Consider the following 72,089-nt stretch of genomic DNA (forward strand, 5'->3'; position numbering starts at 1 on the left):
TTTATCCATTCAGGCTATAAATGGTGTTATTGTTGAAAAGAAGTTAAGAAATTTTCTTTGGAGAGAAAAACTTTTTTTGTAAAGAAAAATGGCATATGTTGCACAGTAAAAACAAATGTGGAAAATTACTTTTACTCCTTTCTACTGGTCACTAGTAAAATAATTAAAGTCAATTATCATTCATTGACTTTGCAAATACAAGTTCCATCATGAAGAAGACTCAGGGTACATCACTGACAGAAACAAATTGCAGAAAGAATAAAAAGTATTCCTGCCCTCAAAGAACATTATAATCTTCATAAATTAAAATAATGATGAACACACTTAGGTAATTCACACAAAAAGAAAAACTGTCTATAAATATTCATCATCACTAATAATCAATAAACGCAACTTTACAACTGCAATAAGACACTATTTTTATCAGCCAACTCAATAGTAGAAGAGACTTTCTCATAAGAATATACAGAATGACACATAAAATTAGGCCCCATTATTATTTATGGCAGGAGACTAATTTAGATAAATCTTTCTAGAATATAATCTGGAAATATGTATTAAAAGAATTTAAAATATTCATATTCTTTGGCACAAATCCACCTCCGGGAGCTTCAACTGAGAAAAAAGATGATTGGAGTCCTCATAAAATGAACAATGAGAATGTTCACTATTTACATCAAGAATGCTATAATACAATTAGTAAAAACACCCCACAGAAATTGGTTACAGCACAATACCATTGTGTATAATGCATGTATATACATTGTAAAAATATATACATATATATACATATACACATATATGCAATAGAACGGACATTCTACCTTCAAGCTACATACCCAGTCCTTTTTTATTTTTTATTTTGAAACAGGGTCTCACTAAGTTGCTGTGGGTCTTGCTAAAATACTAGGGCTGGCCTCAAACCTGTGATCCTACTGTCTCAGCCTCCAAAGTACTGGGGTTACAGGCATGTACCACCATCTCTGGCAAATATAAACTTTCAAATGAGCAACTGTCCACAGGTAGAACGCAAACCTTGTGTGCTCTCTCAGAGCCCACTGACTGCCTCCTTTTTATCTCTTGGGTGACTATTTACCTTCATTGAATTGCTCTTCACTCTTATACTTGGGTCTAATATCATGCAGGGGAGTGCAGACTGGGCTTCCTGAGAAGCTACTGAAGGGCCAAGGTGAAGGACTATTAATGGTATATGCCACCACATAAACAAACCTTGAAAACAGTGTGCTAAGTGTAAGAATCCAGTCAGGAAGGGCATGTATATATATATATATATATATATATATATATATATATATATATATATATTCATATGGATAAATCTATATGAGCAGAAATATTGGTGGTTGTAAGGATCTGGGAAAAGGGAAGTTTAGAGAGAGGGAGCTAATGAATGTAGAATTTCTTTATAAGGGGATGAAAATGTCCTGAAGTTATATGGTGATGATGATTGCACAACTCTATAAATAAAATAAATAAAAGCCACTGAATTATGCACTTTAAAAGGATGAATTTGTGTGGGATAGGGTATTGGGTATTGGGTGCAGAGGCATTCTGCCTCTGAGATACACCTGCAGCCCCATTTCACTTTTTTATTTCAAAACAGAGTCTCTCTAAGTTGCTTTAGGCCAACTTGCTAAGTCGGTGAATCTGGCCTCAAACTTGTGATCCTCCTGTCCCAGACTCCCAAGTACTGGGTGAATTTGTAATGTGTATGTATCTGTTTGATTATTTCAACAAAGCTCTTATTTTTTCAAAAAACATTATTGTAAACATCAAAAGTGATAATCTATGTAAAATGCTCTACTTGGTGCCTGATACATAGTCTATAATGAATATTAGCTTTTACTATTTTAAATTAATTAAATTTTTGAGGTTCTACATCTACATGACTATAAAATCACTAGAAAAAAAATGAAATTACCTTGATTTTGTAGAAGAGAAAGTTATTACAAATCATGATGTGGATCTTATGTTCCACTGTGGCCAGGCATCTGTGAAACCTTGTCCCCCTGAGGGCTACTGAGGGGTGGCAGGTGACCAAAGGTCATTGTGCAGACCTGGAATATTCTAGCCTGTATTGGTTAGATATGGAAAAGGATTTTCCAATATCCTTAGGCTGGAACAGAGAAGTTCAGGACTCACCAGAGTAAATTTTTATAAGAAACCACAAATTAGGGTGAAATTTCTCACAGATCAGATGTTTTGATTAGTGTCATGAACACAATTTCTTCTACCAAAAAGAAAGGTGGGATTTAAGAAGACAGCTACTTGATACATTCTACATCTATGTAATACAATAAAAGAGCTTAATGTTTTTGCAGTATGCTTTGAAAGAGCCACTTTACTATACAAGATGATATATTACTTGTATAAGGCTCTAAAGGTGCATACAAGTGTGAATTATTTAGCTATTTGATGTGTGTGTGTGTGTGTGTGTGTGTGTGTGTAAAGGCATTCTACCTGTAAGCTATCTACTTGCAGCCCCTTTTTTATTTTTAAATAGGGTCTAGTTAGATTGCTGAGTCTTAATAAGTTGCTGATGCTAATCTTGAGCCTGAAATCCTCCTCTCTCCGCATCCTAAACACTGAAACTCCAGGCATGTGCCACCCCCTACCCTGCTTTGAATTTCCTCTCTTAAAAGAAGAGACTGCACGAAGATGAAGCTGTAAATGACTGATATGATAATATAAAATATGGTTTTATTAAAGCTTGAGCTGTATATATGGTTTAAAGTGCAGACCAATGGACCTTTTTCTCTAGAATCTGTCCTAGTGCAGAACTACTGGAGAGAGAGAGAATATATATGGTCAGAAATCATGCACAGTTAGATCTGGAAGCTATTTTCATCTATGAGCACACTGAGAAGCAGAGATCATCTGTTTATTGAAAATAAGCCTAGAAACCACTAACTTGGTAAAAGAAGTAGTGACAAAGGTCCATGGAGACTGAGAAAGAGAGGTTGTTTCTGATTTTCTAGTTCCTAGCCTAGGCTTAGCTCTATCCCGACTGAGTTCTTTGAATTTGGGTTTATCATTATTTGATGTAGTATGAATTAATGTGTGTTTCTTGAAAGCAAACCATCACTGAAATCTAGCACAGCCTGAGAGATTGCAAAGCAGATGGTCCCTTCTAAGAAAAATTTGAAGCTTGGTATAGCTACAACTTCACCAGGAAGCACTCACCACGTTCCCCTGAGAAACTGCATTCCAACCGCTTCATAAACATTCAGTATCTTAGTGCCTAATAGGTGTTGAAAGAGAGGTGGGCAAGGCTGTCCCGGGTTGGGAGCGGTTCTGCTGATCTTTCTGAGTCTGGCTAGTATACTGACCAACAATGTGGGCCCTAAGTTTGCATTCCTTCTTCTTCTTACTGGTTATATGATTAGGTAAAGTGATATAACCTGTCTCTACCTAAGATTATTCAACTGAAAATTAGTGGTATTATCTACTTTATAGATGGAGTATTAAATGTGATCAAGATACGTTAGTCATTATAATTTTTTGTTTACTTTGACCTCTCCTTTTCTTGTCAACCGCCAGGTGCTTTGAAGTCCATTTGCTAAATATCTGTCATCTTTAAGCGATTCTTTCCACAGGATTTTTTAAACATGGGGTACAGCTAGCATTCTTCACAGTGGTTACACTCCTCTGTCTTCCCTGCTTCTATTCTTACCTGATCCAGCTAAATTTATAGAAAATACATTAGGCCTCCTGTAATTAAAACCACTTAATGTTGCTACTGTATAAAGTTCTCAGTGACTCTTCTGTGGCCTCAGAATGCAGTCCTCTCCCACTGTGGTAGGTAGAGCTTTGCTGGCTGTGATCATTGTGCAGCTGGGATACACTTCTCCTTTTCTTCTCTTGCCTGCCTTCTGCTTATCCTTCCATTGTCACCTTATACATCATTTTCTCTGGGAATATTCTATAATGTCACAATATTTGTCTTTTCTACTATAGTATAAGCAACTCAAGTCTGAGCAAAGTATATCATTCACTGCTCCATTTTCAATGCTTCTATAGTGTTTGACCCTATTTCACTCTATTTTTGTGTGTGTGTGTGGTAGTACTGGGGTTCCTGGAAGCCCTTCTACCTCCAGGATACACTCCCATGGGCTACACTCCCAAACCTATTTTTAACTTTTTTTTATGTGGAAACAGGGTCTCTTAAGCCAGTGAGGCTGGCTCCGAACCAGCGCAATCCTCCTGTCTCTGCCTCCCAAGCGTGGTGATTACAAGCGTTGCGCCACCACGCCCGGCTTGACTCTATTTTTAAAGTGAATGGATGGAAAACAAATGGATGCATGCATGCATGTAATTTTATGGCACATGAAACTAGTTGTAATACAGATAATTAGGTCCATGTTAAGACCATCAATGAATCCACATTAATATATGTAAAACTGAGTTATCAATTTAGGTGAAGAGAGGGAAGATCAAGCAGGAAACCAAAGTAGAGACCACTTATTTCAGAAAAGACACTAAGGAAGGATACACAGAGTGTCATAGAGCATCACGTGGTGACTTTCCATGGGATCCCTGGGCTGGCTCACTCTGGCATGTGAAACCTGATTACAGGGCACTAGAAGGGTGAGCCTGAGCAATGGGATGTAGTGAGGACCTTAAATAATAAAAAAAAAAAACCTTCAACTTTGTTTTGGAAAAAATGGAATTCTGGGCAGTATCAAAGGTAGTTTGGAGCAGAAAGGGCATTGGTAAAGGCAACAATTATGAGACAACATAAAAATTTAAGCAAGATAATAGTCTAAACAAAGAGAGGATGGGGAAAAAAGGAGCAGATTAAGGCAACTATGAACAAACACACACCTGATCATATTTAAAATGTCATTGAGGCTTAGGTTATAGAGGGAATTGTGAAAACATTGCAAAAATAAGAAAGCATAATTTGTTAAAAAATTACTCTACAAATATTATTTAGATTTAGAGATAAGAGAAACTAACCATCATCTCTTTAACCTCATGATTGCCATGCATGTTGCCAGGCATGGTGGTATACACCTATAATCCCAGCTACTTGGGAGGCTAATGAAGGAGGTCCCAAGTTCCAGGCCAGCCTGGGCAGTTTGAAAGACCCTGACTCAAAACGAAATACAAAGAGAGGGGACTCAGGATATAGCTTAGTGGTAGAGCATCCCTGGGTTCAATCCCTAGGACCACAAAATAAAAGAAAGGAAGAAAAGAAATTACAATGTCATTATGTAAGAGAAAAAATTTTAATATAGTAGATGAATTCACAAACAGGGTTTGCTGGGACCCAAACCAGAAGTAGCACATGATGGGATCTAGACATCTAGTTTGAGACTGTCTGCCCTCAACCTTTTCAACAACCCCTCCTGACTCTCAGCCCCTGATGGCCTGCTCCTGTGTGAAGCACACAGCTTTGATACCTCCTGAGGTGTGCTGCAGGACAGAGAGAGCACTGGAGCTGCCAACTTCCCGTTTCACTGTCTGCATGCTTTTCATGCTTTCTGACAACAGTGCCCTGGGTGAGGAGACACCTTCCCCCGGAAAGTGATCCATACCAGAAAAATGTTTTTCTGTTGTCTCCAAAAATCAGGGCGTGAATTCTGCTTCCCCTCATTCAACATTGCTTTTACAAATTTTAAACAAATGATTCTTGACAGAAACACTTACTGAGGTTTCAGTTAAAAAATTTCCCCTGATGATCTAACACCTATTTGGAAAAATTATGATGGAAATGTACATACATAGTGAGGCTAAGACATAAAATGTCAAGATACCGCTCACCTTCCCTGCTCCTGATCCCATTCCTTGTCCTATAAACCCCTACATTAAAAAAAAAAAAGGAAAAGTCTTGAGTCTAGAAGAGAGGGCAATCACAGTTTGTGCACCACGGAGAGAGGGTGCTGAGGAAGGGGACATGCTCAGTTGCTGGATCCCTTTGCAATGCACAGACCTCTGTGAGTTAGAAGTTTGTACTAACCTGCCTGACAGCCAAGGTCTTGTTCCTTTCGGTGTAATCTCCCCTGAGCACTCCAAGACAGACCGACTTAGGCGGGCTCAATCCAATTTAATGGATGGCTTGACAATGGAAAATTGAAGGAAGAAGAAAATGATACACGCCAGGTATCAGCCCAGGTGAAGCTGAAAGGGTATGATACCTGCCATTCATTCCCCAAGTAGAAAATGTCTGAATGAATGAGTCTTGGTTGTGGGGCAGATTCAAGCAGTCTCTGGGGGAAGGGATGTCCATTTATTCTCTGACCCTCTTGCACAATACCCAGATTTAGAGAGGGATTACTTGGTGATCTCTGACAGTTATCTCTGTCCAATTTGCCACACTTCTTTTGGCATTGCCTTTGCCCAGGCAAGTGTGGAATACCAGTATTGTGGCCCCTGTTTTTATCCATCCTCGTTGCCAGATGGCTCTGTCGCTAACCTCCTTCTTTCTACATTTATACTTTTGCTTATCACCATCCAGTTCTAATTCCCCACTGATAATTTCCAAGTTTCGCTCATAAGGAATGACCCCCTAATTTGGGAGCCGTGCCACTTCTGTTCTCATGAAGTATTCTTCTAGGCTTTCCAGCCCAGAGGACTCCAGCCAATCCTGACCTTAAAGCAGGTTCCTTCCTGTGCACACAGTGACTGCATTATAGCCTGCAGAAGTGTGTCAGCACGAGTGGAGAAGGGAATGAATTAACTAGCTGTAGCTTAACTGTGCTCTCTATCACTTTTACATTATTGCTTACTGCCATTCTACAAGGATAAAGCAGATGTTAGTGCTTGATTTTAAGAACTAGGTCTCCCAGAGAAGGTCAGCATGCTGCCCTGGGAAGCTGAGAATTTGTTTCAAAGGTCCTAATGGCTCTTTCTCATGATGCTCTAAAGTTACTCATCTTGAACCTGTAATTATACACCTCGTGCTGCATGGGAGGTGCTCTCGGCATTATTTATTGTGCTTCAGCAGCATCAACAGGAGCGGGATCCAGTTTCCCTTAGAAAAGGCCACCACTCACCTGTCTCTGCCTCTGTGTTTGGACAGCTGCCCACCCCATCTCCAGCTGGAATGTTGGTAAAAAAAAGTCTATTCTACTGTCTGGTTAAGCATATATATTAAAAAATCCTCCACTTCCATTCATAAAATAGATACTAACAGTATCTAACATTAATGAGGATTTACTATGTGCTAGATCTAGATGGTTTACGTAGTTTATCTCACTTAATCCTCACAATTAAAAAAAATTGATATTAGCCAGGCGTGGTGGCACATGCTTATAATCCCCACACTTGGGAGGCAGAGACCTGAGGATTGCGCTGGTTCGAAGCCAGCCCCGCTGGCTTAAGAGACCCTGTTTCCAAAAATAAAAAAGTATAAAATAGGTCTGGGAGTGTAGCCCAGAGGTAGAAGGGCTTCCAGGAACCCCCGTACCACCAAAAAAATATCGATATTATAATTATCTCCCAAATTATACATAAAGAAAGTGACCAGCTGCATAGTTCTCCCAAAATAAAGACAATTAAGTCAGGGAATCAGGACTCAAAATAAGATGTGACTGTTTCCATAACCTATTATATTTTCCCCAATATATCTTTTCTGTTACCAAAGGCAAGGAGAGTTTTTCACATGGGTCTTCACTTGGTCCCAATCACTACCTTTACTGGTGTGTGTGTGTTTGTTTTTGCAGTGCTGGGGATTAAATCAAGGGCCTCACACATGCTAGGCAGGCAGGTTACCACTGAACTACGTCCCCAGACTTAACCAGTCTCCATCCTTCACTTTAAATTCTTGGTTCTCCACGTCACTAAATCTTCCTATATTCTCCTAGTGCCTAAACTAGAAGTTTTAGTTGTCTATTTCCCCAAAAAACTTTCAGTAATGCTGAAAAGATTAGACTTTTCAATAAGTTTGCCAAAAGCATGAGTCAGACCCAGAGATAGTGTAAAAACAGTGTAAAACATCATAAAACATCAGGTGTTTCTTCTTCTTGGTGATCACTATTAATTTTCTGTCTTTGTACCATATCTCACCCAGATCCCGTCATTTGAAACTCTCTAAGCAAGAAACTTCTTTGAATGTTTCTTTTCTTGTTGGTGTTGCCTAGAAGATAGGAGTAGAAAATGAATTGTGTTTAATGTAATATTCAGCAGGGATAAGTTTAGCTCCTATTTTTTCTCAGTGTCTGTGATAAGCAAAGCACAATGCTTGAGGTTGGGCCAGATCCATAGAGGAACACGCAGCAGCGCAGCAGCCAATCATCTATTGGGAAGTAGATATCCATTGCTTGTGTCAATAGAAATCACCTTTTGTAGGTTGCTCCACAATATCAATTTACCTAGAAAACAGTATGATAAAATGTGCATGGTATACACTCCCTAGAACTTAGATTAATTCATATGCTACAACAGAAGATATGTTATTAATAAAAGAGGAATCTGAGAGAGAAAGGTAACCAACATTATAGTTCACATGTGCCTTCTCAAATAAGTGATATCAAATATCTAGTGTAGACTCTTTAGTCACGCAAAACAAACACAAGTTTATTAATGAATTATACAGAATTCTATTTAATCATATTATCTTCCTTTAGCTATTTGTTATTTCTTACTAATGACCAATTCTAAATGCCTTTTTAAACATTTAAATGGTTGTGGTTATTTGAGTTCTAAAAACCTGTTTTATAAGACAACTATATTTCAGCAGTCTTGACATTAAAATTTTACCATTAAATCTCTTACATTTAAATGAGTTTTGGGCTGCTTTAAAAAACATGTGTACTTGAAAGTTATTAAATTGGCTTAAAATTGCATTATGATTAACTGCAGAAATGATTGTATTGCAGACCTCAATCTAGTTCATGACATAATCTTTTATGTAACTATATATCTAAATTCATTATATAAAAAAGGACTTTTTCATATGAAAAGTTATGAAATAATCCCCCAGATTTAGCATTAAGTGGCTAAACATTATATATAAATCTATATAATTCACTGTAATTTTAAATAGAATATAGTTATATATGATCTGAGATACATTTTTGTAAGTATATAATGTAACATGATACGCATAGGTATTATTTTTCTCATGAAACCTAGTAAGATTTATTTAATCACATTCTCAGTTTTGTTTTTCTAGGACCTCCACTGGAATCCCAGGCTTTCCTGCTTCAATTAGCACCTGTCCTTTGTTTCCATAGCTTTAGGTGAATTTCCAGGCCTTTGCTTAGTGGCTTTCATCAGGAAACATCTGCTAAGCCTTAGCTAAAGGGAATGAAATACATTGCCAACTGAGAAGTGTCCCCTCCAACAACTCTGAGGCCAGAGGAAAGCTCTTTCACATCACTCTTCAAAACCTGAAGAAATACTTCAGGGCAATAGCACAGGTGTTAGCGGGTGCTGCAGGGTGTCTGCTGTTTACCCTCAAAGTTGTGATCTTCACTCAACTCACTCGCTAGTAGGGGTGTTAGTGAAGACACGTTGAGAGGAGAGGGCCAGAGTTGCCTTAGGAATCTGAAGGGCAAAGATATACTATCACCAGGTTTTGCTAAAAGTTTGAAGGATTGTGTTATCTTCTTCTGGCTAGAATCATATTTCACACTGACAATCGTCAAGTGATGGGAAGAGGCCTGAGAAAAGCAGCTTCCATTAATCCTCAGAAGGATGCCACGGCAGCACAGAAATCTTGGGGAGGGCACAAAGTCAGGGCAAGACTGACTCATCCCACTCCCTCATGCTGAGGCTCTATTTGTACCCAAAGCCAGAATGGCTCCAGAACTTCCAATCAGAAAGGATTTCATGGCAGCCATCAGTAGAAAGTGGGTGGAGAAGTGAACTACTCCAGAAACTACGGTGCATAGCAACTGTAATTTAAGTCTAATGATTTGACTTCGCTTATGGAAGTACAGCATTTAGTTTTGTGTCTCCACTGAGAGGCTTGAAGATACAGAAGTGAAAATTCAATTGTTACTAGGATCATGAAGGTTACAAGTTTATTTGGAGTAAATCAGGTGATAGAAATTGTAGGAAGGATTAGACTCCTGCCCGGCTCTAATGGCATATCCACTGGGCAGTGTGGCCCAAACAAACATACAAGTAAAAATAGATCAGACATAGCAGGCATCCAAAGCATGAGAGCTGACACTTCTGAGGCAGCTGCCATGTCATTGCACCTGCCAGGTGCAGGTAACTCATTCTCCAAGTGCAAATTTGCATCCCCAAATATAGAGTCATAATGCCTCTTGATGGCCTAGCTGTAACAGTACAATTGAACCCTCAAAATAAATAAGTAAATTAATTAATTAATTAATAATAAATAGTGAAGAGTGCATACAGGAAAGATGTACTAACCCTATTTTTAAGTCATTTCAACTAGATAAAACATATTTGTGACTACAGCACATATGCTATCCAAATCCAACACAAATTGTTGTATATATAATTATCCAACTTAACTGGCTTTCATGTAGCACAATGATATATGTTCTGAACTTCTTCCAGATAGCAGAATATAATTCACTAACCATCAGTTGGTTTATCGTGTTCAGTATCTGCTGATGTCACAGTCCCTGAAATGAAGCGTGTTAGTTTCTCGGGTTGGAGTCTTCGAAAGCAGATCCAGAGATGAAGATTTCAGTGGCAGTGGTTAGTTCGGGTGGCACTCTTAGGAAGCCCCAGTGGGGCATGGGGAGTAAAACATAGAAGGGGAGGAAGATCATGAAGTGTCGCCATACTTGAGTGGCAGCTGAGGCATTATCCCATGAGGCTTGTGGAAGATTATGTAGAACATCTCCATTGCTCAAAGGTATCCTCTGCTGAGGGGCAGGGAAGCTGGGCTGTTTATCTCCCAATTTGCCCCTGTCATTGGCTAAAGTTGACCTCAAGGACCTGCCAAGATAAAACTTTCAGGAGGAAAACACTAGGAACTTACAAATGAGATGAGTTGGGAAGAGCCAGACACATCATGTGGACGGTCAACGGCATGTGCCACAAAGAGGCTCCCAGAGCAGCCCAGCTGTTGTGGGCCTGAAGACAAGATCCTAAGTATTATTTATACTTCTAGACCACAATCTGTACTTCATTTCGGTCTGGACAAATAGGAAACTATCTCTATAAAATTTCTATATAACATTTTGCTAAAGGTGGGAAAAACTGAAAATAAGTTATCAGTTGGCTTTTGTTTTTTGTACTTGGGATTGAGCTCAGGGGTACTTTATCTCCAAGATACAACCCTGGTCCTTTTTATTTCTTATTTTAAAACTGGGTCTTGCTAAGTTGCTGAGGCTGATCTCAAACCTGCTATCCTCCTGTAACAGCCTCCTAAGTACTGGGATTATAGACATGTGCAATTGTGCCCGACTTCAATTGGCTTTGATGTGTGTGTTTCCAATCTTATGTCTTCACTGGTTTGTTGGGTAGAGGATCATGTATATACCCAACTACTTGAAAATGGAGCTGCAGAAGGAATAGAATCAGGCCTGTGTAAAATCCTCATCCATAACTTGGACTGACACCTCACAAGCTCAAACCAGAGTTTGCTTGCCTTAAAATTCAATTATGCAAAATAATGAAAGCTAAGGAAATCGGTTAAGAAATAAGGTCACTAAAGCTAATATATCAGAGGGCAGCTATAAAACTAGCAGCCTCAATGTCAAGCTCGATGCTATAACAGATATGCCCCTAATTCTTGGGGCCTTAAGATAAGAACTACTTCTCACTCATGTAAAATCTGCAGCTCTTTTCACATGTGAGTCATGTTCCCTCTGTCTGCAGCTCCATCCCTTACAAGTTCCTTATAGCTGCTGAATCCTCCAATTCTAGCTGACAGATTGAGAAAAGAGAGGGTGAAAGACTGAGTGGGAGAGTATTATGTGACATGTCTGGAAATGGCATGCATTTTGTTGGCCCACCAATCACTGGCAAAAAATTAGTCATGCAGCCCTCACCTAAAATACAGAGGAGAAATGGAGAATATAGTTTCTGATTGAGAAGTAACTTTCCCTCAAACTCTCCACTGTGTGGGAAGGGAGCATGACTCGTTAGTAGATATTCTGTCTTCTCTATCACACAGGGCAAATCTAAATAGCTCAATAAGAAAAGATATTATTGGATGGAAGAGATCATGTGCCAATTCTAAGGCCAGCCGGAGACCAGATGCCCCTGGTAGAGTAAGGCCTGCTAGTGAGGGCATGACCCAATTAATTAAAGTACAGGATGGAATAAACAGTGTGGAGAAACTGATCAATGGGAGATAAAATTCTAGCATGAAGCCTAAGATATTCTTTCTCTCTCTCTCTCTCTCTCTCTCTCTCTCTCTCTCTCTCTCTCTCTCTCTCTCTCTCTCTCTCTCTCTCTCTCTCTCTCTCTCTTCCAAAGACGGGGCTGCCTGGAACAAAATGCAATCCAAATTTGAATTCTACTTAATATCACCAATAGAATTTTTCATTGGGCTTGTTCTGCATTCCATGATAAAAGCAGCACACAATTATTTTCGATTGGACCAATAAGACTGTGCCGGGAAGTCTCTGAAGAGTGTCTGCTGAGTGCCAGTTGTTAATGAATCCCATTTGTCTTTCTTGATTAAGTCTGCTATTACCCCCGTTTAGTCCTGTCACCAACCCTTTAGCAAGAATTTTCATATCACTGTTTAGATGAGAAATTAGCCTATGAGAGCAGCACTCATCAATCAGGAGGCAGTTTATTTAATACAGTTTACAGTTTATGAGTTCAAAAACTGTAGCCTCATACATTAGAAATGGATCACTGTCCTAGACAGACAATCAGGGGGTTCAGTTCACTTGACAGGCCTGGAGAAACGACTTTGAATTTGAGATGTGCATTTGTAGCAGGGAGGCAGTATCGCCAGCCTGCAGCAGAGTACTGGGAGGCTTTCTCCTCTGATTAGGAAATCCCCTTTGGTTTAAGCAAGGACTTCATTCTGGGTACTTAATATGCCTCCTTACCACACTGTCATCTCAAAGTCCAAAATGAAAATTTAGAAGAGATTCACTTCTTCTTTTTTTTTTTTTGTATGTGATACCAAGTCTTTTTTCTCATTTGCAATATCTTAAAGCTGCTCATGTAAAATGTTTACCTGCTCCTTGAAATCATAAAGAGAAAGATGTCCTTGAAAACTGTACTTTTATGAAGAGTACTGAAGCTTTCGTCCAGTGGGTATTTGTAAATAGCTTTGGCAGTAGCTACATGGCCCTGTGACCATCTAAATGGAATGTTTCGGGCTCGGGAGAAAATTTTAAGAAGCCTATATTGGCAGGATGGTTTGGGATTATTTGATCATTTTAAAGATTATGATTATTTTAAGAAATCTCTTTTACATCACAGTGTATGAAACAAGCCAGACTTACAGAATTGTTTCCCATATTATTTCATTTATAGCTATCATCTTAAAGTCATTTTTCCTATGACTCATCTTATTTTCCATATCAATATATTACTAAAAAAGAATGTCACTTATATGCTTGGTTAAGTTCAGAGAGCCAAGCATTTAAAAACATTGACTAGAATCCCTCTGTCTCCCACTGATATTGTATACCTGAAAAATAGAACACCTCACATGGGCTTATCAGCCAGAAAACAGAAACTACCATCAGAGCATATAAGCTTTCCCTACCATCAGCCCGTGGTGACTATCTGGAGACATATAACTCCACTCATGATATCATATTGATCCTTATTTTAGACAACAGTCTAGTGTTCATGTCAAAAAGATGTATTTTGCATCTAGATTGGAATATGTTATGCCACGGTTTTTCATTTCATTCATCCATTAAGGATTATTTCAGTCTTTAATTGCATTAGTTGATTCACATAAAAAATACATGTACATTGTAAAAAAAAAAGAAATCAAACAGCATAGAAGTCTACAAAGTAAAAGTTGAGCTCCTCATTAGCTCCTTATGTCCACTCACCAAGTATTCGCTGCACCTTAAGTTGATGTGTATACTTTAAGCCATTTTTATGCATGTCCAAACACTACTTGCAATGTTTAAAAACAAAGAGATTATACTATTGTGCTGTGCTATAACTTGTTTTATTCATACAACATCTATCATGAGCAGTGTTCTATTTCAAAATATTAACACAAATCATGTTCCTATTGGCTGCTAACTGGATGTATATTTAAGTGTACTTTAAACCACTCATCTATTGAAATTCATCTAGATGGTTTCAATATTTTTGCTAAAACAAAACTGCATTATTTATGCATACTTTGGATCTGTTGAAGAGAAGACTCTGTGTCCTTAAACTTTAAGTACTGCTTATAAATCTCTTCAAGATAAAATAAAATTAACAACTTTTAACTTACTTAAACATACCACAAAATTTATTTTTTGACAAGCTGATATTCTTACAATAATTTTAACTAAATCACAATTGATCTTAATTAAATATAGAACAAAAGCAAATATTTAAGTAAAAACACATGCAGTACCCCAACTGTATACATTTTTCTACTATGATAAACTACTATTTAACTGTCCTAATCTAAGGATAATTCATATCAATATTTCGAGGGATTGAGCAGTGTTAACAATACTTTGAAAAAATACAAAGAAGCAAATCAAAGTGTATATTTAGAGCCAGGTGTGGTGGCACACACTTATAATCCCAGCATTTTGGAGGCTGAGATAGGAGGATTGAGGTTCAAGGACAGCCTCAGCTACATAGTGAAGCCCTTTGCAACTCAGTGAGACCTTGTTTCAAACTAAAGAATAAAAAATAAAAAAAAAAGGCTGGGTTATAGCTTGAAGGTGGAATTCCTCTAGGTTCGATCCTTAGTACTGAAAAAAAAAGTGTATATTTGATCTTAAAACTATCTGTTTCTATCAGTATAGATTGTGTATAAATGTATAAATGAATAATAAATTCATTTGGAAATACCATTGTTTTAATGTATGATTTATTTATTATTGATACTACATGCACAAATATAGTATCAAATGTCCTCTATTCTACATAGTGTCTTGGGACGTCAGAATGGTAGAGGCTCTTTTTAACTGCACCTTCTGAACCCATGGCTGCCTAAGTCACTGTGGCCAGGGAAGAGCAACTGAAAAATTGTGCACAAAGAGGTTTGTTCCATACTGTCACTTCACTACAAAACAAAGTTGTCCAGTACTGAAGTTATCACTTTGAAGCCTTCTGGCCAAGGACTATATTTCTGGCACTGCTGCCTCCATGTCAGTGTGGATCATCAGTATCTCCGGCAGCAATGCTGAAACTTTGCAGCTTTTAAACATGGACCACCTTCTTCGGCTGCTCCAGTTTTTGTCTTCTCTTATCACTATTCCTCTTGGTCTCAATCAACTGGCAAAGATCTCTGTTCTTTTTCTAGGCATGAAAGCATGTGTTACTTCCCTTGAAATCATACTGGAAAAGGGTTACCTACAGCTACCTACCTAAAACACTTGCAGGCCAATTCACAAGATGGCATGGCTTGGAGAGGGTCCTGGCCACGGCTCCTTCCGAAAACCTTGCTATGGTTTGAATATGGTTTAAGTGTATCTTCCAAGGGCTGGTATGTTGGGAGCTTCGTCCTTAGTGTGGTAGGGTTGGATGGTGGTGTGAAACTTTTAAGATGCCAAGCCTAGTGGGAAGTTGCTGCCTTCGGAAGGAATTGACGTAATTCTTGTGAGACCCTAATTAGTTTTTATGAGAATGTTTTTAAAGAAGAGCAAGCCTGGCCCCTCTCCAGTCTCTTTCTGGTTTCCTATCCTGTCATGTGATCTCTCCCTCTCATACACACTCCCACCATCTTGCTATCCGCCATGCTGTGACATGGTCCAAAGATCATCACCAGCACTGAGCTAAGCTTGGTGCCACGCCCTTTTATTTGCAGAACTCTGAACTGAATAAACCCATTTTCTTTATAAAGCTCACAGTCTCAGATGTCTTATTCTAATAACAGAAAACAGACTAATACAAACTCATAGTTTACAATTGAAAGGGCAGAAAAACGGGAGCAATTTCCCTGTCCTTTTTCTCTCCCCTTAAAAGTTTTCTCATTAATATACATCCCTGAATCTAAATAGATGTAAGTAAAGGACACTGCTTACCTCCACCCTACATTCTCCAAGGCCCAACCAAGAATGTTAAATGTACTGTTATCATTGATTTCTGCATATGTCCAGATCCTTACCACTGTTACTATGAATAAAAATCCATACGATGTTTAATTAGCCCCATCACTATATAAAAATTTATGATAAAACTTAAATTGCAAAGTATATTTTTATGTGTTCAGATTAGAAGCATAAAACCCAATATTTTAGTTCAACAAACATGAAATGGTTAAAAGTTTGATTGGTTAGTTTTAAATAACCCAAGAATTACTTTTGATTTGTTATGTTCCTTTATCCTTAAAAATTACATATCACCGGATATAGTGGCACACACCTGTAATACCAGTACTTGGGAGGCTGTAACAGGAGAATCACAGGTTCGAGGCCAGCCTCAGCAACTTAGTGAGACTTGGTTTCAATGAAGTTAGTGAAACAAAAGAATCATTTTCACTGACTTTATTTGAGAGTGTAGCTCAGGGGTAGAATGCTTCTGGGTTTAATCCCCAGTATCAAAAAAAAAAAAAACAAAAAACAAAACTACACATCTGAGCTGGACTTAGATCATGTGTTCTGTTACAATATGTTGTATAATTTGTTTTAAAAAATCTCTAAATTGACACATTACAAAATCAGAGACAGGTATGAGATACATGACTAGATTCAGTAAAATAATTTACAGTTGTGTAAAGATGTATTGCTCTTTAAACAAAATAAACATTCTGAAACTCTTTAAAGAAAAAAAATTGAAAACTCATTTTATTTTTTTAATTCTGAAACTTCTTTAACAGCAGGTTAAAATAAATGTAACTTTTACCCCAGTAAGAAATTCCTGGAAATTCTTATTGCTGGCCAGGTTCTGCTGCAATGATCACACTTATCACAGAGGCTTCTTAAAACAGATGCCAAAAATCTGGTGGGAAAGAGAAAATAAAATTGATATGCAAACATTCCATGGATTTCTCTTCATCCAGGATTCTGTATGGTGGCTTCATTTCATTACATCTCCCGAATACTTATTCAAAAACAATTCTTAGAAGATATTTGAATGTCACAGTCAATTTCTTGGCATTAAAACTACTAAGAAATAGAAAAACTGTGAGTACTGCCTTCAGGAAGCTCACACTCCCTTAGAAACAACTACAGTGAACTCATTAAAAGAAGAAAAATATAAGAGCAAGAGAAAGTAGTCTCCCAAGAGTAAGTCTTGACCTTTTTATTGCTACTCCCATGGCAGATGTTTCTTCCAGCTGTGAATACTGGTATTGATCATTATGAGACCCTGACACTGAATAGAGGTCAGTGGTAAGATTTGTTGCCACATCAGGAAATAAATGATTTGCTAGACAGGGCTTGATGGAGGTAGGATGGATTGTGAAAACTCTCATGCTGGGATGTACATAAGGTTCTGAAACTAGAGAGCAGGTAGAACAAGGCAGTCAGGTAACAGGGCGAGGATCTGTGATTTCAGAGGCGCCTAGCAAAGGCGGCAGCACGTGACGCCACGTTCAGTTAGCAGCTAGTAGAATTTGGTGAGGTCCAGGGACTCAGGAATCTTTTTCACTGATTTATTCATTGGGGATAAAATGTGCATTATAGTTTAAGCTTTCAAATTTGTCAAGAACCTAGACATGGATGATTCATAGTATAGACTTGTCACCAAAACTTAAAACAGTCAACTTGGTAACACCAGTCTTTTCCTTCTCTCCTTGTAGATACTACCAGTTGACTTCTAACATCAAAGCTAAAAAGATCTGGCTATGGTGTTTTTTATGCTCAAGAAGCCTGGGATAGGGAAAAGAGCAGTAAAGAGAAAGTCAGAAATAGTTGCTACTGATTTTGATGTTCTTTGTAATGAGCAACTTACCCAACATCACTTGGTATCTTTGAGTCCCAGTTTTTTTCATCTGTAAAATGAGGATCTCAGAGCTTTTCCCTGAACTAATATTACTGCTAGTATCTCTGATTCTATTTTGCCTGTCAACAAAGTAAAAAAGCACATTTTTACTAGTTAACATGTCCCAAATATTCTATAGTGAATGGATTATAAGAATGAGAATTGTAGCAGATTTTTTGGAGTTACTGGGATATTATTTCTACAGCCATAGCTTTTATTAAAGCAAAACATGACAATTGCCCCTAAACCTTCCTTTAGGAGTCACTTACAAATAAACACATATTTTTTTAACAGAAAACAAGAACATTTTAATTGCCTAGGCAAGATACTCTTATTTTGTTTTATGTGTGTAATCAGAACCAGACCCTTGTGGATAATGTTCAGAGATGGATATTCTTTCCCTGAGTTTTTTTTTTCTTTTTCTTTTTTTGTGTGTAAATTATAACAATTGCTTTGGGGACTGAGCATTTGGACAGGCTATAAAATAATCAAAATTTCAATGCTGTTTGGTGTCAAACTAGTACTCTTTGAATTAGTGGCTATATTAACTATTCTCAGGTATAAACATTTCTTTCCTAGCTGGATTTATTAGTCCTGGTCATTGGAGGAATAAATACCTCTGGTTAGTTTGAGGACTTTTAAAAATAATTTCTTGAATGTGAGTGAACCCAGCACTCATAGCTAGATTTTCCTTACATCTAATGCTGTTTCTATACTTTGCCAAAATAATTTCTGAAAAGTGAGCTGTTTTTCATCTATTACTATTCCAACCCCAAATCGATCATTCAGCTTCACTTGCCAAATTGTGTGTGTTTATATATGTGTCTAGACATAGTCTTGAGTGTGTTTATAGTATACAACTTAAGTGTTAAAAACCACTATTGCAAGAAAGCTACCTTCAGAAACACCTATAAACACATGCTACAGACAACCTAAATGGCAAAAACCTTGATTATTGTTTCAGAGTTTCAAATAAAATCTCACATATGATAGGTCCAAGCACAATTTTAAATTTGATTAGTTTTTCTCTCTCATCTTGTCTTAAATATATTCTTTCACTTTAGCATTTCAAACTCAACTGTTTTATGACTATGAAATATTGTCCCAACATATTATGCTAATGGGCCTAATTAATTCCCAGGGAAACTTTCCCATGGATTGCCTATGAGAGAGTCTATAATAAAGCCAGTTCTCAATGGTGAACACATTTTGTTTTTTAAACTTGATGCTTATAACTGCTTATATATAGTTTCTTTTTCCTATGTCAGAAAGCTAGTGAGAATATATGTATGTATGTATGTATATATATATATATATATATATATATATATATATATATATAGTTTTTTGGGGGGTGGCACTAAGGGTGGAACCCAGAGGCTTTCTACCTCTGGGCTATCCTCCCAGACATATTTTATGTTTTATTTGGAAACAGGTCTCACTAAGTTGCTGAGAGCCTCACTAAGTAGCTGAGGCTGGCTTTGAACCTGCGCGATCCTCCTGTCTCAGCCTCCTAAGTGCGAGGATTTCAAGTGTGCGCCACCACGCCCAGCTTAGTGAGAATATTTTAATGGTCTCAGAGTGTCTTTGTTCTTCATCAAATTGCTGTTTATTAGAGTGTCTAACCTGTTTACCATCCTAGAAAATATTAAAAGACTCAGTAATTTATTATGACTGTGAGTCTGTCTAGATTTTGGGCTGTTCTGGAAGGGATGACTATTAAGAGGGAAAAAAAGAAAAGAAATGAAAAAATTGAAGGAAGGAAGGAGAAAGAAGAAAGGGATAATCCTGGTAAAGCATTCCACTCTGATTTACCCCTTTAAAATGCTAAAAATGCAGAAAATTTTGGAAAGAGGGCAGACTAGAGAATCCTCCAATATTCACCTTGAAAGTTTTGTCTGTGTGTGGTACTAGGGATTATACCCAGTGGCATTTTATATTTTATTTTGAATCAGGGTCTCAATAAATTGCTATTTTGAATCAGGGTCTCAAATAAATTGCTAAAGACCTCATTGAGTTGCTAAGACTGGCATCTAATGTGAGATCCTCCTGTCTCAGCCTCCCAAGTAATGGGATTACAAGCATATACCACCAAAAACAGCTTCAACTTGAAACCTTTTATAATAATGGCCTCTTTTTCCAGAAGTATAATCCAAACTGCGATAATTCTCAACATTGATAACTCCTATCGTACTTCAACAAATATGTCAAATAGACTAAATTCTGCAGGACTGATAGTACTTAAAGAAGGACATCAAATGTCCCACTTGGGCTCTGAGAAGCTATAGGAAATGGGGAGGGTGCACACCTCCAAGAATAAAATAAGCTCTAGGCCTCCCAAAGAATACAGCACTGTGTAACCAAAGGCCTCCTCCAGAAGGACTAAGTATGAATCCTGGCTTTGACATTTAATGAAAATAGACTTGTTCAATAATTTTAGCTTTAGTTTTTAAAATTGGACATCCAAACATCATTAATGGCCCAAAGTAGGTATTCAATGTATGTTATTTCTATCATCTCTAAAAGCCTTTCCAGCTTCTCTACTTCCATAGGGTCTTTTCCTTTGGGAAATTAGTAGAATTTTTTATCTGCACATCATGGGCCATACCCCTTTATTTTATGTGACTATATCATTCTTTCTAAAGATGTGTTTATTTCTTTGGAGTTAGGAAACCCATCTTATCATTTTTCTGTTCTATTTCCCACAACAATATCTAATATGGTATAACAATAATTACTGAATTGAGTTAAAAATTTTCATCATAATTTTTCCTTTTATTGCCATTTTACTATTAATTAATGTCCATATTTACAGTCCCAGTTAAGTTTTAAGATACCTGACAGAGCCATGTATAATCATAAATTGTAGACAATAAACATCCCTAATTTAAAAAAGCAACCATGTATTTGCAAGAAGATAAATCAATAACATAAAACACTAAAAGTGGACAGTGGAGCATTCAATAGTAGTAACAAAACTACTACCTTCCCAATAGATGTTCTACAAAGCAATGAGTTGACTTTGTTTTTTGCTAAAAAGATTACTCAGTTTTTCTGGTGCGGTTATCAGGAGTACCAAAAAGATATTGTGTAAATATGATGCTAATATGGCTTCACTACTTCATTTAAACCAATCATAAGAGTGAAAAGGAGAGAGGTAGCTTTTTACCACATATCATCATATATGCCAACATGCTAGGGCACTTGTGATGCTGGAGAGCAGTGCAGAAACCAAACCTGGCCACATGGGACTGACTCCAAGTTAGCCACCTAAGTTCAATATGTTGGCTTAGCTGGGACACTAACAAACTGAGCCCGTTGATGGGATTAAACTGGCCCTTGCTTTAGAGCCAGTCAGGGATCGTTTTAAAAACAAGTTTACCTTTAGAAGAAACTCCTACAACCAACACTTGGCAGATATCACCAAGAGTCTTCACATGTCCAATCTGAATAAGCACTTCAGTTTTAATCTGGCAGTGATGGCTGACCCTCAAATATATGTTCCCCCCTCTTACAAAGTTGTTTCTGGGAAGTGGCTGTCCAACTAGGAACTTTGTATCTCAGACTCTCTTGCACCTAGAGTTCCACATGATTAGCTCTATTCTAAACAATTTGAGTGGAAGGAATTCATTATACTTCTGGATTAAGTGATTAAGGAACAAAAGAAAACATCATTTTCTCTCTGCCCATCTTCTAAACGGATGCCAAGAGCTGCTGGAGAATGACCAGTCAACATCAGGAAGAGACATATTACCCTACCTAATACATTTCTTAAATCTCTGTTAAATTTTATACGACTCATCATGTCTTCCTTGACATTTGCTACTACTCATAGTGATTCCAGCCTTTCTGATTTTCCCTTGTATCCCAAACTTTTTTCCCACCAATATGTGTGTGTGTGTGTGTGTGTGTGTGTGTGTGTGTGTGAGTGTGAGTGTTACTAGGTAGTGATCCAAGAGGCAGTCTACCTCTGAACAATACCCCATCCCTATTTTATTTTTTATTTCGAAACAGGGTCTCTCCCTAAATTGCTAAGGCTGGCCTCGAGCCTGTCATCTTTCGCCTGTCATAGCCTCCTAAGTACTGGGATTACAGGGATATGCCACCACACCCAGCTTTAACAATGTGTGTGTGTGTGTGTGTGTGTGTGTGTGTGTGTGTGTGTGTGTAGTACTGGGGATTGAGCCCAGGGGTATTCTATCTTCAAGCTACACCCTAGCCCTATTTTATGTTTTATTTATAAACAAAGTCTCACTGAATTGCTGAGATTATTTTTGAACTTGCTATCCTCCTGTCTCAGCCTCTCAAGTACTGAGATTCCAGGCAAGCACCACCACTCTTGGCAACAGCAATGTATTTTCCTTTTTTATTGGTGGTGTTAGGGTTCCTGAAAACCCTTCTACCTCCAGGCTACACTCCCAGACACCTATTTTTTTAATTTTTATTTGGAACAGACTTCCGGGAAGATGGCGACGGAGAAAAGTGGGGCTTATGAGCCCCGTTAACAACCAATCTCTAGTGCCACAAAATCAGCGCCTTTCATAGCCAGAAAACACCATCAGCAGAGAAACAAAAAAAGTAATTACAAGGGACAGAGAAAAAGAGGGCTGGAAAAACGAGACACCAGAAAGAAACCAGACCTCAGTGCTGAAGCTGGAGCCACGGCGTGAAGCGGTAGGCACCATTTTCCCTTGCAGCACCAGGCTCCAGAGAGGAGGGTAACTCATAATAGAGCTCAGAACCAGAGAGGAGATAAGCCAGCCTCACACCCGAGGATGCAGCAGCAGCGTCTTACTGCCGGCGGCGACCTCACCAAACGGCACCAGACCAATGCATTCAACAGCCCACCAAGCTCCAGAGAGGAGCAGCGGACAGCAAGCTGAGGTGAGCCGCTGTGGATCAGCCAGGAGGAATTTGGCAGATTTCTCGGCGCAGGGAGCATCTAAAGCTCCCAGAGGCTGGGCTCAGCACACCCTGCAGGGACTCAGAGCAGAGCTCAAAAACAGAAAAAAAATATGCCAGCCTCACGGCCGAGGGCGTGACATCGGTGGCATATTGCCACCGGTGGCAGCAGCAGCAAATTCACCAAGTCCACTACAGCTCCATCTACACAATCAACAACAGTGAGTCAAATTGCGGCCCCTTAGAGGAGAAATCCCAGTACTGAACTCCCAGGGACTTGACCCAGTGGGGGAGTGGCAGTGGCAGAGATATCACACCATAAGAGAACGACCAACCTGGCACTCCCCATGGTCTAAAGCAGCCTCGATTGATTCCCAGAGTCTGAGACTCTGCGATACGACCCAGTAAAGGAGTAGTGGGGTCTGAGATACCACAGACTCGAGATCCAGAGAACCTTAAGTGAAGTCATAATGACCCAAGGGAAGAACCCAGAGAAGGAACAAACTTCCGAAATCATGGGAAAGAGGAATAACAATGGAGCAATGAATGCCCACAACCCCACAACATCAGAACCTGATAAAACAGAAATTCAGAGATTTCTAAAAGATCAAATCAGAAAAATAACTGTAGAAATAAGAGAGGTGTTTCGAAAAGAATTCAGAGAGAGCCAAAAAGAGATAAAGGATGCAATTAATGAAATAAAGGCCTCAATTCAAAGTACAAACAACCGATCAGACCACATGGAGAATAGAATCTCGCTCTTAGAAGATGGTCATTCAAAAAAATGAACACATAGTGTCTAATGTAGAAAAAAAATCCAACAGCAGGAATCTGTCATTGAAGAAATATGGGCCCATTTTAAGAGACCTAACCTAAGAATAATTGGAATAGAGGAGGGAAAAGAAGGTGAAACCAAAGGGATCAACAATATCTTCAAGGAAGTAATAACAGAAAATTTTCCAAACATAGAGCAAGAGGTTGATACACAGGTCCAGAAAACTTATAGGACTCACTTTAGACAGGATCGGAGAAGAGGATCCCCACGCCACATAATTGTCAAAATGACCAATGTGGAAGCCAAGCAGAGAATCTTAAAGGCAACAAAAGCAAAGGGCCAAGTGACATTCAGAGGCAAACCAATTAGAATCACTCCAGACTTCCCAAACCAAGTCATGAGAGCCAGAAGGGCTTGGAGTAACATATTCCAAACTCTGAAAGGAAACAATTTCCAGCCCCAAAATTTCCTACCCAGCAAAACTTTCTATCAAATTAGATGGGGAAATAAGAATCTTTCATGACAAACAGAAACTGAAGGAATTTATGTCTTCAAAACCAGCGCTAGAGAAAATACTCAAAGAGATTAACTACAAAGAAGAAATAGGTAATACACACCAGAACCAGAGAAACAAGATTTTCCATCCAACAGACAACTAAGACTGGTTATCTGTGGAGATTCATTATCTATGTTAGTCTTTTACCTATCTCTAAATTGTATTGTTTGCTTTTATTGTTGCTAATTTTTAGGATTTCTAGTTGGAATATTAATATACCTTCAGATATAGCATTTTGAAATATTTTATCCCATTCTATCAGTAACTTTTAACTGTTTACATTGTCTTTGGATATATAATATTTTTTTTTTAGGGAGTTTGTTGCCTGTGCCATTGAAATCATATCCAAGAAATCACTGCCAATTTCAGTGTTGTGAGGTTTTATGACCCAGATTTTCTTCTAAAAGTTTATAGTCTTAAGATTTATATTTAGGTCTTTTATCTATTTTGAGTTAATATTTGTATATGGTGTTAGGTAAGGGTCCAATTTTATTCTTTTTCATGTAATTATTAGTTTTCAACAATATTTAGTTAAAAGATTAGTATTTCCTCCACCAAATGTTCATGGAAACCTTGTCAAAAATAACTTGACAATATATGGAAGAATTTATCTCTAGGCTTTTATTTAACTCCAATGGTTTATATATCTGCCTTTAGAACAGTACTACACTGTTTCAATTATTGTAGCTTTATATGGTTTGAAATCAGAAAATATACATCTTCTTTCTTTGTTCTTCTTCAAGATTGTTTTGGGTATCTAGAGTCCATATTCCATATCAGGATAGATTTTTTCTGAAAAACAAATAAATAAATAAATAAATAATAGTTTCACCTAAAAAAAAAGAATAAAATATTCTCTGGTAAGAAGGAAAGCAAAAAGAAATATTGAACTGTTATCTTTTAGTCATCAAAAGCTTGGTATCAGACAAATGAAACTGTTATGTGAGATTATCATTGTTAATACTGGGTAAATTGCTATAAAACTAGATGTCAACCACTGAGCTAAGTATGGGAAGGAGGGATGGGAAGTGAATGGGGTGGGGATCAGGTAGGGGCTAACTAGGCGATGTGTGCATGTATGTCTACAAAAGTATTTTCTTTATACCATTATGATGTATGAATACAGTGCACCAATAAAAAAAAATAGATGAAAAAAAATTTTGTTTGGAAACAGGGTCTCTTATGCCAGCGAGTCTGGCTTCAAACCTGTGCAATCCTCCTGTCTCCGCCTCCCAAGCGCGGGGTTGACAAGGGTGCACCACCACTCCTGGCACAGCAATGTCTTTTAAGGTTGGCCTTCTCCAGTGATCTAGTAACAGCCTGTGTTGCTCCTTCTCAAGGCAATTCCACTACAACTCTAAGGCATATTACTGACTTCTAGACTTTATCTCTTGCCTAATTGTTAGCCTGGTATATTCAAATGCCTACTGAACTACTCCTGTTACCTCATATTTAATTAGTCCAAAACTAGAATCAGCATTTTTTTCTCCCTTCCTTCTCTTACCTTATTTCACTCACTATTACTTCCTCTCTTTATGTATTAGTAACCAGCAATGTCATCCTATCAGAAAGAAAAAATAATAACCATGATAAATGATACAAGACTCCTCTTTTCCCCTCATTTTTCATATTTGGTGCATTACTAAGCCTGGAAATCTTTACCTTCTAGATATTTTATGGATCCAGTCAGTCATCCCCACCCCTACCCTGCATAACATTATCCTAGTTCAGAATCTCATAATTTCCCACAGAGGAAACTATCTAGAGATACAGTGGCTAGACATGCAGATTTGGATTCCAGCAGACCCTTGCTCTAGTCTCAACTCTGCAGCTAAACTATGAGATCTGATGAAAGTTAGTCAGGTAAACTCACTTTTTTCCATCTGTGAAACAAAATATATTAATGTTCTTTCTAAGTGGGGCTGTTACAAGCAACAAGAGAAACCTCAAGAAGAGCCTGGCAGAGAGTGTGGCACCATGATGTTGGCCATTATCAGTACAGACTCTGCTTCCAAACTCTCTTGTATTCATTCGTTCTCCATAAGGGAATACAAATTTTGCTATTTTCTAACTCTATAATGCAGATGAAAGGAAGGAGTTAGGTATTAGAAATGTTCACAGATAAAATTGATAGGAATTGGAAAGTTACTTGGAGTAATAACTGATATATATCTTAATATAAATTTCTGGGACAAAAGATACAAATTGAATGAATCAGATCTGTGAATTAGTATTAAATTAGTAATTATCTAAATGTAGTATAAACCATATGCATTGTGTAATAATAGCCAACCCATTTGTTTACTTACAGAACATATCTAACAGCTTAAAACAGAAAATTTAAACTGGGTATATTGGTGCACGCTTGTAATCCCAGCATTTGGGAGGCTGAGACAGGAGAATCACAGCTCACAGACAGCCTCAACTACTTAGTGAGTCCCTCCACAACTCAGTGAGACCCTGTTTCAAAATAAAGAATAAAAAATAGGACTGGGGGTATAGCTTGGAGGTAGAATGCCCCTGGGTTCCATCCCCAGTACCACAAAAAAAAAAAAACCAGAAAATTTAAATTAACCAAAACATCTATGTAAAAGAACATCACACAAGTAAACTTCTGAATGGAGACTATCATAATTTTCACTCTTATACATCCCACACACATCTTGTCCTTATAACATTTTCTTCTCCTTTTTAAAACATCTCATAGTCATGGTATTCTGACAGGCAATGAGAGTATGTAGAAGATATGAAACACATGGGTACCTAGAGTGGAAATAACTGAGAAGAGCTAAAATCAGGAGTGACAATGGATCTACCCCATACCAGGTAACAGGAATGTCCTTCACATGTGTTATCTTATTTAATTTTCAAACCAAACAACAACCACAACAGTAAAAAATATATACAGAAAAGGTAGTTGTTTTCCAGGATTGGAATCTTCATTTATTTGACACCAAAGTCTACCTAAATGTTTTTAGATCTTACATTTTCAAACTACTAAAGGGCTCTGTACAAGTGATGTTGACTGTTCTGTGCATTTCTAATAATCAAATATGATTTTTTTCAAAAGAAAGCATAGGCTTTGGATAGCCACTTCTAACTTTGTCTCATTATTTACATCTCTGTGGGAGCTGAGCCTGTGAAATATAGAAACTTCTCTGAGAAAGAAACCTGTTACAAATGGCACCAGTAATACAAATGCCGTGTGTCAATCATCATCCACTCCTCGTGCCCCTCCCACTGGATGAAATAAACATCTTCTAGTTATCTATAATTTAGCCTTTAGACTCTTCATAGAGTAAATTCACGTTCTTCTATATTCATGCCATAGGCAAAAAGAGTTTTGTAAAAGCAGCAGAAAACAAATGATTGGTGAATACTGTTTTTAAGTCAGATTCTTTCTGAGACACTAATCGCATTATTTGTTCACCAGACGAGTTCCTACTAGATCTATTCACAATTTAAAAAAAAATTACCCAGCGAGTCGTATTGAATTGTGCTTTAATTAGGGCAGCCAAGAATTTCTTGTATAATTAACTGGGCTTTGTTTACAATTATTTCCTTGTGGTTAGAACTGTTTTCTGTGTGAAACTGGGGCAATGCTAATAGTAATGAGAACCTTTGGTTTTCATAGGAAAGTAACTGAAGGACAGGCCGAGGAAGCAAGGCCACATTTGGGAACATAAAACCAAAAATCATGAAACACAGGATTTTCTTTCTACTCTGTTTTGCCTCAGGATAAACAGTTTTCCTGACCTCTCACCCAATCTAGTGAAACTTCTGACATCTGGGCTCCATCATTCAGGTGAGTGAAATTATTCCTTTTTTTTAAAATAGAACAAGGAAGTTTTTTATTGAAGTCTGTGTGCTTCCCTCTCAGCTCTACCAGACCTTGCTCTGTTCCCTAGGAAGATGATCTCTTTGGACATCTTTCATCATTCTTCATCCTTCCTATCTATCAACACTCTTCAGTGCCCCCATTGATCTTGCCAAATAGGGAACTGTAGCAAGAGAGCTGAAAGAGGAAAAAGCAAGTGAGGTGTCTCAGTCAGCATCCTCACTGCTGTGACCAAAAATAAACTTGATGAAAACAACTTACAAAAAAATGTATTTGCTCACAGCTCTGGAGATTTCAGAGGTTTCAGTCCATTTTAGGTGAGGTGAAGTCTGAAGAGCTCAGGGCATGGCAAGGAGAAACAGAGAGATGAGAGAAAAAGAGGAAGAGAGAGGGAATAGGGAAAGATAAAGGGGGAGGGAGGGGGAGAGAGAGAGAAGAGAATAAAGAAGAGAGAAAGAGAAAGATCAAGGGCCCTGCTCTCGGAGGCTTACAGCAAGAACACTAGTGAGAAGGAAGAAGGACCATATACAATCTCCAAGACCACATCCTCAGAAATTCCTCCTCAGCAACTGAGCCCCACCTCCAAAATGGCAGCCTTGCCTACATGAGGGCTGGGGAAACACTAAATCCAAGCCATAGCAAAAAGGGGAATAAGAGAGAAAATAATAGGGAAAATGAGGGGGAAAGGAAAGTGGTAAAGTGATAGCTCAGTTTTCATTTCCCTGGCTTCTCCCCCACAGAGATTTTTTGGGATTTTTGTTTTGTTTTGTTCTTTATGGACAAGCAGGCTGAATCCAGCTAAATGTCTTAGCTCCTAACAACAGCCTCTCCAGATAGCCACCTCTGTCTGCACTCTGGTAATCACTCTCTCTTCTCATCACTTATCTCCAAGGTTGGTAACAGAATGCTGCTTTTATACCTTCCAAAGGTATGATATGGTCTCAAAACTTCATAAATACTCCCCATTAAACTCTACTCAAATAATGATTTGAGTATGACCTCTATTCCTAGTAAGAATCAAGGTTTGCAAGACTGACACAGCCTGGATTTGACACACAATGAGCATCCACTCATGTATACTCTCGTGTTCCATAAGACAACAGGAATGATAGACTCCTTTGTTATAAGAAATTAGTTAATTGGCTGCATAAGTAAAGAACAATATTCAGTGTAAGGTGTATAACTTAGTGGATTCAAAGGCCATGTGTCTTGGAAGACCTCTGCCAAATATGATTATGATTGTTCAGGTTATGCCACTGAATAACCATAGGACTTGTATAGACACTGACAAATTAGGAATTTTTTATTTTCTGTATGCTTTACTAATTATAACTTGTGAGATATTAAAAGAAAAATCTAAAAACTTTAACTTCCTATTATATTCCTTCTGCTTGATGTTTCTACTTTCTTGAAAAAGAGAAAAATAGAATAGAAATAAAAACTGAACTCTAGTAAATACACCAACTCTATTAAATATACCTTTTTTGTGTGCTACTAGGGATTTAACTCAGGGGCATTTTACCTATGAGAATCACTCCAGCCCTATTTTGTATTCTTTATTTTGAAACAGGGTTTCACTAAATTATGAAAAAAAAACCACTAAGTAACTGAGGCTGGTAGTGAACTTGTGATCCTTCTATCTCAGCCTCCCAAGTAATGGAATTACATGGGTACACCACCCTGCCTGGATCAATGTACCAATTTTTTTTTTTATCTCTACAAGGTGTAGGGCAATGTGCTAGGTGCCTAGATTTCTTCTATCAGGTATTTCACAGCTGATTGAGGTAAACAGATTGTTACATGGTAGAAAAGAGACCAAAGTTCATTTTTCTTTGAATAAGAAAAGGATTCTCAAATGACTTGCTACAGAAGTTAAGTCTACAGAAACTTTATCAGGTTCATCAAGGAATGAATAGAATTTCAGAAATAAGAATAATGGTGTCAGAGATAAGGAAGCATGGCATTAAAAAATAATTAGGACTTTGTTACACAGAAAGATGGGATTTTTAATAGTCAAAATTGAATACAGCATACAGTTCAAGAAGGAGTTCATCTAGAGATGAGACTAGAGATGGTGGAAGAATAGTTACTCCCAATCCAATGCAGCTTTAAATGTATATACATGCTATTCTGTAGACAATGAGAAGCCAGTGAAATTAATCAGAAGAATAATGTAACTAAACTTGCTTTTAAGAAACATAACTTCAGTGGGAGCATTCTAGAACCAAGAAAACAATTAGAAACTTAGTTATATACATAACCCTACACCAAGTTGGAGTCAAAAGTAAGAACTAAATAAATGGGTAAAACTGTAGAAAACTGGAAATAGAAAATGAAAGTACAAATTATCAATACTCGTAATGAAAAAAGGTATAAGATCAAAGTTTTATATAGACATTTAAAAAGTTATTAAATTTTTTTCTAATAGATTGAATAGTTTGTGTGAAGTAGAAAAATTACTGAAAAAACTTTATTTACAAAACTAATTCAAGAAGAAATAAATTATATAGTCTTACTCAATTAAAGCAATTTGCTTTATATTTAAAAATGTTCCTTCAGAGAAAGCTTCATGGCAACATAGCTTTGCTAATGAGTATTTCCAGATAGGTAAAGACGTAACATAGACTTTATACAAAATTTTCCAAAAAGACTTTTTTATTGGTCATTTGAATTTCTTACTTTGTTAAGTGTCTATTTGGTTCACTTGCCTATTTTTAATCATTTTTTCTTAGTTATTTGTATATTCTAGATATTAGTCCTCTATCAGAAGAGTAGGTGGCAAAAATCTTCTCCCAGCTCTTGGTTGAGGGTTTTTTTGTTTGTTTGTATTTTGTTTTTTGTGGTACTGGGGATGGAACCTTTTTTGATGCTACTGGGGAGGGAACCCTTCTACCTCTGGGCTACACTCCCAGACCTATTTTATATTTTATTTGGAAACAGGGTCTCTTAAGCCCCAGAGGCTAGCTTCGAACCTGCGCGATCCTCCTGTCTCCACCTCCCAAGCACGGGAATTACAAGCATGTGCCACCAGCCAGGCTTGGTTGAGGTTCTTGATAGTTTCCTTTGCTGTACAGAAGCTCTTCAGTTTCATGCAATCCCACGTATTGGTTTGCCCTTTACTTTTTTGTGCCTTTGGGGTCTTGTTGAGAAAGTTTTGTCTGAGCCTATGTGTTGCAGTGTTGGACCTATGCCCTCTTCAAGGACCCTCAAGGTCCCTAGTCTAACTTCCAAGTCTTTGATCTATCTTGAATTGACTCTTGTGCATTGTGAGAAACTGGGGTTTATTTCCATTTTTCTGTATATGATTAACCAGTTTTGCTAACACCCTTTGTTGAACAGGCTATCTTTTTTCCAGTGTATGTTTTTGGTTCCTTTGTCAGAAATCAATTCGCTGTAAGTGTGTGAATTTGTTTCTGAGTTTTCTATGCTATTCCATTGGTCTGTATAACTTTTTTGTGTCAGTACAACTTTTTTTGTGTCAGTACTATGCTGTTTTTATTGCTATGGCTTTGTAGTACAGTTTAAAGTCAGGTATTGTGATTCCTTGTGAATGGTTTTTGTTGCTGAGAACTACTTTGGCTATTCTAGTTTTTTTGTTGTTGTTCCAAATGAATTTAAGGACTGATTTTTCAATGTCTGTGAGGGATGATCTTGGTAATTTAATGGGTGTTGCATTGAATCTGTAGATAACTTTTGGATGTATGCCTATTTTGATAATATTTATTCTGCCTATCCATGAACATGGAAGATCTTTCCATCTTCTAAGGTCATCTTCAATTTCTTCTTTCAATGTTTTATAATTTTCTTTGTAGAGGTCTTTTACCTCCTTGGTTAAGTGCATTACTAATTATTTTCTGTTTTGTGGAAAATCCCGAGTTGAACTCTTTTCTGGATTTGTTTTCAGTGGATTTATGGTTGGTATACAGAAAAGCTTGGGAAGAAATTCAAATGGCCAATAAATGCATTAAAAGATGCTCAACATCATTAGCAGTCAGGGAGATGCAAATCAAAACTACTCTGCATTTTACCTAACTAAACTAGAATGATAATCATTCAAAACACAAACAACAAATTCTGGCAAGGATGTGGAGAAGTGGGAACTCTAATACATTGTTGGTGGGATTGAAAATTAGTGCATCCACTTTAGAAAACAGTATAGAGGATCATCAGAAGAATAGGAATGAGCTTACTATATGATCCAGCAATATCGTTTCTGGGAATCTACCCAATAGAAAGGAAACCAAACTACCAACCTAATGCATGCATATCTATTATTAATAGCTGCACAATCCATCATTGCTAAACTATGTAACCAGCCAAGATGTCCATCAACAGATGAATGGATTACAAAACTATGGGATATGTACACAATGGAATTTTACTCAGCCTTATAGAAAAACACAATTATGTCATTTACAGGTAAATGGATGGAACTGGAGGACATTAGGCTAAGTAAGATTAATCAGTCACAAAAAGTAAGAAATTGGATGCTATACCTAATATGTGGAAACTAGAGAGAAAATGGGCCATAGGAGGAACACTAAATGAAAAAGGGTATACGATAGCTGAGCAAATAAGGTGACTTAACTGAGGGAATGGAAGGAGGGAAGAAGGAAATTCTCTAATGCACAGATGTACTTTAACAAACATATCAATATCACTCACTAAGCTAAACATGAGAAGGAGGGAGGGGTGGGAATGGGGTGAGAATTGGGTTAGGGCTAATTGGGGGATGTATGCATATATGTCTCTACCATCTTATATCCCATTAAGATGTATAACTGCAATGCAACAATAAAAAATTTAAAAAACTAATTTTTAATGTTAGGTAAAGTTTTTAACTCATTTTGTTGTAAGATTGCCATAGCTTTGATAATGAAATTTAGGGGAAAAACCAGAATAAAAAAATGAAAATGATAGGCCAATACCTCTCATAAGGAGATATTGTTAAAACCTGAAAATTGCTAAGGCAAATTCAGTGATTCAAAAGAACAATAATATATTACAACCAAATAGGTTTTTCATATAACATGAAAAGTTGACTTTTAAAATTCAAGTACTTTAAATTACTATAACGAAACAAAAAAGGACAAAAATCACATGATTATTTCATTTGGCACAGCAAAAGCATTTTGTAAAACTCAAAACTCATTCATGCTTTAAAAATAACTCTTAGAAAATAGGATATACAAAAGAACTTTCTTACTCTGACAAAAGTATGTCTAAAACTTAAAATATTCCACTCAGTGGTAAAATATTGAAAATAATTACGTTGGAGGTTTTGAATTAAACAATGAAAATTGGCTACTGTGTAGTTTCTTATAGAACAATGATTGGAAATGTATTTTTTTTGTGTGTGTGTGTGTGGTACTGGGGTTCCTGGCTACCCTCCCACACCTATTTTTACATTTTTATTTGGAAACAGGGTCTCCTAAGCCAGCCCGTGCGGCTGACTTCGAACCTGCGCAATCCTCCTGTCTCTGCCTCCCAAGCGCGGGGATTACAAGCGTGTGCCACCACGCCCAGCCTGATTGGAAAGGCATTTAAGTAGTAGTTCTGTTGTAATGGCCATGGGTTACTTAATGATTTAGTTGGTTTTATATGAATTTGTTCACATTGTCACAATTCAGTAAGCTGCGAACTCATGATTCATTCGCTTTACTATATGTATGGAATACTTTAGTAAAATGATTTTTAAATAGAGGAATAAATTAATCAACCAACTTTTAAATAAATATTTGGATCAGCCTAAGAATAACCTATAGAAATGGTATCCTGAAATCAAGAGAGAAGTGAATCCAGAATAAGTGAGTGGCCAACCGTGCCAATTGCAGAAAAATTAAGGAGTGCTTCAATAAGGCACTGGCTGTGATTCTGAAGATGACATTGCCTCTCTGGTGTGCATCACTTTTGAGGGGTTCCATATTTAAAATTGGATAGTCTCACTCTCTCACCACTAATTGTTAATCTGACTAGGAGAAGAAAGGTTATGCTAAAGGCTTTTCTTGGCACTGTGTAGTTTTGGTGGGGTTTTTTTGTTTGTTTGTTTGTTTTTGTTTTTTTTTTTTTTGCTTTTCTGTGTGTGTGTGTGTGTGTGATATTTTTAACTGAAAATTAATCCAATAGTTAATTATTGCTTAAAATAGACAAAGTCCCCCAAAGCCTGATTAAATAATATCTAACACGCTTTGTCATTTGGATAAATGAAGTTATCTTAGATTAGCATTCATATTTAATATGTGTACAGAAAGTAGTGAGAGAGATGGCTCTATTCAACATAACAAGTCAACTTTGCTAACTTGAGCTAAGGCTTTCCCAACTCTGGTTCATTTCATAAGAGTAAAGTCATAAACTAGTTTCATACTTGGCTGAGCAAGCCCATTACTAATGAAATTAAATGGCAATATTTCTGTTAGTTTGTTCCAAGATCTTATGCATGAGCCCCAAAACTCCCGAGCTTTTCATGCACTGTCATCTATCAGTTGATGATGAGCAAAGCTTTGTTCATTCAACAGATACATATTTAGTACTCACTGTGTTTTCTATGAACTCAGAACACATTGAGTGACTTTCATGTTTTCTTGAGAAAGTACTGGAAATTCCAGGCAACAATTACTTTGCACTTTATTTTTTTTCTTGCTTTCTTCCTTTCTTTCTTCTTTCTTTCTTTCTTTCTTTCTTTCTTTCTTTCTTTCTTTCTTTCTTTCTTTCTCTGAATGCCCACATTCATCTTTTCAAAAGAGGAGAAAAGAGGAGTAAAATTTTATCCTAGGATTTGTGTTTCTCTCTCATTCAAAGTTTTTCATTAACACTTTGAAACTAAACAACTGCAGTATATAAAAAAGTGGGCTTCATTCTACTTGGAAAGAGACTTCTTTAATCATAGAAATAAATAAAATGCTAACATCATGACCAATTTATAGTTGGTGATAAGTAATGCATAGATATACAATATTCATTATTATACTTAGGGACACAATGACTTCTTGGGTCACAAAGAACTGAACTGCATTTTCAGAGCGATCAGCTTCTAGTGATGTGACCTTGGCAAATTTCTTAACACTGCTTGACAGGGGGCCACACACCTGTAATCCCAGTCATTCATATGCTGGGACCAGAGGATCACAAGTTCAATGTCAGCCTGAAAAACTTTGTAAGATGCTGTTTCAGAATTAAAATTAAAAAAAGGAATGTTTCTCAAAAAGAACCAGCTTTCAATTTTGTTTTCCTATTAATTTCTTTTTTATTTTATCTTTGTTCTATTTTTTTTCTTGTGTTTACTCTAACTTTCTGGTTTAGTTCCCTAAGGTGCTACCATCTTAGATTATTTGTTTTTATATCTGTGTTTATGGTTTTTTGTTTTGTTTTGTTATGTTTGGGTTTTATTGTTGTTGTTGCTGTGTTTTGTTTTTTCAGTGCTGGGACTTGAACCTAGAGCCTTCTGCAATCTAAGGACATGCTGTACCACTAGCTTATATCCAGCCCCTCTTTCCAAACATAGGCATCCAAGACCACAAGTTCCTGAGCACTATTTTTCTGCATCCCACAAATTTTGACAAGTTTTTCACTTTCACAATTTCTGGATAGGCTTTTCTTAAAGTCCTTTGTTCCCTTTGTTTTTCAGTTTTGTAAGTTTGTGCTGAAATACATTCAAGATCAGAGAGTATTTCCTTCACTGTATCTAATATGCTAATAAGCCCATTGAAGGTATCCTTCATCTTTCTTAGAATTTTGACCTCTGGGATTTTTTACTTTCTCGGAGTTTCCATCTTTCTCCTTACCATGCTCATATGTTCTTGCATAGCATTTACTTCTATTAAACTTCTATTATATTCTATTTACTTCTATTATATTCTATTAGCTTATGAATCATAGTCAACTTGAACTCCCAGTCTGATCATTCCAACACCCCTGCCATTTTCAAGTCTGGTTCTGATGTCCTTTGTGTCCTCAAAATGTACTTTTTGCCACTTAGTATACCCTGTATTTTTTTTTTCCTTAACAGTCTGATATGATATACTATGTAAAAGAAACTTATTTATGAGATTTTTTTAAGTATACCTGGAATGTTAATAAATACTTTCTTTTTTTGGTTATCCAGAGGTAATTAGTTCTATATTGAGTCGAGATCAAGTTCAAAAACTCTTTTACAAACACAAGTAATTTATATAAAATTGATTACTCAAAGAAAATGGAATGGTTACTCTTATTAAAAGTAGAGCTCGGTGGCTCATATCTGAGAGTAAATCAAAACCAAATGGAAATAGTGCTCACAATTTATGAAACTAAAATGCAGATGTGTCTTAGTGTCTTGTCGTCTTTATTTTATTCCACTATTTTGAGAGTTAATAAATTCTAATTATTCAGAAACAATTTTTCATGGAAGAAAGCAAAAATAGAATGAAAGAAAAAAAGAAAAAGTAAAAGGAAATGACTTTGACGTGTAACTGACCTACTTTTGCATGACACAACCTGTAATTCTACTTTATGTCCTGGCTTCCTGGTGCCTATGATATTATTTTTGCTCAAGAAATAACAATTGTATGTGATTATAAGCAATATTTTCTCCCTTTTTCTAGGACAGAAACTGGTTGGGATAAAGCAGGAGATCTCTATGTAGAAATGGGGAGGAGCAGCCTGTGCTCATTTGACTTATTCTTTGTTCTCTCACTAACTTCTTACATCGACTTCTTTAATTTCACGTTGGAACAATATTCTCAGAAAGACTATTGTAGCTATTGTTGCTTTAGATTCATATCCAAATTGCTGATAAGTGCTCATTTTAGATTTTGCTGATGTTCTCTGAAAAAGAAATAGTCAAGGGAGGGTTTCTGTATTTAAAGGAAATTGATTCACATATAAAAGAATAAATTTTCTCCACAAATATGCAACATTTGAAAAAAATAATGAGGAAAATTAAATGAAGTCTATTTTGGGACCATTGGGGATATGTAGTAAAACTGAACCAAATAGTTGGGATGAAAAGTAGACCTTATATAAATATATCTAACTTTCAGAAACTTACTCTACTGTCAGGGGATTAGTAGCATTAACAGAAAACTTTAAAAAGAAGCTTTGGTTGCAGAGCTGCTGGTACTAACCAGGATCCGCATGTTGTAGCTCCATTAAAGCTATTGTTTTTGTTGTTGTTGTTTTTTGTGGGGGGGGGTATTTTTTGTTTGTTTGTTTGGGGTGGTACTGGGGTTCCTGGAAGCCCTTCTGCCTCCAGGCTACACTCCCAGACCTATTTTATACTTTTTTTTTGAAACAGGATCTCTTAAGCCAGCGCGTGTGGCTGGCTTCAAACCTGTGTGATCCTCCTGTCTCCGCCTCCCAAGTGCTGGGATTACAAGCATGCGCCGCCACGCCCGGCTAAGCTATTGTTTTTCCATGATAAGTCTTGGCTCTTTTGTTAAACTCTGAGTTCTTTTTTCTAGGTTTAAAAGAAAACTCTCAATAAAAACAATTTGAAAAATAAAAAGATCTCATTAAATTATTATATGGTATGATAGTTATCAAAGATAATTTAACAGTGTCACTAAAGGGACTAATCTACTGTCTCATCATTATGCTAATAGAGCCTAAATCAATGAATTGTAGTGTTGCTTGTTCACCTGGTAATCATATAATAAGGACTTTTTTATGTCATATAGAATAGCCTTTTGATAAACTGTCAGTGTGACTGGGGTCACTCATTCATTTATCCAGAAAATATTATTAACTATCTGGGTGTGCCAGGCAAGGTGCTACAGAGTGACAACGTGTTCTCCAAAGTCCTTGAAAGAATAAGCTGTTTTTCTCTCTGGGCCTGTCTGGTCTCCTGTACAGAGCCTCATGCCGGCATGTCACAATTTGTTGTTGCTGCTTTGGTAATTACTTTTGCTGCTGCCATTTGTGATAATGTGTAAGATAAGAAGGTGGTACAACAATGGAATGCATCAAATCTCTATAGTTTTATGTAACTTGAGAGAATTTGTCTCTAAATGGAGTTTCTTGTCCCAGTGGCAAAGGAATATTCAAATAAAGAAAATCTTTCAGATGGCAATGTCTTATTGAGAAGAAGCTAAAAAGAAAAATTTTCAGGTTAAAAAAAATTATTAGCAGTACATTCTGCAAATACTGCCTTGCTAATTATATCAAACAATTTCTGGTTCTTTTAATCACCGCTAAAATGCTAACAGCTCTCTTTAATGCCTAGTCAATAAGCAGATTAAAACATAAATGCCACTAAATATGCTTTAAATATCAGCTCCATTGAAATATTTCTAAGTTCTGTATCCTCTTAAAGTAATCCCCATTCAAAATTGAGAGGAAATGTCACCCATATGAGTTTCTTCAGAATTTAAGCTCTGATTATACCAGGCATTACGTACTATAGCTTTGGAAATCGGATAATTAAAGAACCACCAGACTCTTTGTTGATGACATTTTTAAGCCTAGAAAGTTTTCATTGATGCTACAGTAAAATTTTATCTTTAAGTAATGTTGCACAGGCTGATCATATTTCTAACCCCAATTAAAACTAGCTACCTTAAGAGGGAACCGTGAAAACAGGCAAAGATGTAAAGTTCTATCAGACAAGCCAACACCTTGGCCTCAGAGCTCAAAAAGGCCATTCACCCTAACTATGTCTCAGTAGGAAAATGCAATTTTGAAGAATAACTAACTCTCAAGGAAATGATTATCTGCTGAAGAAATTGGATTCACTCAAATGTGAGCTGATGGACTGTCTTTAAATAATATAACTTAGTCACCATTCTCCAATGTGATTACCAACAGAAAGTGTTTTGTTGGAGCTTAGAATAAATATGATTATTAGGCAAATATGACAAAAGGGTTCCAAATATGTGTTCTCACCTTATGCAGTGAAAGGGAGATTTAACACCATTTTTTCCATTTTTTCAAAACCCTTTAAGAGCTTTTGCTAAAAGGATCCATTTTAATCTTTGTATCAATTATAGGAGAGGGAAGGGGAAAAAAATAGCATATTTTTCCATTCTGTCCTTTTAGGATATGTGCCAGGACCCTGAAAATAAAACTGACAAGAGCAGCGAGGCCAGGATCAGAACCTGTCATGAGGCAAGGCTGGTGTTGGGGCCTCCAAGGTCGAGTTCACAGCCTGCCGAGGAGTGAGGCCGGTGCCAGGGTCAGCGAGGCTGGGATCGGAGGCTGCCATGAGGCAAGGCCAGTACTGGGGCCTCTGAGGTTGGTATCAGAGCTTGCCGAGGGAAGAGGCCAGTGCCGGGGCCAATGAGGCTAGCATCAGAGCCTGCTGTGAGGCAAGCCTGGTGCCAGGGTCAGCAAGACAGGGATCTGAGCCTGCCACGCGGTGAGGCCGGTGCTGGGGTCAGCAAGGCCGGGATTAGTACCTGCCATTTGGTGAGGCTGTAGCTGGAGCCAGCGAGGCCGAGATAGGAGCTAGCCTAAAGGCAAAGCTGGTGCTGGGGCCTACGAGGCTGGGATAGGAAACTGCCATGAGGCAAGGGCAGTACTGGAGCCTGTGAGGCCGGGATCAGAGTCTACCAGGTGGCCAGGCCAGTGCCAGGGCCTTAAAGAGGGGGATCGGAACTTGCAAAGTGGCATACACAGAGAAATATCACAGAAAATAAAAAAAATAGGATGTTCTCTCTACTACGCAAAACTAGGAAGAAATGGGTAATAGGAGGGAATCTAGTGGAAGAAGGGGCCCTATGAAGGAGCAATTAAGGTGACCAATCAGAGGGGATAGGATGGGGGAAGATGGAATCTCTTTAAAACACATGATGTATGTAAATACATATATCAATGTTAAATACTCAATCAAGCATGGGATTGAGGGAGGAGGAGAGAATGGGATGGGGATTGGATAAAGGTTAATTGGATGATGTGTACTTGGATATCCTAACAAATCTTGTAATCCGCTGTGATGTTTGACTACAATGCACCAATAAAAATATATTTTTAAAAAACTGACAAGAGAGAATGACAAGAAGAAGCAAGTAGATTTTATTAAAGTAGCAGTGAGTGTTCAAAACTCAATGATGAATGACAAACACCTGATTAGAATTTGAACTTATCTAGCATCTTAACAACAATCCATAAATTTTCAGAGAAATGACCAAACAAATGCTGTTAAACTTTAGATGGCTACAAACTGTGGCAAAGCAAATAAATGGAAGAAACTGATTGTGTTACTTTTCTGTGACTATTACAAAATACCTGAGATTATCAACTCCTAAAGAGGAAAGGCTAGCTCATGGTTTCAGAAGTTTTAGCTCATAGCCAACTGTCCTTGCTGCTTTGGGCCTGTACCAATATACTATATCCTGGTGGGAGCACATTTGGGGCAAGCCATTTACTTCATGGACAGGAAAATAAATAAAAAGAGGAAGAGAAAAAGCCTGGAGTCCTAGAATCAATCCCCTCTGAAAGTATGCTCCCAATGACCTAATACCTCCTGCCTGTTTCAATGTCTAAGATTTTCACCACCCCCTATTAACACCTAAGCTGAGGACCAAGCTTATAAACTCAAAGGACTTTGGAGGACATTTCAGATCCAAACTACAACACTAATGGAAGAAAAGGAGAGGCTATCTTAACTCTTGGGTTGTGGGGTCTACCTGGTGCCAGCTTTCCATTTCCTTTACAGACATAAAACTTCCATGGGCAATGAGATTTATAGCAGTCTTTACTTTTTAGAGTTTTTTGCTTATATTCAGATAAGTTTCAAGGAAGACTCTTTCTACATTTATTGATCTCACTTGCTTTCAGCTCAAAACAATCCTTGTGTCAAAGCATATTTTGAGGTGGCATTCAGACGGGCCCCCTACACAGACCAAAAACAAAATTTGATTCCAACAACCAGTAATGTAAGTTCTTAAAATATATATTTTGCCAAAGTCTTTCAAATGTTGCATATTCATTGTCAGCTTAATAATCAACCCTGTGACACTTACCAGTACTTGCATCTTGCAGATGTGTAATAAAACCATGTTCTTCTTAGTTCTTTGCTATATGAAGAAAGCATATGGTCTATACATAAGTCTACAGAAAGCATAGAACCCAAGCTGTAATATTTAAATAGTCCCATATTGCTTTTCTTCCTAGACTATACCTTATTTTTCTCAGAGTATCCTCTCTTCCCCACCTAATGCAGAAACTCATTATTTCTCCCATTGAAAAGGTGAAGAGATGTATCACTGTTCCATCACAGGCAAGCATGTGCGGAGCTGGAGGTCATCAAAGATCATCTCTTCTTTCATTTTACAAATGAAGAAATGAGCTGCAGAAAGGTTAAAATGTCTTGCTTTAAGTAACACAGTTGGTGTCGGTACATGCCTTGCTTGTTGTACAACCTCCTGCTGTCAACACGAGAGTGTTGGAGGGCAGGGAATGTAACTAGTAGTAGAGCACTTGCCCCGCATGCCTGAAGGCCCGGGATACATCCCCAGCAAGTGGGGGGTAGAGATAGTCTTGGACTCCAGAAAATAATAGATGCCCAAGTGTGATGCTTTCCTATGCTCAGAGCATTTTTTTCTTTTCTTCTCTTTATCTATCTATCTTTCTCTCTCTCCCTCGTACTGAGGATTGAACCTAGGGGCATTTTACCTTTAAGCTTCACCTCCAGGCTTTATTTATGTTTTATTCTAAAACAGGGTCTTGCTAAGTCACTGAGGGGCTCACTAAATGCTGAAGCTGGCCTTGAGCCTGTGATCCTTTTGTCTCATCTTCCCAAGTACTAGGATAATAGGTGTGAGTAACCAAGCTCTGTTCTGAGCACTTCTGGATCAAATGAAATTAAAAGACCTTAGAAACTTCTTCAGACATAATCAGGGACTTCCAACCCTTCTCTTGTTTCTTTCTCCTAGCCCAGGCACAGGAAGGAACTCTTTGGGCTTCCCTTATATGACAGAGGAAACTCTTCCCAAAAGAAATGCAATTCTCTTCAACTTACTTCCTCCTTAAGAATCTCAGTTCAAAGAAAAACAAACAGAAGAGAAAGAAAATTAAAAAAAAGCTTCACCTTGCCCTACACACTTTTTAAACTATTTTTTCTGAGAGTTTATTTTCGAGAAATTATAAAATGAGACACCCTTGGCTTATAGTGAAGTTCCACCCCTCACCTCTTGTAACTGGTGGCCAGTTCCCCCGGCACTAGGAACCTCGTCCCTGGCCACTGTCTGCTCTTTAGGATCATTCACTTCTCTTAAAAAAAAAAATCTACCCCTCCAAATTTGCCTATAATGTTGTATTTCCTCTCCCCTATGAAACTGGAGCATATACATTTCTGACCACATTGAGTAACCATCTCCCTGTAATTCTCATCATGTAAATACATTGTTGTGCCTCTTTCTTCTGTTAATCTGTCTTTGGTCAGTTCATTTCAACTAAAGATGGAGGAGAAAAAGTGTTCCCTTCACCCATACTAAAATCACTTTTCTGGTCACAGGTTCCTAGAAGGAAAGGACTAAACATCCCTGGGATTATAACTCTAGAAAGGATATCTGAGTGGAGAGGAAGAAACAGAAGTCTGGCCTGCTGTCACCTCTCATGGTCTTCCTAGGGTCTTCCTAGAGGGCTTGTTGTGACTAAAGGACACCTTTAGCTAAATTGCATGGAGTCACCAATTCCTGGCAGTGGCCCTGGTCATCATTAAGGTCCCATTTGGAGTAACTTGATTGAAAGGATTATGGGGGGCTTTAGGATTCTCCTGAGATCCTTGACATCTGGGACTCCTGAAAATGAATTAGTTGAACCTGATAGCAACTCAGGAGGAAAGGTCACACAGGTTTGGGTGAGAAATTCATGATTTCCAAATGTCAGCTAAGATTTGGATAAGCATCTGGCTTTTAGTTATATATTTGAAAATGAATAAACACTGAAATCTGGAGGATTCATACTCACTGGACCTAATCCACCCAGGATTTAACAGCCAGAAAAGAAATGCTGGTTATGGCATGGATTCCATAAACTTTCAAGGCATTTACACATAAAAACAAAGCAGCACATATGTATATGTCTGTATACATATGTAAACATGTCTATACATAATCCACACACACAAATATGTGCATATTTCTATGCATTTCATGTATATATGCATGTAGGTTTGTGTGTGTGTGTGTGTGTGTGTGTGTGTGTGTGTGTGTGTGCATGTGTGTATTTAAATATTCCAAAACTTTGGGCCAGTTGGCCATGCATCCAGTTTCTCTTGGAAAAGATTCGCTTCATATCTAATAGAAATATACAATCTGGTTAAATGTTGCTGGTAAAATGTCTAACACATGGGTGGATTGAGATTGTGAACAAGTGGAGAATACTAAAGCAGCCTGATGGAGATTGGTCCTTTGAAGGGAGGCCAGAAAACATTCCATTCCAAAGAGAGGGCTATGCATCTATTGTTTCTCCAGCTGGCTAAGCAACAGCAGGGATGTTTCCTACTAAACAGCCTCATTAACATAAGCATAACTACAGGGTAAGTTTTTTCAAGCTCATTCCAAGTGAATTCAAAGGGGTGGGGGAAAGAAAGCTTCTGTTAATATGCGTAACTCATGCAGACAATGATACGAAGCTAATTCATTTCATCATATTATCACCATAGCATATTAACTTAAAAGAAATAATAAGACAACATGGAAATGTTTGCATATTAGAGAGAATTCTCCTTGTACCCTATTAGCACCATATCCTATTAGTATTGCATTAGGCTACCATGCTGCAATGCTAAAATGATGAAATCCCACTGTGAAAACTGATATTGAATTCTTGTAATGTTTCAGAATCATTTTTAGCACTGCATATAAATAATTCATGTGAGCAGATCTAATGAATTGATGGAAGGAAAAAAAACATCCCTTGGCATTGTGAGCGTATTTATGAATGTAAAGTCACGAGCAAGACGCTTCTTCATGGGAGGTGGGCAGGGGCTGAAGTGTGACATCTATCCTAGTGTCTCTTATTAATATAATGAGGAATTCTAGGTCAAGTCCAGTAGAAATATTCCTGAAAGCACATTTCTTTCCAGAGAAGGTGGCACAATCTTGGTCAGCACTACCCTGTCCTTTCTGAATCTCTATTTTAGATCAACCGAGCTACACACTCTCATTTAAAGACTGGCTATGCAGAAGCAGAATTTGATAAACAAGAATGTAAGTGAAGCAGTGTGCTTTGTACTCCCAAGTCTTTGTTCAACTCTTATCAAACTGTTATAATGACCCCTTTCCTCATCTATCTCCACCATTGTACTATGCAATCCTTGAACTCAGGAATGATAATTTATTCATATTTGTAATCCTAATCCCCAACACAATGCATAGCCCTGAATAGGTACTAGATAAATATTGAATGAATGGATGGATGGATGAATGAATATATTTATTCAATTCCAAAGACTCCAATTAAAAAGTTGGAATAAAAGTGGGAGTGGGTCATTTACATTTAAATCTGATTGTTTTGCTAAATTAAATCTTTATTTGCCATGTTGAATTCAGTCAAAGCAGTTTCAGTTTAGAGAGGCATTCTAATTCAACAGAATGCTTTCAGAGTTAGATGCAATTGTTTAAGTTCCTGCTTTAGATTAATGGCTTTTTGGTTTCTCATACCACATATTGCATATTGGTGTCAGCGTGCTTGCAGAGAAGTAATCCTAATGCAATTTCAACTCCCCAGGATGGAGATTTCCTGCAAGGAGAGCTGTCGTGTGAAGCATGTTCCCCTATGTAGAAATATCGCTGGCAGTTACTGTGAATTGCAGGGCAGAAGCCAATGACCTGTTTTCGGTTCTCTGTGTAGCTGGCTCGTGGGCACTGTGATTCTTTGCGACTACTCTCCCAAGTTCACTACACTTAAGCTCCAGATCCCTCATGGCCTATTTCTCGCTTTCTGCTCAGAGGACAGATCACACATAGCCCCCAGTCCCAGGCCTTCTTTCTGCAGTTACTTGTTTCAAAGCTAAAGAAACTTGGAAAGAATAACTAATAGACTTTCCTGGAAGAAAAAAAAAAAACTGGAATTTTTTTCTTTTTCATGCAAAAGAAAATATTCTAATGTGGAATCAAAGAAGATCCCTTCACCTTCACCATGTAGCCCAGAAGCACTATATTTCTGTACCTGCACACACACACACACACACACACACACACACACACACACACACACCTTTTTACTATGGTTGGGTTTGTCAAACCTCAATGTCTCATCACCAAAGCTGTCTGTTTTAGTAGGCTAAACGTCCAGAGAGCAAGTTAGAGCCAAGAGCCTCATAAACAATGACTATGTGTTTAAATAAAAGAAAAAGTTGTTATCAGGCAGCTATTTTACTATAGTAAAGATGGGTGCTTGAGACACTGGCGAGGTGTCCCATAGGTACTCTTTCATGCTTTCCTTGCCTGTGACTCCCCAAGGCACATACAGTAGATTCTCTCAGTAGTCATTACTCGAGAAAAAAGTTCTTTGTGCACGGTTACAGTCAATTTCAAAAATAGAGGTCCAAATGGAAAACAAATATTCCACTCTTCCCAGAAGAATTAACAACGCCAGTGCTTCCTCTCTCCCTGCCCATTGCTGAGGGTTTGCACATAGATTGGCAGGAAATAATAGATGGATGAGATTCATCGAAAAGTATAAAACACAAAATGAAAATTCAAACATTTTGTTGCACTAATAAAAACTGTATTCTAACTATGCAACTCAGAGCACAACTAGCAAATATGAAGTGTAGTTAAAATTGAAGGAGTTAGAATTAAGAAAATCACGAGCAAGAATGGATGGTATCCTCGAGCAACCAGTTATTCTGCTTTGCTGATGGGTATAGCATTCTGCGTTTGCTGGAAATCCTTTTGCGATTCACAGATCCCTGCAGGTAATCTGCTAAAGTTGTTTCCTGGCTATAACACACAAGTTAAGAAAAACCTAGTCATGAGGTTTAAAAAGTTTGTGGTTTCTCCTCTTATGTTTGGATATGAAGGCATTTATTTTTCTGTTTTCATTTCTATGTATTTTTCTGTTTTTCATTTCTATGTATGTGTTCTATGTATTCATTGTTTTCTTTCACTCCCACTTTGCTGGTTAGGAAGCTGAGAATCATAGGAGTTAACAGAGCTCTGTGAGATGAGAAAAAAATGGGTGCAGATTCAGATTTACTTGACTGCAGGACCTGCTTACTTAAAAAGTCCTACACAAGCACAAGGAATATTTAAAACATGTCCGATATTGATGGAACAAATGCCATTTCCTCCTTAAGATTCTAAAGATGACTAATCTGAGAGTAGGATGTTTTCATTGGTCTGCAAAGAAGTGCAAAATAGATTAAATTTGTCTCAAGAAGTTAATGGAGGAGGGTTAGAGAATATTCTCTAATCCCTAGAATATTCTAGAACATTCCAGTTAAACAGATATCTACCAGGATATCCCTTGGGCACCTATCTTATGCACATTCACCACCCCACTCACAAAGCCTACTTCCCTCCTTAGCAGATAACTTACTATATGGGGAAGAGCAAAGACTCCCTAACTCAAAGATCACTTTACATCTCAACATCAGTGATAACTAAGTATGACTTGGAACAGTGTCTTTGTTTCTCTACATTTCTATTCTGCAAAACAGAGTCAATGCTTAACTCATAGAGTTGTGAAAATAAATGAAATAATCGTGGTTTCTGCCACACAGTGGTATTCAGCAATGGTTCATTTTCTTTCTTTTCTTCACCCATGAAGAAGCTGACCTGAATCCAGGTGCAGAAGCTGCCCTCTGTCTGTCTGCACACTCTAATCGTAGATTCCCAAGGTAGCATAGCCCCTCCCAAGACACTAGAGTGACAGGGGTGGGGGATTCATAGCCTCAGGTGCAATTGGGGAGCATTGAATAAAAAATAAAAAAGCAGTACAAGTGCCCAGGGGAGCACTGGGTAATTTTTTCTGAAAAGGGGGCAGTAATCAAATAAGTTTGGGAATCTATGTCCTACACTCATGTCTACAACCTCTTCAAACTGCTAGAGTCTCAAATGCATTTTCAGTAGACAATTATATATCCACTACTATCTTAAGATTCCCAGAGGACTGAGAGCCAGGTTCAGAGTACAGACGTCTACTCTCTGGTGCTATCATTTGCCCAACAGAAGGCTATCATCCAAGCCCACAGTTTTAACAGTAGAATAGTCTTATTCTAAATGTCTCACCAGGAAGAATAAATCCTGATTGTATCTTTCTTGATGTGCCTGTCCTATAAAGCCCAATTTTCTTATTTCCCATTTTGGCAAATTTAGTCTTCAATTTTATAAACAAATCTCACACTATACAAAATTTCTAAGTACTAAACTCCAGTCACCTTAGCAAGATTTCAGAGCTGCCTTAAAAACTGGTTCTTTTTTTATTTTATTTTTTCCTCAGTGCTGGGGATTGCACCCAAGGCCCTGTGCATACTAGGCAAGCTTCACCCCCCAGCCCTGAGGCTGGTGCTTTCTGATCCAGTCAGTGGCATGTGCTCTAGGTGACTGTGGCTCAGGTAAGCACTAGGATGACCTGGTCCAGGAGCCCTGGGAGGAAAGAGCTAATATGGCCATTAAAGTATTGACTTTTGGATCTTAAATATCCCTCAAAGGCTGATGTGTTGACAGCTTGGTCCCTATCTGGTGGAACTCTTGGGAGGTGGGAGAATCTTTATGAGGTCAAACATAGTGGAAGGAAGCTCAGTCCCTGGGGTTCTGTCCCTGAAAGGGATGTTGAGATCCCATCCCCTTCCTCTGTGCTTCCTGGTTACCATGAAAAGAGCAGTTTTGCTTCACCGCACACTCCCTGACATGGTGCTCAGCCTCACTACAGGACCCAGATAAATGGATCAAACAGCCATAGACTGAAACCTCTAAAACCAGGAGCCAAAATAAATCTTTTTTTCCTTTAAAGTTGTTTATCTCAGGCGTTTTATTATAGCAACAGAAAGCCGACTAATGATAGAGTGCCAAAACTTCCCAGAAATTCAATCTACCCACATTCTTTATCTTTTTTTGCTTTATTTTTTTTGCTTTCATTTATTTATTTTTTTAGGTTTGACATATCCAACAAGCATTGGCTTTTGGAATGTGGCATTCAGCTCCACTGTACTAACAAATCCAGAATCCCTTTTTTTTTTTTTTTTTTTTTTTTTTGCGGTATTGGGTATTGAACCCAGGGGCATTCCACCTTTCCACCTCTAAGCACACTCTCAGCCCCATTGAACACACACTCAGGGTAGGCTCAGTGCACCCTGGTTTCACTTTAGGAGACAGTTCTCATGGGAGCAAAATGCTGGGTCTGTACTTTATGTGAGCCCTGACCTATCACCATGTCTCTGAAATCCAAAAATGAGCTAAGAAACATTCACAGAGCCAATAGGGCAGTGGACAATACAAAATTGCTTTCTACATTTCTATCTCACTAAAACCTTAATCTAAAATCATAGAGTAACCCTTCATCTAAAACTACTTGAAAGTTATATGACATAATTCCAGGCTATCATGGCAGCTACAAAGTTTCAAGATGCCTTTTTAAAGGCTTATTAAATCTCTCTTCTTAATTAAGTCCTTCCCCAAAGAAGACTGGTCGCCTCTATTGTTTCTCTAAGATAATAAAATATTCATGATACCTTTCCTGATAGCTTTCAGGACATAGCAAGGTGACCTATCACAATTTCTAAAGGTATTTTACCTCTCAATTAGCCAAGACAGATCTATCTTCAACACAGCAAGACATTGGGCTTTTAATTGGATATATGAGTAATATACTAGCTAAAACCTGGTATTATTGCTGTGGATTATTTACATTTGCCATAATAGTTTCAGCTAAATGTCTTCATGAAAAAGTCAAATTTACTTCTGATGTACATTCAGGGGCTAATACAGGATTCATTAATATCTTGTGTTGCCATCTTGTCATTATCAGTTCTAATAATACCTAATTGCAATAATAAATATCTAATTGGGGGGATTTGTTTGTTTTCTAATTAGACATTTTCCACATTTATATTCTGTAATTATTCATGAGTAATTACTGTTCGTCACAAAACAAAATTATTGTGAAGCTTGTATAAACTGCAGTTAGATTCTTATTGAAAAAGGAATTAAAGTTTTTCCGCTTTTATGTTCTAATTAACTTTTTTCTCTATTTTGTGGAATTGCTTGAAATAACATAGAGGGGAAACATAAAGTACAGGCTGATAACTCAAGACATTTGTATAATTATAAATTCACTGTAGGAAAGTTTAGGAATCATATAACTGGGGTTTTATTTTCATACTCTCACTTGGAACCGAGTAAGCTTTTCTTGAAAGATTCTTGTTTCATCAGGGGTTTGCTTCAGCGAGACCCAAAGCCGTGTTCTCATCTGTGAAGGTGCCTTTCTAGATCTGCCTCTCAGCTCACCTCCCTCACCATCTCCTCCACTGGCTCATGTAAACATCACACCCGTCACATAGAACTTCCCTCTCAAGTAGGCCTTTCCACTTCCCTGCCTGTGTGTATATTGTTTTTGTTTCTGGAATGTTCATCCCCCCTCCATTCTCAAGGAGTCTTACTCATCAATTTGAATAACAATTTTTCCATGAAATTTTCTCAATACCCTCATAAAAATTTTCTTCTCTTCTCTACACGCTATGAATTTACCTTTAGCATTACTGCTTACCTACCACATTGCACTTAATGCCATTTCTTGACTATATCTTCCACTGAATTGTGAGTCTCCCAATGAATGGCTGCATTTTGAATCCTTGAACTTAAAGTCATTGGAATTAACTCCGGTCAAGGCTTACCCAGTGAGAAGTGGGAGTCAGTGGATAAGTACTTCCCTCCTACATCTCTTGGGTCACTGGATAGGGTCCCCAATGGAACTGATCCCAGTTGCCACAGGGATAACCAATTCAACAACCCACATGAGCTTTTCCTCCTTTCTTATCTTACTCCTCCCAATCCATGATTGCTTTTCCTTGGTGTACAAGTTTCCTGTTGTTACCATAACAAGTCAACACAAACTTAGTGGCTTTAAAACAATGCAAATTGACTCTCTGTTCTGGAAGTCACAATGTTACAGGGCAGTAATCTCTTTCTTTTACTGGTCATTATATCTCCTATAAATAAATAGTATGAGTGATCTTTCTTCCTCAGGTTTTGTTTCCTGAGGGACAGTTTCAAATAGAAAGCACAAATAGGGGATGATAAAAAGCTTATGAAGTGTGGGTATAGTTTAAGAGAAGGTCACGATAGACGGTTACATTCCAGAGAAAGGCTCTGAACCACAGTTCAATTCTGAAAGTGGAAATGGCAGGGAGTTCCCCATATGGTGGGCTTTATCCATCCAAGAGACCTTCCCCCTCATACATATGCACTTGGGGGAGGTCACTATCAGTTTTCACACTAAAGCTTAGTGCACCAGCGCTACTTCAACCATGTTGGAAACTCTCGAAGGCATCTAAGTAAAACCCTGGAAAAGCGGCAATGTCTAAAACAGCAATTACAGCTGAAAAGTGAATTTTCTTATCTCTTCTCCAGAGGGTGGGCCAGACACTCTGTCCAATTCCTTCTCCTGCCCTGCTCATCTCTAGCTGCCTAGTACTTCCCCCTTAGATCCTGAAATCACTTACAGAATAAAGGCAAGGGTCCCCAAATCAGTGTCACTAAACTGATGCTTCAGCAGAGCTGGTGTCCTAAGGAAACGACAGGGGAACGCCAGTTTTCTCATCTTTTCTAGCTTCTGGAAGCCACCTGATCCCTGGGCTCGTGATCTTCCCTCGCATCCCTCCAACCTCTTGCTACATTCTGACATCTCCTACTTCCTTCTTGGACTTTCTTTCCGCCCCTTTGCCATCGCATTGAAAGCCCAGCTTCATCGTTCAGGATCACCACCCTATTTTTAAAGTAGTAACATCATCAATCACATTTGCAAAGTTTCTTTTGTCACCTAAGGTAACACATTCTGGAAACTGTTAGGTAGGTCAGTTAGACATGAACAGGGTAGGGAAAGGCAAGGGACAGAGGACCTGCCAGCCCTCAAGAGAAGAGTTAAGAAGATTCACCACCCAGCTGCAATTGCTGGTTTAGACATTGTCCCCCTTCTCCAGAGTTTCACTTAGGTACCTTTGTGTACGTTTACTACATGGCAGACACCCTAAACTTTCTTGCAGAAACAGATAGTAGCTGCCCCCAGATGCCTATGTATGAGGGGGAAAAGTTTCCTAACTGAAGAAAGCCTGCCACGTGAAAAACTAGTTGCCACTCTCTGCTTCCAGAACTAAACTGTTCAAGGCCTTTCTCTAGAATGTAATGCTTTATCATGACCTCCTCTCAAATTGTACCCCCACTTCCCTAAATAAACTTCTTATATTCTCTAATCCATGCTTTCTGTTTGAAATCTTTCTCTCATGAAGCAAAAACTGAGAGAGATTATTGCCTGGTAATAGAAAAGGATTACTGCCCTGTTACAGAACTCAGATGTAGGTATCTTTGTGAGGGCATGGGAAAGGGTAATTATAGTTTCCCATACTTGGAATCCTTTCCAAAATTAATTTCCACAGCATGCTCATACTTCTAGTCTTGAAGTTGAGGGAAATCCAAACTATGGCAGAATCCAAAGGAAATGGACTACCAAGATGGAAATAGTTCTCATTATTAAAACTATAGGTCGCCGGGCATGGTGATGCACGCTTGTAATCCCAGCATTCAGGAGGTGGAGACCAGAGAATCCTGATTAGCACATAGCCTCATCTACTTAGTAAGCCCCTTCGCAACTTAGGGAGACCCTGTTTCAAAATAAATAATAAAAAATAGGGTAAGGGGTGTAGTCGGAGGTCAAATGCCCCTGGGTTCCATCTGCAAAAAAAAAAAAAAAAAAAAAAAAAACTATAGATCAACAAGATATGATTTAGAAAGATAATGTATGTTAGGATTACAATAAATGGGTGTGGGCATACTTAGTGGGAACACTTTCAGAGGGCAATTGCCTAATTTCAATGAATGTTGAGTTAATTCTCAAAGTTACCCAAAGGCATGAATGCAAAAAGGGCTCAGCATCAGCTTGGGATCTTCCAGAAAACAGAAGCATCTATCAATATTAGGTTAACTATAGTCTCTCACAGGATGCACTAGTTATAAAGCCTAAGCTTTATTTTTCAGAAAGATCTTCCTTAACTTAGTAGACCTCAGACCTGCATACTCAGTGCTTTCAGAATTCCCTATATTTTTTTCTGTCCTCAAACACGTCATTCTATGTGTTGACCTATCTAGGCTCCTTCTGCCCTCAGCACCTGAAGCTCTGTCGTGGTAGAATCGTTGCATTTGCTTTCCATTCTTAGTTCTACACATGGTTCCTGCTATAAGATAGATGCTCAAGAAATAATTATTACTTAAAGGAAAGAGCTGATAAACTTTTTAAATGTAGGTAAAATGAAATTATAATCTATATGGTATGACGGTAAACAAGAAGAGAAGTTGGAGACCTGCTTTCCAAGTTTGAATGTGTGTCCTGGAAACCTGGGGAAGTTGCTAGAATTCAAATTCAGTTGGTATAAGTGGGGCTTAGGATACTACATCTGATCTCAAGCTGCCAAACCATTTTGATGATGCTCAGGAACATATTTTATGGAGATCCTGGTCCAGCAAGTCTAAATCCTCCCTGCATGTATCTTGAGCTAGGCACAATGGTGCACACCTATAATCCCAGCACATCGGGAGGCTGAGGCAGAAGCCAGCAATTTAGCAAGGTTCTCACAACTTAGCAAGACCTTGTTTCAAAATAAAAATATAAAAATGGGCTGGGGTTGTAGCTCAGAGATTGAAGGCTCTTGGGTTTAATTCCCAGTACACAAGAAAAAAAAAAAGATCTTGGAAAGTTTAAAAATACATGTAATGCTGAAGCTCTGTGTATCTGTGCACAGAGATTCTGACAATTAATTTAGGAGGAGAAGTATAACTTCAGCCTTGCCATGTTGTTTTGTTTTTTAAGATCTCTACATGAAAAGCTAAGTACGGTGGTATATTCCTGTAATCCTAGTACCTGAAAGGCTGAGACAGAAGAATCACAAGTTCTCGGCCAGCGCACAGTAACTTAGACCCTGTTTCAAAATAAAAAGGGCTATGAGTGTAGCTCAGTGATAGAATACCCTTGGATTCAATCCAAACACATACAAAAAGGAAGGAAGGGAGGGAGGGAGGGAGGGAGGGAGGGAGGGAGGGAGGGAGGGAAGGAAGGAAGGAAGGAAGGAAGAAGAAAAAAGAAAAAAGAAAGATAACCATGAGATTCTTATCTGCAGCTATGATTATAAAACACTGGTCTAGCCCAAATTTTTACCAAGCAGATGAATGAATTGAGTCACCAAAAGGGTAGGTTAAGGCCAGGAATTGTGGTATATGCCTATAATTCCAGTACTTGGGAGGCTGAGACAGGAGGCTCATGTTTGGGGCCAGCCTCAGCAACTTAGCAAAAGTCTTAGCAACCTAGCAAGACTCTGTTTCAAAATGAAATAATAAAATAGGGGTGTGGGTGTAACTCAGAAGTAGAATGTCCCTGGGTTCAGTCCCCAGTAACATACACACACACACACACACACACACACACACACACACACACACACAGTGAGAACCTGGCAGGGTTGGGCGTGGAACCCCACCCGCTGACTCCCATCCCATGCTCCTGCTGCACGGTGTGTGCAGAAGTGGAGGAGAAACACGTCTGCATTTAGACGCAGTCTCAGAGATCCCAGGGAGTCAGCCGGTGAGAGATGACTCAGAAGTGAATTCCCTGCTGGCTCCCATTTTCATCCCCTTGGGCAGTGTGTAGGAGAGGTATAACTGCATGAAGAGAGCATTGTCAAAGAAAATATCCTGGCTGATCTATTTTAGTTAAAACAGTTTTTTCTCCCCCAGGTACTGTGAGATTGCTTGTCTGTCAGGGTGTTGGCCTTGAGCGGGAGCTGGGCACCAGGGAAGGTGTTTTCAGTGGAGGGAGAAAATAGAAATAAAAAGGAGGGCTGAGCCACAGGGTGCTGGGAGCAGAGGGAGCTGGCGCTGTCTGTTCAGCAGTGTGTTCTTCAGCACAAATATCTCTGGGCTACAGCACAGCCTCCACTCTCACAGCGCCAGTGGAAATTAGCATCTCTCAAGTCCCAGGATTTGTCTACTGTTATTCAAAGTATCACACTGAACTCATCCAATTCTTAACTTTGTGATGAGTTGTATGCTCTTTTTAAAAAATGCAGGCAGCTTTCTGGATGAATCTAAATAACTAATAGGGTGTGCTGGAATCCCAGTGTGAGGGCCTGGGCGTGTGTCTGACAGGAGTGGCTAATGGTGGCCACATCAGACATATCCAAAGGTGTGGCAGGTGGAGGAGGAAAGAAAGTTCTAAGGAAGAAGACAGGAATTCAGAGGAAAAAGTGGAATTGTAAAATTTCTAGTAATCTGTGTGAAGGAGGGCAAACTCTCCGAGCTGGTGCAAAATTTCTAACATGAAGGAGATGGTTCATCTCACAAGTCTGTAACTCTTAGTGTGCTGGTAGACACCTTGGGGATGGACATGTCACTGGATTGTCTGTGTGTCTCGCTTACTAGTAAGTGTCATAGATATGCCACTTCCAGGCAGAGATTCTCTTTTAAAAATCTGCTATTCCAAAATTGTGAATCACCTGGAGCCTTGGTTGTAATACAGATTCTGAATCAGTAGATCTGGGGTGAGGCGTGAGTTTGCCCATTTCCTTTTGTGTGTGTGTGTGTGGTACTAGGGATGAAACCCAGGGGCATTCTACCTCTGAGATACATCCCCAGCCCTATTTTTTTTATTCTTTGTTTTGAAACAGGGCCTCACTGAGTTGCAAAGGGACTCACTAAGTAGCTGAGGCTGGCCTCATATGGTCATCCTCCTGTCTCAGCCTCCCAAATACTGGGATTACAAAAATGCACCATCACACCCAGCTGAGTTTACACATTTCTAACAATTCCTTAGGTGATGCCTATGCTGCACTCAGAGCAGCTGGTATTTTTTGACTTCGTCCTTCTTCCATGCTGGACCACTTGCAGAGGACTGGACATATCTGCACTGGGTGGCAGAGATAGCACAGAGAGACAGCAGGAAGGTGCCTAAAGGGTGAAGGGCAAGAAGGAAGCCACCCCATGGTGATTTGCTTTGTCATACTGCGTCCACAGAGGCCTTTCTCCCTGGTTTGCTCACATTTCACCCTAGCATCTAGGGGACTTGATAGAATCAAAGCTCAGAAGAAACACATCTGATTTTCTCCATGATTTCCCTTCCCCCCTCAAACACACACACTGACCACCAGGATCTTGGTGCTTCACCTCTGCTTGACTCAATTTTATTTATTTATTTGATTATTTTTGTGGTGCCGGGGATGGGACCTAAGGATGCTCTACCTTTGAGCTACATCCCCAGGCCCTACTTTTATTATTTTATTTGGAAATAAAATAAAATAAAATAAAATGTAGGATCTCACTACATTGGGGAGGGCCTCACTAATTTGCAGAATCTGGTGGCCATGAGCCTGTGGTCCTCCTGTCTCAACCTCCCAAATACTGGGATTACAAGTGATATATATATATATATATATATGTTTTTTTTGTAGTGCTGGAGATTGAACCCAGGGCTTCATGCATGATAGGCAAACTCTTTACCACCCCCATTTCTTGGCTAAATTTTAAACAGGCCATTTTCAGACCCCTGACCTCCCTTTCTTGGACAATGTACTGTATAAAACTTAAAATTTTTCTCTCTGCCCCTTTGAGATGTAAATTTCCTAAGAAGCCTCTTGCCAGTTTTAAAACCCAGAAATACATTTCTTAAGGATATGGGAGTTATCTGTTTAAGTAAGAGCATGAAAGGCAATAGTGCCTCTGTGGTTCTATGGAAATGAAGGAGCCTCAATCCCCTACCTGCTTTTGCCAACTTGTAAAACTGCCTTTTGTCCTGAAGATTTGAGAATGTTTCCTTTTCCCCTGAATATCACCAATCAGCAAATACAGATGGCCTGTGCCTTCCATTCCAACACTAAAAACACTCCCCTGCCCTTTTCTCCACATGAATTGAGTTCCCATTACATTCTGACCTCTCTCTCTCTCCTACAGCAACAGCCTCAAGCCAAGTCTTCCTTGCCTTTTTCGCTTTTCCTATTGCAATTTTCATTCTTGACAACATATAAGCATGAGTTTTTTTTCTGTATTTGTTCGTTTTGTATGATATGTATGGAACTATCTTGGCACATGGCTTGTCTGTGTTCTTGGGGGCTTTGGTGACAGATCTCCCATTGTGTGTCTGCTATTTTCTTCCCCATTTTATTCAGTTTTGAATAAAGTGGCCTGACAACTATCTCTACTATTCAGCGAAAACTTAGAGAAAGGAAGTGTAACTCTTCCTAAATAGTTTATATAAAGGCCTAGAATATATAGTTACTGTATAGGACACTGCATTCAAATCAAGAGGCTGTTAACTGGACTCAAGTCCAGCTACTCATTGCTCAAAAGCCAATCCTGGGGAGATGAGAGTTGGTGGGAAGGGAATCAGTTTTATTCAGAGCCAGCTCTGTGAAGAAGGAGGTACTGTCATTCTCAGAGTTCCATCTTGGGGAACTCAGGGACATGAAAGGAGTGTACAGGGAGGGAAAGAAGTTACAAGGGGAAATGGCAGGAAGACTACATAATGGGATAATAGGTGGTCTTTATCTTTCAGTGTATATATCGTCTTTTTTTCTTCTTCTTCTCTGGCTGGAACCTCACAATGGACCTTGATCAATGGAAGCTAGTTGCAAGTGTATTATTTTTCTGCAAATTCAACTGCACAGCAGTTTATATGCTTTGAGTAGTTGATGCCCTGAACTAAAGACCAACAAGGGCATTGCACATTCTGATGCTGTCTAAAGGTCACCAGTTATTCTGAATACTGTAAATCTAAAGAAAGATTATTTAGAAGTTAACATCTTACTCTAGCTTAAAGAAGGAGTTTTTTTATTTTTAAAGAAATTTCTGAATTATGTATTCTGATTAGAAAGACCTAAGGGAACTAGAAAAGATATCTGATGTATCTAAAAGTAGCAGCTAGAAATGGTTAAGTTTAAGTGAAAAGGATCAAAAGAAATACAGCCAATGTGCCTTTGGGGAAGATAGGCATATTAGTATAGTGAGATGTATCTATCTATGTGTCAGGACGTGTTGGAATGTACATGACTTGTGTGCTCAGAGCATATGGACAGATGACCAGGGCCTATTAAGAGAGCTGTTTAACATCCTCTAAAACCAATAACTGAAATGTCAACATACTTTCAAAACAGATTTTTAATGATGAAAATTCCAAATTACCCCCTGACTTGCTCTAAGCAAAATAAACAAAACAGTAAACCCATTAGAAGGTACTTGTGAGACATTTAGGTTTTAAGAGCCTTGCTCCAATGACTACGAAAATAGAACTAGTTCCCACTTGGAAAGGATTTTTATTATTCTGTTTAGTTTAAATCACAGCTAATGGTCTTAGTAGTTTTGAAAGAATCACAATTACTTCCTGCTTTCCAGTAGGCTTTAAGCTTTTCCAAATAGGGATGATTAGATATTAGTTCAGACAGAGTCAGAGATTTCTTCATGAAATTAGTGTCTGTCACATCAATGTACACATTCACATGTGGGTTTTCCTCATTTCAGATCATACAGACAGCAAGAGCAGTGATAAGATTCACAATATGACACTCCAAAACATGAATGGAGAGGACCAGCATATTCAGTCCCCAAATATACCTGTTAGGATTGAGGATTATTTTGAGCTGATTATTTTGAGAAATTACAGATACAGGAGAAACTCTGAAAGTTATTCGTTTGTAAGAGAAATGTGCATCTGCTAAGTGTGAATTTGTGAGAGTATTTCCTTCCCTCTCTGTACCAGGAAGAGAGTAATGACTAAGTCACTAGAGATTGAATCAAGGACAAAAGAATGGGCTTCAATAGGCATGACAAACTTGACCCTTGCCTAAGGCTAACCAACCCCATCCCCACATTCTTCTTTCTTCCTTCACAAAGCAATGATATTTAATCTTCAATTCTAAGACAACTCCTTGAGATTTACTTAATATTTTTCTGGGTTATTTACCATGTATATAAGAGAAATACATAATATTAAATTTCATTTTGTCATATATATACATATATACATACACACACACACACACACACATATATATATATATATATATATATATATATATATATATATATATACACATACAAGAAGTCAAGAAGCTGCCAAGAATAAGAAGCTGAAAAGAATAAGAAATTCCAAACCTTAATTTCCCTAAGTTTTAGGAAAATTATTAGAAAATTATTTTTCCCCAAACACACCATTTCCTTTAAAACTCTATATCAAATATGTTGCTATTTCCTAGGAATTTAAGTTTTTGTTTTGAATAATTAGGAGAATACAGGGTCTGGAATCCCCCCTCCTCTTCAGTGTGAAAGTCAAGCAGCTGCTGTGCTGCCATCCTCGTGAATATAATCATAAGTTTAAGGAATTCCTTTCCATTTGCTTAGATGAGTCAGACATTGAATCTATGATCCTTGATTTATAAGTAAATGACTAAACAAACCATGAGAAAAAAGGTAACCAAGTGCTCTGGGAAACAGAAAATGCAATGCAAGGACAGCACTGGGGTGGCCTCCATGTCCTTACGGGTGTCTGTAGCAGACGAGCACCTATCACTGACTCCCATGCGGAGGACATAAGACCTGGGGCCGGGGCTCTAAGATCGTGCCTGGCACGTGGTTGGACACCAGTGCATGGAAGTTGCCAATGCAGACCAGACTTTCAACCACAGCGCTTGAGACTAGTGCCCATCTCAGCCTGGCAGAGACATACTTCAATTAAGCGTGAACTGCATCGCCCTCTGGCTTTACAGCTTTACTAACCTTCTTGGACTGGCTCTAGCGCGACAGCAAGATTCCAGGGTAAAAGCTTCTAGAAGCTACACACCCTTGAGGGCAAAAAGAGTCAGTTGTAATAATCATCCTTGTCAGCACAGCAGGATCCCTGTCTCGCACATCTGCCTGAGCGTGGTGCTCCAGACAGCATTAGACAAGTATCATTTTGTCAATTAACCTTTTTCCATCCTCAGTTTATTAGGGCCTAAGCAAAATGCATTTGCTAAACAGAGAGGGGCTTTTATTTTTTTTGACACCATTGTTGCAGCTTTATCCACAGACTACCTGCTCTTTCCCCTTACAACAGACTCAGTTGCTCCTCTCGGGCAAATTGGATAACCTCATGTCACACTGCGTAAGAAAATGATTTTAATTTATGGAAGGCCTTGGTTTACTTAACATAAAGAGCAGTAGATGTCATGGTGTTTAACTCAGCTTTTCATACCCAACGGGCAGGAGGAAGCAGCAGATACAGATGTTGCCTGTGATCAGTGACTGCTTGCTCCTCTCTGCCTCAGCCCCTGCCACCAATCTTTCTGGGTAACTTGAGGCTCCACAATGCACCTTTTGTCTAAGATGCTACCTAGTAGAAAACATTAAAATAAACCCATACCTAGTACCTATTCTTGCATCTTACTATGCCCTCACCCATTCACCCATATACACTGTTGTTGTCATCTCCTCCTCCTCCTCCTCCTCCTCCTCCTCCTCCTCCTTCTTCTCTATGGCACAATGCACCTTTTGTCTAAGATGCTACCTAGTAGAAAACATTAAAATAAACCTGTACCTAGTACCTATTCTTGCATCTTACTATGCCCTCACCCATTCACCCATATACACTGTTGTTGTCATCTCCTCCTCCTCCTCCTCCTCTTCCTCCTCTTCCTCCTCCTTCTTCTCTATGGATTGAACCCAGGAGCATTCTATCTCTGAACTACAACCCTGGCCTTTTTTTTTTTTTTTTCATTTTGAAATAGGGAAGTTTCACTAAGTTGCTGAATGTTTCACTAATTTGCTGACGCTGGCCTTATGCCTATGATCCTCCTGTCTCCACCACCCAAGTACTTCGATTACAGTATGTCAAACCCCTGGGCCCCACATACACATTATCTGCTAATAAATATAGAATGATAGATCTTATTTTGCTAATCCCTTAATAATGTGCTATATTGTCCTAATTGCTTTGTATCTAACATTGCATCCTAATCCCCATCATGACTCTCGAAGGCAAGCATTAGTGCCTCTATATTATAATTTAAAACCCCAGTTAAAATTACCCTTGCGTGCCGGGCATGGTGACATATGCTTATAATCCCAGCATTTGGGAGGCTGAGACAGGAGGATCACGGTTCATAGACAGCCTCAGCTACTTAGTGAGGCCCTTTGCAACACAGTGAGACCTTGTTTCAAAATAAAGAATTAAAAAGATAGGGCTAGGGTGTAGCTAGGAGGTAGAATACCCCTGGGTTCCATCCCCAATACTGCCAAAAAAAAAAAAAAGTACCCTTGCTATTCAGTGATTAATTCAAGCCTGAAACCAGGTTGTCCTGACCATCACATACTACACAACTTCCAATTCATGTCTCCAATTCATGGCTGGGTCATTTCCCGTATTCTTTCAAAGTGTAAATAGGAAGGATAGGTTTTCGTTATTAAATACCTTGAATCGCAATGAAATGTGATACCGACTATTTCAGTCAGCTTTCTCATGGCTGTGGTCTAAACACCTGATACTGCAACGCTTAAAAGAAGAAGAATTTACTTGCTAACTAGAGATTTCACGGCATATATGCAGCTCATTTACATCAATTGCCAAGCAGGAGGCAGGGCTATGGGTCCTCAAGCCACAATGGTGGGGAGCAGGGAGATCAAGGGGAGGGCGCTAGGGACAGATACAGTCCCCAAAGCTACACCCCAGGAACCCACCTCTAGCCACACCCTGCCTTCAGAAACCTCATCCCCACAGACCTACCTCTGAGCATGGCTTCCCCCAGAGCAGTGGGTCTAAGGGATATGTTACTTTCAAACTCTAACACCAACTGGGAGGCAAAACCCTAGTTTGTAAATAGAATTATGAATAAATGTGGTTCCTCAGTTCTGTTTTGGAGTGAATGGCAACATTGGGTATTATGCTAAAACATGTAAAATTTCTTAAAATCCAACATATTGACTCCAATAAGGAATTGACATACAATTAATCTAAGAGGGAAAGTGAGTTTGAATGAATGCCAGCAAATAGCTACTGATTCAGTCCCCTTGTTTTGAAAGACAACGTCAGCTCAGAACTCCTATGGTGGCGGGACCAGAAAGCCTCATCTACATCTCCTTTTCTTTCTCCCAACATGGAACGTGCTATCCCATTTTCATGGTTGACCCATTCCTTCCACCTCTATTCCCTTCCTTTTCCCTGGATTGCTGGGGTCATATTAAAATTCTCCTCCCTGTCTCCTCTGCCTGACCCGACTGTCCCCTATATTATCACCAGGCTTCGCTCCACTTTCCTCCTGTCATGCTTCTCTTGGGCATCCTAGCCTCCCACATGTAGGTAGTCACTCTCTTTCTGCTTATAACACTGTTAACATAAAGCTCCATTTCAAAACTGTAAGATTTGGTAAATCAATTTCAGAAGAATGCAAACATAGATTTTTTTAAAGTCCTCTATATGGCTTAACTTTTAAAAAATAAGTTAATCACTGAGAATGGGGGCAGCCGGGCGTGGTGGCGCACGCTTGTAATCCCAGCATTTGGGAGGCTGAGACCTGGAGGATCGCGGTTCGCGGACAGCCTCAGCTACTTAGTGAGGCCCTTTGCAGTGAGACCCGGTTTCAAAATAAAGAATAAAAAAAAAAAATAGGGCAGGGGGTGTAGCTCAGAGGTAGAATGCCCCTGGGTTCCATCCCCAGACCCGCAAAAAAAAAAAAAAAAGAGAATGGGGGCAAATCAAGATCAGTTATGTTGTTATCTAGAAAAGATACCAAAATGATGGTCTGTGGTGTTTGTGCTTTCTTTGTGGCTTCTGAAGCAACAGTTAACAAATGAATTGTTTTGCTCTAACTGTGTTGACCTCATCAGTGATTCCACTTAAGACAAACAAAGAAGCAAAGCATTTAATTTTGAGGTCCATAAAGGGGGGAAAAAAACCAAAACAGTAATGTTTGCCAAATAGAGTAAATCAGAAGGGAAATAGAAAATGTGTTTTCTTTTTCTTTTTTACAGTTGGAAGAAGCATAAACCATGAAAGATAAAAATGGAAACCATAGGAAAGGAGTTCTTATAATCCTAGCTTTGGATGTTACTGCAAATGATTCTAATCACCAAGTTATCATTATTAGTATTATTATTGTTATTACTGATAATAAACATGTGCGGGCTGCCAACAGGATGCCAGGCTCCGCACAAGAGAGAATTAAGCTCAGTCCCTGTAGTGCAGGCTTACAATAGATTATAATTGCAATAGAAAATCATATTAATAGCAATTCAATATTTTATTAGAAAAATAACATTGTTTCTCTTCTCTCCCTGGGTTTTCTACCACTAAGTAGAATACTGACTCTGAGAATGATGGTCCCTGGACCACAAAGCCTATGCATCTCCCACACAGAATTTCTCCTCTGCAGTTTCCCAGCATCAAACACTCTTTGCTTCTGCTTTCATATGATCAAGTGGGGTCATCCTACTTCTGTTCAGGTTCCTACCAGTAGATATCCTGGTTTAGGACAATGTGATTGAGTTTCGAACAGCTCAGTTAAAGCAGAGATTTTCAAAATCCCAGCTGCAGACCATTAGTGGATCTTGAAATCCATTTAGAGATTTATATCAGGATTCAGTAGGAATAATAGAACATAAATGGACAAAGAACCTAAATATATCATATCTAATAAGAGTACTTCTTCCTGAAATGTGTTTCACTTTCACACGTATGTGTATATATGTGGTCTGGATGGGCTGTGAAATTAAATGTATTTATTGGTCACAATAAACCAAAAAAAGAACTAAAGGTATAAAAATATACTTTTTGCTTAATTTGAAGTTTAGGCTCCACCCAAACTACAACTATGCCAGACCATGAATGCAATTTTCAAAAGAATTCAATTATCGCTCAGATCACATGTAAAATCACCTAGTATTTACCATGATTACAAAGACCTTGCATCTCGAAATTAGATCTAAACTGAAATATTCCTTTTCTTTGCTGCCATAAATCCATCCAGAATTGTTAGACTCCATGTCCTGATTATTGTAAAATACACATACTATATGATGCTATTTATAAAGCTATCTGTTTTTTCTATATTTTCTCTGGTTATAAATAAGCCCAACTTTTCCACGTAACTTTCAACAACCTCTGTTTGGATGGAATATTAAATGCTAGCTATTATATATACATTGCCAAACTTACTTTAGAGGTGACCTCACACCTTCCCCTCCCCCAGTCCTCACACACCCACAAAAAAGAAAGCTTTCTATCTCGATTCTGGAATTTAGCATATAACTAGCATATTGCAAGAAAAGTTCTTGCCTGACTCCAGCAGATAAGTCAGGTCGCTTTTCACATCTTCATCCTAAGGCTGCGTTTCCTTTACTTTTTTTTCCCTAGCTGGAGTTCCTGTTTTTCCTATAGTTATATTATTAGATCTTTTTAAGATCCTATAGGTTAAGGATGAGGTTTATAGACTTGCATAACTTTCCTTTATTTTTTATTTAATCCAAGTAAAAACAGTTGAACTGGGGGTGAAGAGAAGTGTGCCCGACTGAATTATCAGGATAATCTTCCAGCCAAGTTTTGGTGGGGAAACTGTTGAAAGCAATGCGGCGAAACAGGTAACCAAGGTCATTGGTATGAAAAGACTCACCTGGAAATATTTCAAAGACAAAATCAGCTTTGGGAGAGAGTTTACAGACTCACAATTCTAGGAACATTTCTAAATCTTCGTCTTAAGTAGACATTCTCTACTGTTCGTAAGTCTCCCCAAAATGTTTAGATTCCCAGCTCACAAAAATCCCATAGTGATTCCAATGCTGACCAGACATAGAATTATAGTCTTTCAGAAGGAAACTAATTTTTGGTAGATTCATTAATTTATAATCTGTACACCCACTAACAATTCTAAAGAACATAAGGATGGCCAGTCGTTTATATGCACTGGGAAATAGGACACTCAGAGCCAGGCGTGGTGACACACACCTGTAATGTCAGTACTTGGGAGGTGAGTTTAAGGCCAGCCTCAGCAATTTAGCAAGGCCCTGGACAACTGTGAAGGAGACCTTGTTTCAAAATGAAAAATAAAAGGGCTAGGGGTGTAGCTTGGAGGCAGAATGCCCCTGGGTTCAACCCCCAGGACAATAAAATAAATAAATAAATAAATAAATAGGCATTCAAAGATAAAATAGAACCAAACTATTCTCACAGAAGAAAAAAAAAAAGAATAGATGTTTTCAGTCACATCGAGCAAATTATAACCACTGAACAATAAACCTGGATGTAAATTTTCTAGCAACTAAAATAAAAAGCAATGGAAAAACAAAAGTGATCTGAATAAACATAATTTTTTCCTGAAAATGAGCCCAAATAGAAAAGGGCCATATGGTTTTTATATAAGGAGCACTGAATGAGGCCTGGGTGTCAGGTTGCCTGGTTCAAGTCACAGCCCTGCTTCTAACTTACTGTGTTGCCCTTAACGGTAGTTTCACTTTTAAGTTACTTATCTGTGTGGTGGCACAGTGGAGGGGGAGCTGGGGGCTACTGAATTGCTGAGGACTTGTTAAGCATTAAAATTCTGATGCCATTACCATGCAGAGAGATTTGAAGAAATACGCATATTTTAAACCCAGAGCTATATTAACGACTACACAGGACAGAAGTTGAAAAATAACACTTTGTGTAAAATTAGCCAGTTGTTATTTTTCCATACAAAGTATCAGAGTTATCCGTTTTATGCATAATTCCAAAATCGGTAGCTTAATTTTAAAATGTGATACCCAACCACTCCCGGCCCCAATCAGTCGTAGCCCACTTGCTTGACCTCCGACCTCCGCGTTCATTCGCCTCTTCCTCTCCCTGTTTCAACTGCCCGTTGCCCAATTAGCTGCCAGGTACCCTGCCACCAGCCTCAGCCCCCTTCCTCATCTGCCACATGGCTTCCCGGGACACCTCCATGGCTACTCTGCACCAGCAGGACACAGCCCATGTTGCGCTCCCATTTAAAGCCCCAGGACCTTGACCTTTTTACTTCTCTAGGCTTCATCTCTCCACAGTCACCCAGTCCTGAAGCTCCATCCAGCCTTCAGCACTGCTCCCAGGTCTCCAGGGACTCAGGTCTCGGTGGCCTTCACACATCTTGCTTCCTCCCCCAAATACGGTTCAGTTTGTCAGTTCACTTGGAAAAAGCTTTCCCATCTTTCAAGATTTTACTAAATAGTGGTCTTTTCTATGAAAACTTAATTGACATTCTTCTCTTCTCTTCTCTCTTCTTCTTCTTCTTCTTCTTCTTCTTCTTCTTCTTCTTCTTCTTCTTCTTCCTCTCTCTCTCTCTCTCTCTCTCTCTCTCTCTCTCTCTCTCCTACTGGGGATGAAAAAACGAAGGGGCATTTTGCCTCTGAGCTACACCCCCAGTCCTATTTTTATTCTTCATTTTATTTATTTTTCTTTTCTAAAGAAAGGCAGACGGCCACGTGCAGAGCCTCATTTGGATGCTTCTGGAGTCTTAGAAGCTTGACTACCCTACTTCTCCTACAAATGGACCTTGAGAGCTTGTTTAAAAGTTCTAGCAGGGGAGCGCAGCTACTCACATATCCTTGACAAAAGACCGGTCCTCCTCTCTTCGGAGAAAGTTGTCCTCTTACACACCGATCATGCAGCTTCAGAGAGACCCACAAGGAGTGGTGAAGGCGGAAGGGGACACCCGGCTTGCAGAGCCAGATCGGCCAAATCAACCCTGGGGATCAACTGGGTGACAGACATCACAGCCAGATCACCCTCACATCCTTTTTATTCTTTATTTTGAAACTAAGCATTTCACTAAGTTGCAGGTGACCTCATAAGTAGTTGAGGCTGTCCTTGAACCACCATGCTCCTGTCTCCATCTCCCAAGTACTATGATTACAAGTGTACGCCACCACGCCCAGCTAGAATCTCTTGTTGTTGTTGTTGTTTGTTGTTGTTTATTTTTTGTTTGATTATTTTTTATACTGGGGATTAAACCTAGGGTTATTCTACCCCCCAAGCTACACTCCCAGCACTTTTTATTTTTTGCTTTGAAACAGGGTCTTGCTCGGCTGCTGAGAGTCTCATTAAGTTGTTGAGGATGGTCTCAAACCTGCTGTCCTCCTGTTCCAGTCCCCCATGTACTGGGATTGCAGGTGTTCACTACCGTGCCTGGTCCAACTTCTCTTCTAGAATTTTAACTATTAGTCCCTCTTTACCTCACTGTACCACATACAAACTTAATCATCACACCCATGCCATTTTATTGTTTGGGGATGTGTTTTCCTTTCTCAATCTTTAGCACCAGGAAGCTTGAAGCATTTACTATTTTTATCCCTGCCACTCAGAGAATGTTTGTGGAATGAATAAATGTTAGAATGTTGGGTCCTGTCCCTGATTTCTAGCTAGTAAAAAATCCAAACAAAACCCTTTCTTTGTCTCTGTTCTTTGATTCATTGTTTCAGGGCATCCCTACACCAACGCCTCTCCTAACAATGTCTTTTGTTCCCCTGTCCCTCTCAGTGGTGTCATCCCACGTGGCCTCTTTACCCAACTGTTTACTGCACTTCGCCTTCTTAGACTGAGGTCTTTATCTGACTCATCCATATTCTGTAGCCCAACTTCATAAGTGTTTCATCAACCACATTCCTCTCAGTGATTTTTTTATGTCTGTTAAATACTTTGACCATTTATAGCTATCCAGAAATACTAACTGGCCTAGTTGAAAAGCCGTTATGCTTGCTATATTTATTTTTGCATTAGGTCATATCTCAAAAACAAAACAAAACCAAGGGGGCTGCATAACATAATGGTTAACAAAGGAAATGTAGTACAGCTAATTGGTTATTAGCTTAGGCTCAATAGATAGTCTTGGATTTGAGCTCTGCCTCTAGCCTTAACCATGGGGTTTGGGCAAGTTGCTTCATTCCTGAGTTGGACTGTTTTTCTCTGAAAGAGGATAATCACAGCTACACGTTTACATTGCTGCGAAGACAAACCAAGATAATTCAGCAAAATATGTAGCCAACAATATCTAATCAATAAGTGATAGCTATTATTATTAATTACTGATTGTTATCATTTATTATTATTATTATTATTATTATTATTATTAAAATTGACATAGTGTGCCTCTGGTGCTACGCTGAAGGATATCTGGGGGCAGTTTTGACTTTGGGTTTAGAGTGTCACCGAAAGTGTGTTTATTAAAGTGGTTTTCAATTTTTATTATCTAGGTAAAAGGTTCCCTGAGACATTTGCTGTTGGTTTATTTTTTAGCAAGGGCTTATGCTAATAGATTTTTATTCCACAGCTATTTCATCTGGAGTCAATACTGAGCCCAACCTGAAATCCAAAGCCCTGGTGTAATCCTTCATCTCAAAAGCCAAGCCCCGGGAGACAGTGGAAAACTGCAAAGCAATACGGGCTTTCCCGCCGTTGTTGCATTATTGTTAAAGTTGTTGTTTTTAGTATTATTATTTCTCCATGAGCCGAGAACCACTAAAGAAAAAAAATACTGTAGCCTAAACAATGTGATAAAATGTCATTGGCAGCAGGAATTTGTACCATCTCACTGTCGACCCAGGTTGCCAGCTTGTGACTTTGTCTGGGACAAAGGAATGGCTCTCTTTGATGGACACTTTGGGATGGTTTTTCAGCTTCTGATATTCTCTTCCTCTCAGACAGCTACTGTAACAAAAGCCTGTAGGGAGAGCTCAAGCTTCGCCTATTTACAATACCCACACACTGACTCTGTATTTTAATTAAAAAAAAAACTCAGATCTTGAATCATTCTCATATTTAATATTTTGTCTTAAAATAGCTATTTTATTTTGCTTTTTAAAATTAAAACATGGCTTTATATGATAGGCAACAGGAAAAGAAGAAGAAAAAAAGAAATGGTGATACAGGAAGCAACGGCTGTAATCACAGAAGCTCATTTCTTCCCCTTTTGAGGCAAAGGATGCAGCATTCTTGTATGCTGGCTGGAGCCTCCACAGAACTGCGTGCCCTTGATTTCAACAATTTCTGTATCTTTTTTGAGGAAACACACACATACGCACATATATGCACACACACATAAACTAAATAAACTCTACAATGAGCCACCTGTCTGTTAAATATGATTACACAAATGTGATTTAAGATGCTTACTGAGTTTTCCCTTCAATTCCCTTCTTGTAGACAAATTGGAAGCCACCTGTGGATTCCAGACCATGCTGTGACCCCTTCTTCCTGGCTCCTTTCCAAACTCAAAATCAGTAGCACGGTGGCTGACCTGGGTTCAAGCCTTTCCCACCTCCTGAATAAGTTACCGACCAGTGGAACAGTACACAAAAGCACCTGCAAATCTTGTAACTCGGTCAGTCACTTCAGAAATCTCTCTCTGGCTTTTTGCAGGCTGGGCTTCATGCTGCCTGACGCAGCACGCTGGTTGTGTTCAGCCATTATGCAATGATGTTCTGCGTTGCCAGTAAACCATGGCTGTACGCCACCATTCAGGATAGCAGCTCCATTTAGCTCTATTTATTGGATTTTTAAATCCTCTTGTACAGTAGGTGTTGATCTCTCCTGACGTTGTGATTATAGCTCTAACTATTGACACTTCAATCACAGCCAATCCCCACATTCTTCACCCTCACACTGACATGAAATGGCAGTTCTTTCAACTCTGTAGTCTCTGAGCCTTTGACCCAGGACCCACACACTTTGCTGCCAGAGCGTAATAGAGTGCACATGTATGCTGCTTAGTTCATTTCCTTAGCATCTTGGAATCCTTTCCTTGCTGTATTAGGAGTCAAGAAATCATAGAGATCAGACTGATCTGACACCTTGAAAGGGTATGATCCTTGAAAGGGCTTGATCCTCCAAAGGAAAAGATCCATTTGCCTCTAAAAAGCTATCTCTTTCCCATCCAAAAAGTTGGTCTTTGCCATTATACACCTGGAATAATGTCTATCAAGCTATCGAAATAATTGTCAGCCAGCAGTTATTTAAGAGATTCTACCCTTCTGTGTGTTGCCTACTCTCAGCAATAAACTTTGCAAATTTTAGCACTTTGGAAATATTGGGGAAGAGCCTTCATTGAAAATCAAAACACTCAAGTATGACTATCAGCTTTGCAAAGAAATTAGCTGTGTGATTCTTGAGTAGCTCAACTTCTCTGAACCTCAGCTACCTCGTTTATAAAATGAGAAGACCACAATCTTCCTCCAGCCTTACTGGGAGGCTTAAAATGAGGAAACATGTGCAGAAGTATCTGACACACAGAAGATTGCCAGTCAGTTTTCATTTCATTTCCAATTTTGCCCTTTGCTGTCTCAGGTTCGCCAGACCAATTATTGTCCATGAAAGACAAGACAATCATTCTGTCATATTTCTTCACCCTAGTGTAGGTCAGATTAAGGAGTTTGATCTTATCATTCTGCTACTCTGACTTATGTTACCCTTGCTGGCCTTTTCTTGGTGCCTGGAATCCTCCTAATATTTACTCCTTTTAGTAGAAACACTGATACAGTGATATAATGAGCCCTAATGGATTTTTATCATCTTACTTAGTTGACCAAGTAATTTGCAGTTCTAGCATGTATTTACATTGGCTTTAAAATAGACTGTTGCAAGTGAGTCTCAGATCTTTGTAGGCCACTTCTATAGAGTTCTTAAAGGAGGAACAGATAAACCTTGAATGTATATGCATTCTGTATCTTTAGCAAAGGAAGTCTAACTTAGTATTACATTATTTCAAGAGAAAAAAATCAAGAAGAGTGATGAAAGATAGAATCGTTTACTTTCCTTTAAAGAGTAAAATAAATAATTGTCTATTAGTGTCAGGAGACTACTTTAGTGGAGGGCAGTTTATATAGTTAGTACTGGTTGTACAAAGGCCTAAATTTGCTGGCTTTCTTCTTGCTTTTGTAGTGTGGAAAAGAGGAACAAGATTCTATGGAGAGAGAGAAAAAATACCTACAAGGTATCAAGTAACAGATTGTCAGAATCCTTTGCTGTAACTTTCTAGACACCAAAAAGCCAAAGTCTCATGAAGAAGTATTTTGTAAAATATTAACATGTATTAAAGTTTATTATATAAGAAGAGAGTAGATGTAGGCACAGGACTCAGTCATCAGTGTTTAATGCTACAATGTCTAAAAGATTCTGAGATTGAATTGCATATCTTTCTTACAGGATTTTTAAGAATTTTTAATATACTACCATAAATTATGAAACATCAGGAGGTCAATTATGTGTGTCCAGTTTTCAAATTCAATTCTCCTAAGAACCATTTTTTAGAGCATATATAAAAGAACTTGGATTCAGCAGAATATTTCCCAGAAGGAGAGACCCTGTCATAATGTGAAGGACTCAGTAATAGAAGCTAAGAAAGACTCTTGACACAAAACTAGCCTAAATTTCTGCACTCTGTAAGATTTGGAATATATTTTCTTCAAAATAGAAACCAGAATAAGCCCTTTAAAAAAAGAAAAAGGAAAAAAAAAAAAGAAATTGGATGTAGCCAAGTCCAGGAAACAGTATTTGGTTCTTGCTACCAATTCAGTGACTAGAGAAGACAAGGCCTGGTTAAAATATTGGAGCAAAATTGACAAAATCATCATTCTGGGTAGGAACCTTCTCCCAAAAGCCACATGACTATGTCACCATGACCACTTCTCTATGACTCAAGTTCTACTGTCTATAAAATAAAGAGATTGAATTTTCTTTAATCCAGGTGAGAGCTAAGTTCCCTTTCAGTTTTATTGTTCATAGAGTCATTCATCCTGGAGTTCCCTCAGAAACCATGCAGTTACTGACTCTCTGTCGCTGTCCCAGAAAGAGGGACATCAGGCACAATTTGGACTCTTCGGTTCACGAAATTCACATCCTTGCAGGAGAGTCCATTCCACTTTGCACAGATCTAACTGCAAAAGATTAGTGCTGTCCCTTATTTCGAATCAAATCTTCCTCTATATTAGTCATATGCATTTGTCCTTATTTTACCAGCTGAGGTCACAACGAATTAGTCTGAACTTTTAAAAATGTGATGACAGCTATCATCTCCCATAGATATATTCCACTCTAGCATAAATATTCCTACATTATTAAACCATTCTTCTGACAAAGTTTAGTTTTCCTCAACATACAGATCACTGTGTTTTGAATATGTTATGTTTTTCAATGTCTGTATAAATTATGGTGCCCAAACTGAGTATAATACTTGATATGTATTTTTGGTTGCCAATTTAAAAAGCAGCAATATCCCCATTTCCATCTTTTTAACATGTATGTAATATACATATATGTGTGGATATGTATATATACACACTATATACATATATATGTATGAATTTAGCAAGCACTAAACATGTATGCAATGTATATATAAATGTATTGTGCAAGTTCTACATGTATCAAACAGCAATGAATATACTTGACATATATTAACACATTTTCTCACAGTAAACCTGTGATGTAGGTATGTTAACTATTCTCATTTTTTAGATGAGAAGATTGGCAGTGTAGTCTACCTCAGTGCCTCTTGAACTTTAATATGCAGAAAAGACATATAGGATTTTTATTAAAATTCAGATTCTAATTTAGTAATATTTCTGTGGGAACTAAAATTTTGCATGGTCCCAAATGATACTGGCACTATTGGCTCAGGAACCATAATTAGAATAGGGAAGATTTATATATCACATGATAATAAGATAAGAAACTATAAAACAGAAGAATCTTAAGCTGCGGTAGCCAGCAAGAAATATCTTTAACAACATTATGAAAATTTTCAGAGGACTTATGTTTATTTAATTATAGAATCTTTTATAGTTTAGACCTTAATCTGGAAGATTTTCTTCCTACTAACAATAACTGGCTTATAAAATCCCTTTGATCACTGAAGTATAAAAGAATAACAATAACTAAAAAGGGTATGGTGATACATACCT

This window comes from Muscardinus avellanarius (assembly GCF_963383645.1).
Source record: "Muscardinus avellanarius genome assembly, chromosome: 3".
NCBI classification, from domain to species: Eukaryota; Metazoa; Chordata; class Mammalia; order Rodentia; family Gliridae; genus Muscardinus; species Muscardinus avellanarius.